The sequence below is a fragment of the Chrysemys picta genome, chromosome 11, assembly GCF_011386835.1.
Source record: "Chrysemys picta bellii isolate R12L10 chromosome 11, ASM1138683v2, whole genome shotgun sequence".
Classification (NCBI taxonomy): domain Eukaryota; kingdom Metazoa; phylum Chordata; order Testudines; family Emydidae; genus Chrysemys; species Chrysemys picta.
The window spans coordinates 78795683-78864847 of record NC_088801.1 but is presented as its reverse complement, the minus strand read 5'-3'; the positions used below and the strand labels follow the sequence as shown (position 1 = coordinate 78864847).

At 52.5% G+C, this 69165-nt stretch overlaps 4 protein-coding genes and 1 long non-coding RNA gene across 10 annotated transcripts; 4 read left to right on the top strand and 1 right to left on the bottom strand.

The window, feature by feature from the left end:
- The first annotated feature begins 8043 nt into the window (after positions 1-8043).
- On the top strand, positions 8044-13586 carry LOC101944272 (endonuclease domain-containing 1 protein-like). 2 transcript variants are annotated; one of them, XM_005313387.5, is made up of 2 exons: positions 8044-8502; positions 10460-13586. In XM_005313387.5, the coding sequence occupies exons 1-2, from the start codon at positions 8200-8202 to the stop codon at positions 11807-11809; spliced, it is 1653 nt and encodes a 550-aa protein (XP_005313444.2). In that variant the 5' UTR covers positions 8044-8199; the 3' UTR covers positions 11810-13586. The 2 variants fall into 2 exon arrangements, with proteins under 2 accessions (XP_005313444.2, XP_005313445.2); XM_005313388.5 differs by having other exon boundaries at positions 8413-8552.
- Positions 13587-24603: 11017 nt separating this feature from the next.
- LOC101943458 (uncharacterized) lies at positions 24604-36718 on the bottom strand. 4 transcript variants are annotated; one of them, XM_065561207.1, is made up of 5 exons: positions 36580-36718; positions 34268-34358; positions 33055-33186; positions 28126-30226; positions 24604-27494 (listed from the first exon to the last, which is right to left on the bottom strand). In XM_065561207.1, exons 4-5 carry the CDS (start codon positions 30062-30064, stop codon positions 26626-26628), a joined length of 2808 nt encoding a protein of 935 aa, XP_065417279.1. In that variant the 5' UTR covers positions 30065-30226; positions 33055-33186; positions 34268-34358; positions 36580-36718; the 3' UTR covers positions 24604-26625. The 4 variants fall into 4 exon arrangements, with proteins under 4 accessions (XP_065417279.1, XP_005313440.2, XP_005313443.2 ...); XM_005313383.4 differs by having other exon boundaries at positions 24604-27497; positions 28126-30100; XM_005313386.5 differs by having other exon boundaries at positions 28126-30100.
- Positions 33457-38034, top strand: LOC135974198 (uncharacterized). The gene is made up of 2 exons (XM_065561244.1): positions 33457-37137; positions 37200-38034. The coding sequence occupies exons 1-2, from the start codon at positions 36854-36856 to the stop codon at positions 37876-37878; spliced, it is 963 nt and encodes a 320-aa protein (XP_065417316.1). The 5' UTR covers positions 33457-36853; the 3' UTR covers positions 37879-38034.
- On the top strand, positions 36703-38425 carry LOC135974210 (uncharacterized). 2 transcript variants are annotated; one of them, XR_010591427.1, is made up of 3 exons: positions 36703-36833; positions 38082-38186; positions 38378-38425. It is a non-coding gene; the product is annotated as an uncharacterized LOC135974210 (long non-coding RNA). The 2 variants fall into 2 exon arrangements; XR_010591428.1 differs by having other exon boundaries at positions 38082-38202; positions 38378-38408.
- A 10-nt stretch (positions 38426-38435) lies between these two features.
- On the top strand, positions 38436-58505 carry LOC101942441 (zinc finger protein 436-like). The gene is made up of 5 exons (XM_065561283.1): positions 38436-38574; positions 40530-40588; positions 51675-51789; positions 52097-53971; positions 57112-58505. The coding sequence occupies exons 1-5, from the start codon at positions 38436-38438 to the stop codon at positions 57327-57329; spliced, it is 2406 nt and encodes an 801-aa protein (XP_065417355.1). The 3' UTR covers positions 57330-58505.
- The last annotated feature ends 10660 nt before the right edge of the window (positions 58506-69165 follow it).

Here is a 69165-nt window from a genome sequence, read left to right as displayed (position 1 = left end):
GGTGCAACTGCTGCTGGAATCCTGGGTCCAGTTCTGGTGCCCACAGTTCAAGAAGGAGATTGATAAACTGGGGAGGGTTCAGAGAAGAGCCATGAGAGAATGACTGAAGGATTAGAAAACCTGCGATAAACTCAAGGAGCTCATTCAAAGAGAAGGCTCAGGGGTGACTTGATTAGGGTCTATAAGTGTCTCCAGGAGGAACAGATGTTTAATGACGGACTCTTCAACTGAGCAGAGACAGGTGAAACACAATCCAAAGGCTGACAGTTGATGCTAGACAAACTCAGGCTGTAAATAAGGCCTCACATTTTAACAGTGAGAATAATTATATATTTGAACAACTTAAACAACAAGGGTCATGGTGGATTCTCCATCACTGACAGTTTTTAAGTCACGAGGGGTGTTTTTGTAAAAGATCTGCCCTAGGAATTCTTTTGGGGCAGGTCTCTGGCATGTGTTGTGCATGAGGTCAGACGAGATACTCGCTTCTGGCTTTGAAATCTATAAATCTTCGTCAACCAAATATTGACACATCAGTCACTCCCGTGTCTCTGGAGGTGCTGAAACTGGGGTGTGTTACCAGTACCAGCTCGGTGTTCTTGGGGAACCAGGGCATTGTATCCAGCCTGTCTAACTCACGAAGGACCCCCCCCCCCCAGCCTCTGCTTGATCAGAAGAAAGACTGACAAAAAGCAATGAAAAGGCGATGGGAGACACACCTAAGGCCCTCCAGACAAAGGTGATAGGATTAAGGAAACTCCCCTAGTCTCATTGGTTTGAGCATTGGCCTGCTAAACCCGTTCAACCCTTGAAGGGGCCACTTAGGGATCTGGAGCAAAATCAGTACTTGGCCCTGCTAGTGAAGGCAGGGGGCTGGACTTGATGACTTCTTGCGGGTCCCTTCCAGTTCTAGGAGATAAGTATATCTCCATACATATAAAGATGGGACAGGGAGGCATCTCCATTAGCGTACAGAATGGAGAACAGAAACTCCAAGGCAAGAACTGCCTGAACTCTGGGAGCCGAAAAGCAGGGAAGCACTGCATGATGGGAAATCTCTGCTCCAGAAGTTCATGAACCCACGCCTGCATGCACCCAGACCAGTAATTATCAGACCAATTCTAGTAATAAATCCTCTGTTGGTATCCAAAATACTGAAGCTGCCTAATTGCATTATGTATCAGAGGGGTAGCCGTGTTAGTCTGAATCTGTAAAAAGCAACAGAGGGTCCTGTGGCACCTTTGAGACTAACAGAAGTACTGGGAGCATAAGCTTTCGTGGGTCAGAACCTCACTTCTTCAGATGCTCCCTGGTAGCAACACAGCCCATAGCCAGGAATGAGCAGTTGCTATTGTCTAGCCTGAACAAAACAACTTTGGGATACTCCCTTGAGTCATCCGTTTACCCATAAACAAACCTAGTGTTCTCCCTTGAACCATTGTTGTTTTCCTATGAAAACCCCTACTCACGCTCAAGTCAGTGTTCTCACGCCTGGATACAAACTCTGTATCTGTTCCATGGGGAATTCATCTTTTCCTGAATAATTGTGCTGGGAGCTCTGCCTGTCTCCAGCCCTCTGGACTCTCAGCTAGCACCATCACCTGGGAACCCTGATGGATTCCAGCTTCACGGAGTGGTGAGATCCAGCTCTCTCTCTGTCTCTGTCTCTCTCTAGGTGTAGCCTCCTGACCCTGCCGTGTGTGATCGGTTATGGTTTGCTAGCCCTAACTTTGTAATCCAATGTAAGTTAGATTTGATATTGTAACTGTTGTGTTTGTTTGGCTCCCCTGGTCTGGTTACTGCCTGGAAATAAATAACCTTCATGGTTAAGCTAATTGCTTCTCTCTCTTTCTCTCCCCGCGGCGCCCCGTCTCTCTTCCCCCTCCCCCCCATCCCGTGGGTGTGTTTGGCTTCCCCATTCATTCTGCAGCAACACACTTTGTACCTAAGCTAAGATCCCTGCAGCGCCCAAAGATCCTGTGGGGTTTGCTCATCCAGTGGCATGAAAGTGGGGATAGGGACGTGCTGAACCTGGGGGCATATGAGGGTGGCAGCTTAGAAAGGGCTGTTTAGTCCAGCCCGCCGCGTCCAAGGGCTTACGAGGGTAACAGTTTGAAATTGCTGTTCAACCAGCCTGCTGAGGCCAGGGACATACAAGGGGTCAGCTTGGGAGCGCTGATTACCCAGGCCCCTCAGACGCGCTCTGTTAACGTGTGTGTGTTCATCTGATTCTAGGGCGGGAAGAGCCCAGCCCTGGGGGACCTCGGCACTGCAGGAAGCTCCACTGGAAGAGAGCTGGCAGAAGGGAGAAGTAGAGCTCCGTATGAGAACACAAGTGACACAAGCAATATACTGACAGGATTGTCGAACCCCCCCGCCCCCACAGGAGAGTCAACCCAATAAACGAGCAGACCCCCAAAGTAACAGGCAAAGCTGGCAACAGGTGTTGCTGCACCCCCTGTCTTGAATTGGTCTCCATCCTATACAGGGTTTGCAGTTTGGATCGGTGGATCTCAGCACCCCCACAATAGAGATTGTTCCAGCCCCGCTGCGCATCTCTTCCCAGCAGGAGTCAGTGAGCAGCGATACAGGAGTCAGTGAGCAGCGATACAGGAGTCAGTGAGCAGCGATACAGGAGTCAGTGAGCAGTGATACAGGAGTCAGTGAGCCAGTGATGCAGGAGTCAGTGAGACAGTGATACGGGAGTCAGTGAGACAGTGATACAGGAGTCAGTGAGCAGTGATACAGGAGTCAGTGAGCCAGTGATGCAGGAGTCAGTGAGCCAGTGATACGGGAGTCAGTGAGACAGTGATACAGGAGTCAGTGAGCCAGTGATGCAGGAGTCAGTGAGCCAGTGATACGGGAGTCAGTGAGACAGTGATACGGGAGTCAGTGAGCCAGTGATGCAGGAGTCAGTGAGCCAGTGATACGGGAGTCAGTGAGACAGTGATACAGGAGTCAGTGAGCAGCGATACAGGAGTCAGTGAGCAGTGATACAGGAGTCAGTGAGCCAGTGATATGGGAGTCAGTGAGACAGTGATACAGGAGTCAGTGAGCAGTGATACAGGAGTCAGTGAGACAGTGATGCAGGAGTCAGTGAGCAGTGATACGGGAGTCAGTGAGCAGTGATACGGGAGTCAGTGAGCAGTGATACAGGAGTCAGTGAGACAGTGATACGGGAGTCAGTGAGCAGTGATACGGGAGTCAGTGAGCAGTGATACAGGAGTCAGTGAGCAGCGATACGGGAGTCAGTGAGCAGTGATACGGGAGTCAGTGAGCAGTGAGCAGCGATACAGGAGTCAGTGAGCAGCGATGCGGGAGTCAGTGAGCAGCGATACGGGAGTCAGTGAGACAGTGATACGGGAGTCAGTGAGCAGTGATACAGGAGTCAGTGAGACAGTGATACGGGAGTCAGTGAGCAGCGATACGGGAGTCAGTGAGCAGCGATACAGGAGTCAGTGAGCAGCGATACGGGAGTCAGTGAGCAGTGATACAGGAGTCAGTGAGCAGTGATACGGGAGTCAGTGAGCAGTGATACGGGAGTCAGTGAGCCAGTGATACGGGAGTCAGTGAGCAGTGATACGGGAGTCAGTGAGCCAGTGATACGGGAGTCAGTGAGCAGTGATACGGGAGTCAGTGAGCCAGTGATACGGGAGTCAGTGAGCAGTGATACGGGAGTCAGTGAGCAGTGATACGGGAGTCAGTGAGCAGTGATACGGGAGTCAGTGAGCAGCGATACGGGAGTCAGTGAGCAGTGATACAGGAGTCAGTGAGCAGTGATACGGGAGTCAGTGAGCAGTGATACGGGAGTCAGTGAGCCAGTGATACGGGAGTCAGTGAGCAGTGATACGGGAGTCAGTGAGCCAGTGATACGGGAGTCAGTGAGCAGTGATACGGGAGTCAGTGAGCCAGTGATACGGGAGTCAGTGAGCAGTGATACGGGAGTCAGTGAGCAGTGATACGGGAGTCAGTGAGCCAGTGATACAGGAGTCAGTGAGCAGTGATACAGGAGTCAGTGAGCAGTGATACGGGAGTCAGTGAGCAGTGATACAGGAGTCAGTGAGCAGTGATACGGGAGTCAGTGAGCAGTGATACAGGAGTCAGTGAGACAGTGATACAGGAGTCAGTGAGCAGTGATACGGGAGTCAGTGAGACAGTGATACAGGAGTCAGTGAGCAGTGAGACAGGAGTCAGTGAGACAGTGAGACAGGAGTCAGTGAGACAGTGAGACAGGAGTCAGTGAGACAGTGAGACAGGAGTCAGTGAGACAGTGTTAAGCAGCCGCTTCAAACAAGTAGGTTTATTAGCAAATGGACAAAAGCTTTTGCAAAATCGGTTTCCACACAACAAACAACAACATGCATATTTAGTCTCACCTGATCTCGCACCTCACTACGAGCTCCTTTAGCCAGCTTTCCTCTTCATTTAGTGGAACAGAGCAGATTCGTCACCAAGCACCTCACCTCGCTCACCACTGGATTTCTCACAGACACCATCAGGTGGTTAAACGCAGAGCCCACACTTGTATTTACAACCATTTCCCAACTGGGGTAGTCACTCCGAACTGCCCAGCAGGGGTTAATAGGCAGCAGGTTTCACACAAACACAATTAAGTATTTCTTCACCCAACGCACGGTCAGTCTGTGGAACTCGTTGCCAGAGGAGGTTGTGAAGGCCACGACTATAACAGGGTTCAAAAAATCACTAGATAAGTTCATGGAGGAGAGGTCCATCACAGTGGCGTAGCCAGATGGAGGAAACGGGGGAACGATCAGACAAAAAGGCACCACCTGCTGCGGCGCGTGTACTCACCCGGGTCTTCGGCGGCACCTCGGCGGCGGGACCTTCACTCGCTCCGCATCATCCCCCCGTGCCAGCAGCACACGCCCCCCCGGCCGGCCCCTCCCTCCCGGCGCTCACACCCCACCGGGGGCACCCTTGGGCCCTCCCGCCGTTGCTCCCTGCGGGCTGTGCATGGGGCTGGCCGCCTCCGGCTCTGCTCCCGCCGCTGCCCCCATGGGGTGGGCGGGTCCCGGGGTCCCTGGGCTGCCCCCCGCCTTGGCTCCGCGGCCGCTGCCGAGGCCAACCACTTGGAGCCCCCGCCCCTGGCCGGACGGGGGACTTCGCGCATGCACGAGGCCCTGCCCTAATAAGGCGCGGCTGGCGGTGCTGTGAGGGGTTCACATTCTCCCGCCTTCCCCTCCGGGCCGCTCCTATTGGTTCGGGGACTGGACGTGGGTGGGGAGGTGGGGATCTCTTAAAGGGAAAGGAACACTCCTTCCAGCCCCTCCCTCCTCAGCCCTGCGTTCTGCGGCGCTTTTACTGACGGGGCGGCGCTCCGGGTCTTCGGCGGCGGGCCCTTCACTAGCTCCGGGTCAGGGGTACGGGGAGGGCTGCAGGAAGTAACCCTGGGGATGTCACGCTGTCTGAAGTGGCTCACAGCTGTGAGTGCTGACTTCAGGGCACTGTCAGAAAACAGGGCAGACACCCCAAACTGGTGGTGGGTTCTATAGATTTCACCAAGCCAGTGACAAACGTGAACTCCTGGGTCACAGTACCAGTCTGACCAGGGAGTCACAGACAGCCCTAGACCTGACACCAAAGACAACGTTGGCAGCCAATTCTATAGCCAATTAACTAAAGGTTTATGCGCTAAGAAAAGGAAATGAAAGTTCTTGAGAGGTTAAAGCAGGTAAAATACGTGTACAAGTGAGTCACAGGTTGTAATTCCAGACGATGGCAGTGATGGAATAAACTGCCACTTTCCCAACAGTCTTTTCAAGGTACCCAGACTGCCCCTGGGGCTCTCCGCTTTGCATCTGGTACCCTTCCCTGTGAGAGTCCAAACAGTCTGGAGAGCCAGGATCCTTCCTTGAATCCGCACTTATCGTTTTTTCTGACAGCTAACAAGCCGACAGTGTCACTCCCCACGTGGACTTTTCCTTGCCGGAGAGTGAGGAATGGATTTTGAGTCTTTGACCGCCAGGTATCACACACAGTGGTCACTTGCTTTGAAATTAGCATTTTTCAGTTCATGTTCTTCATTTGCATTTCACATGGCTTCTTTGGTGGGTCATTTAGTTACCAGGGTAACACAATGTAAATATTCGCTACATTATAATGGGTACAGATCAGTGAAAACAATGCACGCAACATCCTACGAGTTTTCATGAAGTTTAAACACCAGATACACTTTTATACAGTTAACAGTCACTTTGATCTGTACGGGGAGGGGGGGGGAGAGGAGTGACAGCTCGTGAGCCACATGCGGCTCTTTTAAAGTTAAAGTCCCCCCCCCCCCCCCATTCTCTGCCTACCAGACTGCTTGGGGGAAGCTCAGGGCTTCTGGCCTGCAGCAGGGGTGGGGGTAGGGCTTTCTGCCCAGCAGGGAGGGGGATATTTGGGCTTCAGCCCCATGGGAGGCAACTGCTGGGGCTCAGGGCTTCAGTGGAAGAGGTACTTCAGCCCCAAGCCCCGGCAGGCACGCCCCACGCGGCGACCCCACAGAGCAGAAGCCCCTATCCCACCACCCCGCCATAGGGCTGAAGCCCCGAGTCCCGGCAGGAGCACCCCAGCTCTTGAACTTCTGAAGATTGACCTGGGGCTCTGGCATGAGCTGGCACCTGGTCTGCCAGTGTCCCAGGGTGGCCAAAGAGCCACATGAAAACTCCCCATGTGCAGCCTACAAGTGTCACCTGACAGCCCAGACCTAGAGCTGCTCTGAACCATGCACTGGAAACTGGGCTGTAAGCATCCTGAAAGGGCCTGGTAGGACAGACACCCCTGGGATGGGAAATTGTTGTTGGCATCTCTGGATAGCGCTTGTGGGTTCGAACTGCCTGTGGTTGCTGGTGAAAGGGGCTTTGCTCAGTTTGGTCTGGAAGAGGGAAGACTGAGGTGTGACAAATGTGGGAATATTGGTCATATTTTTCGGGTTCCTGTGCGAAGTGTGTGAAGTGAAGAGTGTGAAGGGAAGGGACAAGGGGTGTGACACATGCAGCTACCTGGTTGGAGAGCAGAGCACTTAACACGCAGAGTGCACACATGTGAATGGAGGAGCGGGAGAGACAAAGGAATTCCCGTTGGCCAGGACCTTCACACCTAGCAGCCAAGGGGCAGGAGATCCCCCCACCACTCTGCAGGGAAGCCCAGCAAAGACCCCTAGCAGGAGGACAAAGGGGGAGGGGTTAAGTGCTGAGCTCACAGACACACGGAGCTCGCCCCTGGGACTGACAGACAAAGGCACCGGGACAGACAGCGAGAGCAGAGATAGTTCCTACAGCAGCAGGGCCTAAGGGAGCCCTGGCTTAACCTTAACCATGGCTGCTCTCTGCCAACCTCAGGGCTTCCCGCTGCTGGGTCCCAACTGACCAATAAACCCGGCTCTGTTTGGAATAGGGTGACCAGATGTCCCAATTTTATAGGGACAGTCCCAATTTGGGGGGCTTTTTCTTATAGAATCGCCTATTACCCCCCACCCCCGTCCCAATTTTTCACACTTGCTGTCTGGTCCCCTGAGTTGGGGAAGGGCTGCCGGGTGTCCCTGCAAATGCCGGCTGAGGTGCACTGGGCCCTGCAGAGCAGGCAGGTCTCTGCGTAGGAGGCTGGGCAGAGCTCACGGTGTGAAGCTGGAGGGCTGGAGCCCAAGGGCTCAGGCCAGGAGGCAGTGAGGCTGCATCCCCTCTCCTGAGGGAAGCGTGGGACCCTCGGGGGTCTGGCCCACCAAAGGGAACCCTCCAAGGGACTCTTTAAAAGCTGGGGGTCCTGTGGATCCATGACACCCCGCCTCCAAGGAACCCCTCTTCCACCATGGCACCGCTCTGATCCCTTCTCAGAGGTCTCCCATTGCTTAAAACTCTTCGTAATCTGCCTGCCCACAACGAGCAAGGCTGGTCTCACGATCCATTTCCTTCCTTCTTGAAAAACATCTCTCCAGCTGTATCCTGGGCTGGCGGACAGAGCCCAGAGTCCCTGGGTGCATGTTAATGTTGGCTCCAAAAATTGGCATGATCACATTTCACCTTGATCTGCGAACAGACGACGCAGGCCTGGGAGGGGCTGAGTCACTGTGTTTACTTGGACAGCCCCCAGCAGGAGGCCTGCAATGAACTAGAATCAGGCGCAGCTCCCAGGATCCTATAAATAGGAGGGGACCTAGCAGGGGTCGGACAGATTGCAGGCGCCCAGCACCCAGCGCTGATGTCTCACCGAACCATGGACTGGCTAATTCTCCTGGGCTGCGTCTCGCTGTGGGCAGGGCTGACGCTGGCTGAAGTGGGGTCGTTCAGTGGCTGCACAGAATATTTCTACCAAGGAGCTGAGCCACGTGGCTTTGCCACGGCCGACACGGCCGAGATCTGCCAGAGGTACAACAATCGGTACCACTTTGCGACCCTCTATGACAGGCCCAACCGGATCCCGCGCTGGTCGGCGTACACCCTGGGTGATCTTGCCTGCCCAGGGCAGCCCCAGAGGAGGAGCCAGTGGTTTGTGGAGCCCCAGGTCAGTCTCAGCGCTCTGCGTGATGCACTCCAGGGGTCGGAATCGCTCAGGTAGCCTGTGAATAAGGGGTGTAAGGGGGAGGGGTGGAGAAGGAAAAGGGGCGGGGCCATTCTTCAAGCGAGCTTGGGGCATGGGACGCCCTGCTGCGTGGGGAACGGGGCCGTGGGACTCCCTGCTGTGCAGAGAATGGGGCCGTGGGACGCCCTGCTGTGCAGGGAATGGGGCCGTGGGACGCCCTGCTGTGCGGGGAATGGGGCCGTGGGACGCCCTGCTGTGCGGGGAATGGGGCCGTGGGACGCCCTGCTGTGCGGGGAATGGACTCAACTGGATTTGCTGGGCAGAGCTCACAGTGTGAAGCCAGCAAATCCAGCGGAGGTAGATCCCTGCTCAGAGATGTGTCCCCTGTTCAGGGATCAATGCATCTCAGTCGATATTTACAGTGGCACCCTGCAGCCTTTTCCAAACAGAGCAGAAGGGTTAGTAGTGAACAGCAACGAAGCATCGGGAAGTCTGCAGGTTAGCAGAGAAAAGCAAAGGGGAAGACATGGTCTCTCCTGGCCCAGCCAGCTCTGCACCCAGCCACGCTGTTGTGTAGGAAGAAACCACTTTGGCCCCGTCTCTCTGTATCTTTATCCATCAGTCCAAGGCATGAGCCCCGTGTCTCTGAGCTCAGCTCATAACCCTTCCAGGTGACACCTTCCCGCTTTGTTCTCCATCTCGGGTCTTCACTGGCAGGTCCGTCCTTAGGCATATGCAGCATATGCAGCTGCGTAGGGCACCATGAAATTTGGGGCACCAAATTGCCCCAAATTTCATGGTGCCCTAGGCAGCTGCGTGCTGCATACGCGCCAGCACCAGCCCCGGCGACCAGCCCTATCCCTCGGCCGTCCCCCCCGCGGGCTGCACCCACCTCAAGGGGCAGGGCCTTCCCTAGGGGGTGTGGGGACCCGGACAACTCCCTCCGTCCCACCTCTTACCCTTCCCCCTGCTCCGCCCCCATTCCACCTCTTCCCCCAGCGACCCCACACACACTCAGCAGCGGCGGGAAGTGGAGCACTGCGGCTGGGAGCTGGCGGAGTGGAGCGGGCTGGGGCCGGGCTGCGCCGTTTCCCGCCGCTGCTGGTGAGTGTGTGTGGGGGGATCCCTTCCCCCAAACCCCCTCCCCTGAGCGACACGGCTGGGGCCGAGGCAAGGGAAACGGAGCAGGCTGTTCATGGCCCCCTGCTAATCCCCCGGGCCACTCTGGGCCTGTGGAGCCCCCAAAAGTGCCCCCCACAGCTCCTGCCTCCCAGACCTGGGGGTGGGGAGGCCTGGGGCCACACACAGCCCCTCCCATTGGGGGGGTTATGCGTAGGGCACCAAAATGGCTAGGGATGGCCCTGTTCACTGGGCATCCCTGCAGAAAGGTGGGGGGATCTCCTTCCTCCTGGCTGTTGGTCACAAGGTATGAAGGTCCTGGCCACTAGGGTTTCCCTGTCTCTGCCAGACTCTCCATGACCCAGTCATTCCACCCCAGACAGCTACGTGACACACATACACCTCATGTCCTGGCTCTGCCCGAGAGCATATTGACCCTTCTGTGCCCACTGGGTGGCAATCCCTAGTCCAGTAAGTCACTGCCCTGCATAGCATTCAGAAAACCATTACAGAAAATCCCCACTTCTGTCACACTGGGGTAGGGCTGGTGGGGCTGGGCGTGGGATCCCAGAGAATGGGGGCAGTGGGGTGAGATCCTGGGGGTGGGAGGGGCAGGAGGTGATGTTCCGGGAGGAAAGGGAGCAGATGCATGGGAAGTGGGGGTCCTGGGGGAGGGAGGGAAGGAAGGAAGACCCCAGGGATGGAGGGATGGGGGGGTGAGATCCTGGGGGAGAGGAGGGTCCAGGGTGTGTGTGAGATCCCACGAGAGGCAGGAGAAGCCCAAACAAAGACAAGATGTTCTGACCTTGTGTGTCTCCAGCTGGCACGTCCAGATAAGTCCCCAGAAATGACGACGGAGGCTGACTCAACACTGACGGTGGACGAGCGGAGATCCAGCCAGGCCATCAATGAGGACTATGGAGACACGTCATACGACCGGGGGCACCTGAACCCAAACGCCTTCCAGTGTAATGACGGCCGCACGGCCACCTTCACCCTCACCAACGCCACCCCCATGGACCCTTGCTTCAACCGGATCCACTGGTACAAACTGGAGAAAACCCTCAAGACACAGCTAACTGTGAGCTGCAGAAATGTGGGAGGCACCCCCTACCTGGTGACAGGAGCAGTTCCCAGTGACGGTGAGAAAATCCCCATAGAGGAGGAGGACAAGGAAGGGGACCGTAACCGGCCATACAACCGGGTCTCGGTGCCCAGTCACATCTGGACAGCTGTTTGCTGCGACCATAGGGACAACAACCGCAAATTCTCCTTCGCCTTCATAGGAGAGAACAAGGAGGCATCTAGTCTTCAAATCATCCCCGTGGAGCAGCTAAACGCAGAGCTATCGGGTCTGTACAAGATTTCTGAGACAGTCAATGTCTTTGCAGATGACTGCGGCTCCAGGAGCCAGAAAGGCCAAGAGGTTTTATCAGCAACAAAGGAAGCCTTGTACAGTAGCTTCCGGATCTTCCTATTTGACTCTTACCCCCATCTCCTTCCACCAGCGAAGAGGAGTAAACTGAACAGCGAGACCAGCCAGGTGATGAGAAGCACAAACTTGGATCAGAACAAGGTGCAGCTGACAGGAATTAGGTTCCTGGTGAGTATTTCTAGCCTGTCAGACTGGCACAGACAGTTTGAGAAGACGTACGAACAGGACGACCTGGCCTGTGTGCTGGCCCCTGCTGGAGTTGCAGCGGCAAAGGCTTCTGGGATTTCTGACAAAGTCTGTACCCTTCAGGAGCAGAAACACCTGCCGAACTCTGGTGTAACAGCCAAAGGGGGGAGCTGTGTTAAGCAGGCCTGTGAGTATCATGAATACGCCTACAGCTGGTGTTACACGTCTCACAGCAATCACTGGGATTACTGTTGTATAGCGAAGTGCACAGTGAATCCAGAGTCTAAACAATATGAGTGCCCACGAGGAGATGGTTCCACCACACCATGCTCACCCCAGTACTCCACAGTGACCGTCTCTGGGACGGCCTGTCGGGCTGACCATCCATGTGGCCTTTATGAGAAAAGTTACTTCTGGTGCTATACAGATTATCAAGACAACTGGGACCACTGCTGCTCCCCCCAGCACTACTGTGGGTCCCATGACTATGACTACCAGTGGTGTTACACCCAGGACCCAGAGGCAGCTTGGCAGTACTGCACCCCGTGACAGTCCCACTGGGGAGGGAAGGGGCAAGTGGGTGCTTCTCTGACTCCTCCACACCAAAGCAGAGAAGAAATGAATCAGCTGCCTTCATCTATTAGTGCAATAGGCCCCGCCCCTCGGCTGCAGCGACTCCACCCACTTCAAAAAAAACAGGAGTACTTGTGGCACCTTAGAGACTAACAAATTTATTAGAGCATACTACTCTGAATCCACCCACTTCCTCCATCTGTCTCTTTAGATTTTAAAATGTCATAAAAAACAATCTCCCTCCCACCCAGGATTTTAGACAGCACCTTCAAGCTATTTCCACAGGAGAGTCTCTTCCACCGGCTGCCCTGGGTTCAAAGGTCTCCATGTGACAGGACTGGGCTCCATTTTTAAAGCCAACTACAGACTTTGGATTCCCGACTTCAGACACGTTAAAGAAGGCTGCTTTGTACAAAATGCTGAGCACCTGGCCTCTCCGAAACAGGCCACCGTAGGGGGACATTTTTAAACGTGCCTCAGGAGTTTAGGAGCACAAGTCTCATTAGAAGTCACCGGAAGTGGTGCTCCTAAATCTCCTAGGTGGTTTGAAATTTATCCCCTTAAGCTTCTCATATTGTGCACCCAAAACACAGACATCTAAGCTTTGTCATTAGAATTGGTTGGGGGGAAAAGACAGTGAAGTCAATGATGGCATCATTCAGAAAACTTGCGATAACCTGTAACGGTGACGATTGATAGGAGGGTTACGAGAAGGGCTCAGAAAGACAGGATTCGTCCAAACAAAAATGCAACCCCAGCACTGTATTAGGATCATGACTGATAAACCAAGGGAGGACAGACCCAGAAATCAATTGACCAAACATGGGGTGTCAGGAATCAGGATAATTAGTGAACGAACTAATGAGGGGATTCTCCATTCCCCCTCCCCCACACATCCTTTTTAGAGCTTCAAAAGAAGACTTTGGGGACCAGGAAGTGTGGAGTGGACTCCTGGGGGAAAGGCCAGCAGGCCTCTGGTTTGCTCCAGAGACTCTGTCCTTTATCGGTGAGCCTGGATCCCCAGGACATCCAGGCCAGCACCCTGGCGAGGACACTCACTAGGCGCCATCACTGCTGGACCAGCAAACACCCTGCCTGATAGAGGTGAGCTCCTGCTCTGTCTGCCCTCCCCTCACGTAACTCTTTCCCTTCTCCACTCTCTTCCTCCTCTCCTATCTCTCTCTCCGCTGTTCCCCGGACCCTGCAGCCAGCTGCTCGACGGGCACCAGCACGACAGGAGGCTCTGCCCAGTCTGAGAAGGACCAGGGAAGGAGGGGGCCTAGCCATACCAGCCAGAGGAGGCCCCTGACCAGCGTAGTGAGCCAGGGGCAAGAGCAACGGGTATCATGGCCAATCTGCCAGCCCAGCGCCAAAGCCTACGTCCGTGTGACCAGCCACCTGGTGTCCTGAGAGCATCAACCAAAGCTGTGTTTCCCCCACTCATACCGTGCTGTCTCTTCTCCCCCATTGTGTCCGTCTGTCTTGTCAAGAGCAGGAACGGGAACCGCCATTCACAGGAATCAGCTCAGAGCCCCGCCACAGAACTAGTCCTTTCGTCCCCAATACAAGGATCGCTCAACAGGACGAGATGCTCCAACCCAGATCCTCGCTCTGAAAAGGGGCTTGCTTAGGCTTCGATTACATTTCTCTTCCGTAACTGCTCCATTTCAGTCCCAGAATGATTTGTGCTTTGTTTTCAATCCTTTTTCTCATGTGTAGCCTAATCAATCAATGATTAAACTGTGGCATGGATTGTCTAGTGTGTTTGTCATGGGTCTGAGCCGCAGGGCCGGCTCTTGGGTTTTTGCTGCCCCAAGCACAAATATATATATATATAGGAGCGCCGCCGCCGAAACAAAAGAAAAACAAAGCCGGAGTGCCCCTGCCAAAGGTGCCGGCCCCAAAGGGCTGGAATGCCGCCCCTTGAGCAGTGCCGCCCCAAGCGGGAACCGGCCCTGGGCACAGTTACCACAACATCGTCCGGTGTCGCTCCAGCAAAACCCCCCCAGCAGAACAAGCTCTGGTGGGACAAGTTCAGGGTCTGACTGATCGTCCTCTCGGAGGATGGGTAGGAATTCCCCTCCCCCCAAGTGAGACTGGCAGTGACCCTGGGGGCCGTTTCCCTTCCTCGGCCGCAAGGGATGAGGGTCACTTGCCAGGACTATCTGGGCATCTCTCACTTAACCAGTTCCCTGCCATTGCAGTGAACTCAGGCATTGATGCAGCTCGGCTCCTCCTAGCCCAGGGGTGGCCAACCTGCGGCTCCAGAGTATCGGCACCGACTCCGGGGCCGGAGCTACAGGCGCCACCTTTCCAATGTGCTGGGGGGGCTCACTGCTCAACCCCTGGCTCTGCCACAGGCCCTGTCCCCACTCCACCCCTTCCCGCCAATCCCCTGAGGCTGCCGTGCCCTCGCTCCTTCCCCCCTCTCCCCCCAGAGCCTCCTGCACCCCATGAAACAGCTGATTTGGAGGTGCGGGGAGGGAGGGGGAGGTGCTGATCAGTGGGGCTGCCGGTGGGCAGCAGGCGCTGGGAGCGGGTGGGGCGGGTGAGCTAATGGGGGCTGCTGACGTATTCCTGTGGCTCTTTGGCAATGTTCATTGGTAAATTCTGGCTCCTTCTCAGGCTCAGGTTGGCCACCCCTGTCCTGGCCACTCCCCATGGCATGTAGGTTGAGTCTCCTGTGAGCTGTGATACTGATTGTTGGGTGTCGTGTCTGGGCGCTGGGGGAGGCTACTGGAGGTGAGTCTAGGTGATCTGGTGGGTCCTTCTGGCGTTGAATTCTATGACTGTGACTGTGGTTTTCTGAGCTGGGGTCCAATAATCATTGCAATTCAGCGACAGCTGGATGCCTGGCTTCCTACGGCTGTGTTGACGATCCCAGCCCATGGTTACAATGACCTTTCCCAGCACATTTGTCCTGCTTTGGACGATTCCAAAATCCATGTTGAGCACAGCATCACCTTCCGTACTAGGGAGTTTATCATCCGTTATCACAGCAATCGCTGATGTAACGATGTCCCTCCCCAATTATGGAACTTGCAGGCAAAATGACATCCCTCCCCATATCTTCCCCAGCTCCACTCCATGCTTGTTACCATCCTAGCTTTATAGAACATGTTTCTCAGCTGCCCTCGATGGCACCTCTCCTCCTTGGATCAAACACTCGCTTGTGATTAGAGACGGCCACTAACAACACCTCACCGGTTCCACCGACTGTCCTGATGGAGGTTCAAATGATGCCCCCGTGACAGGGCCGGCTCCAGGGTTTTTGCCACCCCAAGCAGCCAAAAAAAAAAAAGCTGTGATCGCGGTCTGCGGTGGCAATTCGGCGGGAGGGCCTTCGCTCCGAGCGGGAGTGAGGGACCGTCCGCTGAAATGCCGCCGAGTTGCTGGACGTGCTGCCCCTCTCCGGAGCGGCCGCCCCAAGCACCTGCTTGCCAAGCTGGTGCCTGGAGCCGGCCCTGCCCCGTGACTGGCTTTCCCTAGACAGAAAGAAAATAAATAATGTAACCAAGTACAATTTATACCAGCATGACTAGTCACCTGTTCACATGGGTCTTTCTATCAGGGCGTTTTCACATCACCAGCCCAACTCCATTTCACTCCATCCCAACCCCCCGGGAACTTTCCTCTCCAGGCCCAATGGCCTTTCAGCCGGCTCCCGAGGCGTCTCTATTGCTTCCGAGGAGTCTGAGAGCTGGGACAGACTTGGCCAGTTCTGCTGTAATGGGAATTCATCCCTGCCCGACTCTTCCGGCCTCGACGTCCACACCCACGTTCTGTTCCAGCTGCCGAGCTCCCTCTCCCCTAGTATTGTTGTTATTTTAAATGGGTGAGCTGGAAGGTTCTGCAGGGTCACTGCAGCCCACAGCCCGGGTTTCTAACCTGCCAACCCCCTGTTATCCATTGCACCACACGGCCCTTCAGCGTGACTGAGCCAGGTCGGGTTCTCCTGTCTCTCACCCCTAGAAGCCTCAGATTGCCTCAGTGCCTGGCCGGGATCCTGGAGCCGGGAGCTATGCAGTGATCAGGGCCGTCCCTAGCTATTCTGGGGCCCTACGCAGCCCCCCCATGGCAGCGACATTGTGGGGCCCCAGGCCAACATGGGGGTGCGGGGCCCAGACCTCCGTGGGGGGGGAGGGCTTGGGGAGCAGGGGGAACTGCCAGGAGTGCAGACCCGGCCATGCTGGCTGCTGCAGAGCTCAGGGGAGTGGGGGTGGGGCTGGGCAGGGGCGGGAAGAGGTGGGGCTGGGGTGGGAAGGAGCAGGGTGGGGCGGAGCAGGGGCGGGAAGAGGTGGGGCTGGGGTGGGAAGGAGCAGGGCGGGGTGGAGCAGGGGCGGGAAGAGGTGGGGCTGGGGTGGGGAAGAAACGGGGTGGGGTGGAGCAGGGATGGGAAGAGACAAGGCTGGGGTGGGGAAGAAGCGGGGAAGGAGCCGTGCAGGGCGGAGCAGGGGCGGGAAGAGGTGGGGCTGGGATGGAGCAGGGGTGGGGCGGAGCAGGGGCGGGAAGAGGTGGGGCGGGGTGGAGCAGGGGCGGGAAGAGATGGGGCGGGGTGGAGCAGGGGCGGGAAGAGGTGGGGCTGGGATGGAGCAGGGGTGGGGCGGAGCAGGGCGGGGTGGAGCAGGGGCGGGAAGTGGCAGGGCGGGGTGGAGCAGGGGTGGGAGCCATGGGGAGGAGCCGGAGCAGGGGCTGGAGCAGCACGCAGATGTGCAGCTGCCCCAAATTTCCTGGTGCCCTGGGCAGCTGCGTGCTTTGCGTCTGGGCAAGGGTGGCCCTGGCTGTGATCATATGGAGGTTGCACAGTTAATCTGAGACCTCTGCTTGTGCCTCCGGACAGCAGTGACTCCGTGATCAAGCAGAATGGGTGAGATCCACAGAGAGCCACTTTCCAGTCACCCCTGTTTTCCCAGAGCCTGGAGTCTAAACTGCATCTCAGGCTGCAAATCTCGGCCAGAAAACGATGACTCGCCAGTTCACAGATTCGAAGGTACCATTGCGCTGATCTAGTCTCACCTCCTGTGTAACATGCCAGAGAACTTCCCTGGACTAATTCCCATTTGAACTACAGCGTATAGCAGCCAATCCGGATTAAAAATTTCCAGTGATGGAAAACCCACCACAACCCTCGGTAACTTGTTCCAATGGTTAATTACCCTCACGGGTAAAAACGTGTGCCTCCTTTCTGAACTGTCCAGCTCCCAATTCCAGCCATTGCATTGTCCTGTGCCTCTGTCTGCTAGACTGGGGAACCCTCTGCCATAGAATCATAGAATATCAGGGTTGGAAGGGACCTCAGGAGGTATCTAGTCCAACCTCCTGCTCAAAGCAGGACCAATTCCCAACTAAATCATCCCAGCCAGGGCTTTGTCAAGCCTGATCTTAAAAACCTCTAAGGATGGAGATTCCACCACCTCCCTAGGTAACCCATTCCAGTGCTTCACCACCCTCCTAGTGAAAAAGTTTTTCCTAATATCCAACCTAAACCTCCCCAACTGCAACTTGAGACCATTGCTCCTTGTTCTGTCATCTGCTACCACTGAGAACAGTCTAGATCCATCCTCTTTGGAACCCCCCTTCAGGTAGTTGAAAGCAGCTATCAAATCCCCCCTCATTCTTCTCTTCTGCAGACTAAACAATCCCAGTTTCCTCAGCCTCTCCTCATAAGTCATGTGCTCCAGCCCCCTAATCATTTTTGTTGCCCTCCGCTGGACTCTTTCCAATTTTGTAACAGTGCATGGGATTCTTCCGTCCTAAGTCCATGACTCTGCACTTGTCCTTGTTGAACCTCATCAGGTTTCTTTTGGCCCAATCCTCTAATTTGTCTAGGTCCCTCTGTATCCTGTCCCTATCCTCCAGCATATCTACAACTCCTCCCAGTTTATTGTCATCTGCAAACTTGCTGAGACTACAGTCCACGTCATCCTCCAGATCATTAATGAAGATGTTGAACAAAACCGGCCCCAGGACCGACCCCTGGGGCACTCCACTTGAAACTGGCTGCCAACTAGACATGAAGCCGTTGATCACTACCCGTTGAGCCCGACGATCTAGCCAGCTTTCTATCCACCTTATAGTCCATTCAGCCCATACTTCTTTAACTTGCTGGCAAGAATACTGTAGGAGACTGTATCAAAAACTTTGCTAAAGTCAAGGAATAACACATCCACTGCTTTCCCCTCATTCACAGACCCAGTTATCTCATCATAGAAGGCAATTAGGTTAGTCAGGCACGACTTGCCCTTGGTGAATCCATGCTGACTGTTCCTGATCACTTTCCTCTCCTCTAAGTGCTTCAGAATTGATTCCTTGAGGACCTGCTCCATGATTTTTCCAGGGACTGAGGTGAGGCTGACTGGCCTGTAGTTCCCCGGATCTTCCTTCTTCCCTTTTTTAAAGATGGGCGCTACATTAGCCTTTTTCCAGTCATCTGGGACCTCCCCCGATCGCCATGAGTTTTCAAAGATGATGGCCAATGGCTGTGCAATCACATCCGCCAACTCCTTTAGCACCCTCGGATGCAGCACATCCGGCCCCATGGACTTGTGCACGTCCAGTTTTTCTAAATACTCCCGAACCACTTCTTTCTCCACAGAGGGCTGGTCACCTTCTCCCCATACTGTGCTGCCCAGAGCAGCAGTCTGGGAGCTGACCTTGTTTGTGATCAAAGGTTTGTTCTCCATGTGGATACCTCCAGACTAATCAAGTCATCCCTTATCCTTCTCTTGGTTCAACTAAAGAGATTGAGCTCCTTGAATCTATCCCCATAAAGCTGCTTTTCTAATCCTCTAATCCTCCTCATGTCTCTTTCCCGAACCCTCTCCAGTGTACCAGCTTCCTTCTGGAACTGTGGACACCAGAACTGGACACATGGTTCCAGGAACGGCTGCCCCGGTGCCAGCTAAAGAAGTAATATAACTCTCTACTCCTGCGCGAGATTCCCCCGTTTATACATCCTGGGATCACATTAACCCTTCTGGCCGCTGTGCTGCCCTGGGAGCTGATGTTCAGCGCATTATCCAAGTCTTGTTCAGAGTCATTGCTTCCCAGGGTGGAGTGAACTAGCCCCTGAAACCCCAGAAAAGATACCGGAGACTTTAGGTAGCTGTGAACTCGTAACTTCTCCCTGAGCGCTAGACAAGGAGCTGGTGCTGGCTCCCCTGCCTGGCTCGCATTGCAAACAGGGGGCTGCGTCTGATACAGCTCCACACAGAATGATCCCCCCCATCCAACACAACGGGTAACTCTGGTTCCTGCTCCAGAGCTCCCACGGTCACTGCATTGGAGACAGGTATCTAGACTAGAGACGGGTCGTTTCACTGAATTGCAACTTTTACACTGAACGGTCTCAGCTCAATTTAGCATCTATAACGCTGATCTGAATCCTTCAGAGTCTGGATCTCTTCACCTCTGTTCTCGCGGGTTTCTTATCACTCTGCCTCCAGGCAGTAACAGGAGTAGCAGTGTCCCATTTGTTATTCCTGTATTTGCACCGACCCCCACGGGAGACTCAATGGCACAGCAGCCTGGCCTGGGGTTGTTTGCATTTCTGAGCTAGGTGTTGACACAGTTTCTATGTGTTCTCTATTTTCATTCCTCTCCTCCCCAGTTCTTTTAGTGCTTCTCAGGGGGCTCACTCACTGCTGGTGGCCCCTCTCCTGCCTGTCCGGGGGATTAGCTCTGCCTCGCATTGCACCCTCCTCTGGCAGTGTCTTCACCTGTCCTGTCTCACCCTGTGGCTCCTCTCGCTCCAGGAACCACAGCTTCCCCTTCACGGCTTGGCCCTCCGGCCGGGTCACTAAGTGATTTCCACTTCCACGCTGTCCCCGTGGCTGGGAGGGGAACCTGGCCTGGTCTCTACTGCAGGTTCCAGCTCCGGGGCCCTTTAAGCAGCAGCCAAGGTCCGCTCCTATTCCCTGCTGCTTCGCCCCTGGACCTTCTCCTGCCTTCCTGGCTTCCCCCTCTCTGGGTTCACCAGCCTCCCAACACCCTCCTCCCAGGGAGTGACTTTTGACTGCCCTCTGTAGTCCCAATGCACGTCCCTCCTCCCAGGGAGTGACTGCAGACTGCCTCCCTGCGGCTCCCAGCTGCTCCCAGCTTCTGGGCTTTATATGGGCCTTCCTGTTCCTGGCCAACTCAGCCTGCTTCCTGTTAGAGGCCCCTTCACAGCCTAAATCTCTCCCTGCCTGCTCGCTGCTTAATTGGTTGCTTGGGCCCACCTGGCCATCGTAACCCATTCCACGGTGCTCAGCAAATCCTTTCTGTTTCTTGGGGAAGGAACATGTGTCTCTCTTACGTGACGTTTCTTCCTGATGCACAGGAGCTGCTCAGTGTTATTCTCACACCTGTCTCATTTTCGTTATCTGCTGCATTGAGATGTGGAAAATCTCTCTCTTGCTTCTTCGCCTGCCCCGTGAAGAAATCATGTTGTTCGCAGACGTGATCTTTTCCGTCCGTCCACTCACGTCGCTGGGCAGCTCAGATACTTGCTTCCACTTCCCCCAGTTTTCTGCTGCATTTCCTTCAATCCCTTTTGAGAACGCTGGTCGGGGAGGTGAGTTTCCACTCCTCTCCCCGATCCCTTGTCCGGGCACAGTTCCTGTGGGCCGTGCCCGCTGGCTCCCTAGAGGGACTCCCGCCAGCTTTGAGGAGCAGTGGGCGCTCTCTGGGGTTCCATGCTCGGAGTCCCCCTCCAGATCCCTTATTATGATCCTGTGACTCCCATGCCATTTCCTAGGCTGGGGGAGGGGCCTTCAGCTGTGGGCGGCCAGCACATCCCTCGGCCTGCGCTGCTTCCCGCAGCCCCCATTGGCCTGGAGCAGTGAACCGCGGCCAATGGGAGCTGTGATCAGCTGAACCAGCCCGGCCCGCCAGGGGCTTTCCCTCACGGGCCGGATGCCAAAGGTTGTCGATCCCTGCTGTAGACAATGGAAGGAGGAGTGGAGGAGAGAGGAGAGGTGAAGATGGATTTAATGTAGGGTGACCAGACAGCAAGTGTGAAAAATCGGGACGGGGGTGGGGGGTAATAGGAGCCTATATAAGACAAAGCCCCAAATATCGGGACTGTCCTATAAAATCGGGACATCTGGTCACCCTAATTTAACGCAGCCCATGGAACACTGTCCCATTGGTCAATTTCCCTCACTGCTAGGCTCTGAAGAGGGCCCTTATCTGCCATCTCCTTGTCTTTCAGAGAATGCCGAGAATCAGAGAACTGCAGGGCTGGAAGGGACCTTGTGGGATACTATAGTCCAGCCCCCTGTGCTGAAGCAGAGCCAATAAACCTAGACCAGCCCTGCCAGGTGTTTGTCCAACCTGTTCTTACAACCCTCCAATGAGGGGAATTCCCCAACCTCCCTGGGAACCTCATTCCAGTGCTTAACCCCCCAAAAAAACAACCATTTTTGTTGCTCTTCTCTGGACTCTTTCCAATTTGTCCACATCTTTCTGAAACGTTTCACCCAGAACTGGACACAATACTGCAGCTGAGACTGTATCAGTTGTAAGTAGAGCAGAAGAATTCTTCTGTATTGCTTACGACACTCCTGCGAATACATCCCAGAATGATGTTTGCTTTTTTTGCAACAGCGTTACACTCATTGACTCATATTTAGCTTGTGATCCACTATGACCCCCCCACCAGAGCCCTTTCCGCAGTACTCCTTCCTACGCAATCATTTCCCTTTTTGTAGGTGTGCAACTGATTGTATATGTAAATAAATTCTGTCAACACTGTTACCTTTCTCAATCACATTCGTTAGCTCATCAAACACAGATATCAAGTTAGTTTGACAGGATGTATTTTCTATAAACCCTTGTTGATTTGCATAATTACACTACCCCCCCTTTAATTCTTTATTAATTGAGTCCTGTGTCCCCCTATTGAAATGGACTGGGGGTTTGTTTTGGTTGGCTCTTCCGGTACCACAAGAATGGGGAAGGGGTGGTGAGAACTCAAGACCCTCCCACTGACAGTCCCCAGGGCGAAAGGGGAGAGGCCAACGCTCCAGGTCAATCTGGTTGACAAGGCAGGCCGGCCAATGAGGGAGTGAGGCTGGAGCTGGCGGAGCTGAGCGGGGCTGAGTTAAGGGGAGCAGCAGCCCAAGGAGCTGTGCTGGAGGCAGGGTGGAGCTGCGGCTGGGCACCCCCTCAGGCACTGCAAGACCCATCTGAGCCCCTTTGAAATCTCCATGTCGGGTTCATTTTTCGGAGCGCTCCCTTCCTGGCAGCTGCAGCGTAGCCTGGCACCACGGCCACGCTCACTTCTGAAGATACTCGGTGGGTGGAATTTCAGATTGTGTCTGTTCTCCTGGGCGTAAAGCAACACGGCTAGTCAGAGCTGCAGCACTTCGGGGAAGCCGGGGCCCTAAGAGCAAAGTGCCCTGGTAAAACAAATACAGAAACTGAGCAGCATGGGAGACTGTGCAGGGCTGGTTTTCGGAGAGGCAGAGCGAGGGGGCAGAGAGGAGAGCGGGCAGCTCTGTGGGGCTTTCCGGCAGGGCCAGGCAGCTGAGACAATCTCCTTGTGAGTCTGCTGCCGCCCTGGGGCTTTAGGAACTCAGGAGGAGACCAGGGATCTAGGGCAGGGATTGCACCCCTGCCCTGCTTTGTCTCTGCAGTAGTTTCCCCTCCCCGCCCCGCTCTGAGCACTCGGCCAGCAGCCACCGCTCTCCGGCTGCCCAGCTCTGAAGCCAGAGCGCAGCGCGGCGGCTGCTGGCCGAGCACCCAGCTCTGAAGGTAGCGCCGCGGACAGCGGCAGTGCAGTAGTAAGGGTGACAATACCATACAATGCCGGGCTTACTTCTCCGTTGCTGCTAGAGGCGACGCTGCCTTCAGAGCTGGGCACCCGGCCAGCAGCCGCCGCTCTGCAGCAGCACAGCTCTGAATGGGCACAGGAAGGTTTGTTTCCTAAAGTTTTGCATGCCACCCCCAGAAAACGTTCCGTGCCCCTGCAGGGGGTCTCACCCCCCGGTTTGAGAACCTCTGGCATAAGGTGGTTAAACCAGAACTCTCTATTAGCTGCGTAACTAGATGGCTCCACAATTCTGAGCATGCAGCTCGGGGCGTGTCCGGCTCCTCCCGGGAGACAGCCCCACGGGCACCACACACGGCTCATTTTAGACAGACAGGCCCACAGTACAGTACATCTCCCCTCCTGCAGTCTCCAATTCCCCCCCTTCCCAATCAACAGCATGTCAAACACACTATGGCTTCCACACCACACCTGAGGCCTCAGTGGGCTATGACAGCCATGCTGGTGCTGTGGGTCACCCTTTCCCCCCGTGTGTCCGGCCACAGGAGTGGCCCAATTATGAGCTCAGGGGGTGATGCAGGTGCCATGTCCAGCCGGGACAAACTGCTACCTAGTGATGGCTGGTCTGCGTCAATCTACTGCTGGGCCAATGAGAGCATGGGCTGGTTTCAAGACTGCCATTGGACAGAGGCTTTGCTGGGTCCCCTGGGAGCGAGGCTTTGCTGGGTACCATCAGAGGGAGGCTGTGGTGGGTCTCATCTCAGGCACGGCAAGACCCAGCTGGGCCCCTTTGAAATCTCCACGTTGGGTTCCTTTCTCTGGGCACTCACTGTGTGGCAGATGCGGCGTAGCCAGGGCACCACGGGTCATGTTTTCTTTTGGAAATACTCTGTGCATGCAATTTCAGCTTGTGCCAGTTCTCCTGACTGTAAACCACCCCACTTCGGGGAAGTCCAGCTGGGAAAACACCAAGACCCTTCTGCCCTGGCCTGGGGGAGCCAGCTGTGGCACAGGCTAGTGCCTTGCTGGCTCTATTGCTCTCCGGATGCAGCCTGGAGCCCTGGAGGAACCAACCTCTTGTGACTCCAGTGAGCCCTGTTCTCGTCTCCCCAGGACTCCAGCCTCAGCCCAGATGCCGGTGGGGGGGGGGAGGCAGGACCAGGCCCTGGAACTTAATATCTCAGGAGATACAAGCAGGGGATTTGCAAAGGGGAGGGGCCCAGCTGCGGTATTTTGGGGTCAGGCCAGGGGGACAGCAAGGCAAAGGGGGCAATTCAGAGCAGAAGTGCTTGCAGCAGCCCCAGCAATAGGTGACCAAGGTGGGACTGTGGCGAATCGCTTTATCCCGCGGGGGGCTGGAAGGAATTGGAGGGAGGGGTCTGAGAGAGCAGGGGAAGGCTGGCAGGACGTGGGGAGAAGGGCAGAGAGAAGCTAGGTGGGAGGTGAGAAATCTGGGTGTGAATCCCAAGGGCTGCATGGCTGGAATGAACAGTCCCAGCTCCTCTCACAGATGGGCTGGGACTGAAGAAACAGATTCCAGATGTCTCTGTGTCTGCAGGTTTTCTTCACCAGAACGAAGCATAAAGAGAAACGGTCGGACGATGGTTCTGGGAGAAGGACGGCCCGGAGTAGAGGGGGCAAAACGTCACCCGAAACGGGCCCGTGTATCAAAGAATAACTCCATTCGCTGAACCCCCTGGGACCAGCGTGTTATCACGCAGGGGCCTCCCTGAGCCCTGCCCTGTGTTTGGAGAAATCACCAGCTATGTGCACGTCATTTATAGGCATCCTAAGAGGTTTCATCCGGCTGATTCCAAGGGACAGAAATTAACTGTCGCTGGGGATTGTTTTCTATAGTGAGGGACTGAAAAGAAAGGGGACAGCAACTGTGTTTTATTTAAAGCAGCAAAGAGTCCTGTGGCACCTTATAGACTAACAGACGTATTGGAGCATAAACTTTCATGGGTGAATACCCACTTCGTCAGACGCATGTAATGGAAATTTCCAGAGGCAGGTATAAATATGCAGGCAAGAATCAGTGTTTTATTTAAATGTCCAAATTACCTCCTCATCCATTTATATAATCCAGATCCTTCACACACACACAGAGGACACCCTGTTGCCAGCCCCAATTGCAGAGAATTACTTTAGAACGGCCCCTCACTGCTCTTGACATTTCTTCGCGAGGCAGAACCCGGCCATTCGTTAATTTCCCTTTGAGTTCACTGCACTCTGTTGGCGTCTTAACCAAATGTTACAGCCACGAGAGAGCGCGCTAGGGCTCTGGCAGAGCTCCCTGAGCTGAACGCCCGTCTCTCTCCAAGCCGCTGGCAGCGCCAGGGGCTGCCAGATCCCGTCGGACTGTGACGGTGAGCCAGCTGCAGCTGGGCAAATGCTGTCTTAGCTTCTCTGGGCGCTGGCTGCGGCTGCTGCTCCTCCTTGTAAGGACGAGCTGTGCTCTGCTAGTGCAACAAGTTCTCCAGTCTCAGCGCTCTCACCATCGCTCACTGATTCCCACACTCAGTCCCGGGGTTCCCATCCCCCTGTGCTCAAACACAGGCTCTTCCCTGCCCATCACCCGTCTCTCCCAGTCCCTAAACACTGGATCGCCCCAGGTCCCTGGAGGTCTGTGTGAATAAAGGGTACAAAAGGTTCCTCGGATACCCAGTCCATAGGACACTGGCTGGGGGACCAGGTAAGATGAGGGAGAAGATTCCAGCTGGGGCAGGGAATCCCAGCAGCCAGGTGGGTGGACGGGCTGATCGGGGCTTTTCCTTTGCTAACCCAGGCAGAGCCAGAGGAGGGCGGAGAAGACTGGAGCTGGCTGCTGTCTCCTAACTCCAGAGATGGGAAACCAGACTCTGAAAAGTCAAATGATGACGACATTTGTGGAATCAGCAAATATATTAACTGTCCCAAACCTTAGTTAATGCAGAGCTAAGACTGCCCAGCACGACCTTGTTCCCTTCCCCAGTGCGGAGAGTGGCTAAACCTACACCTCTAAAACCCAAGAAATGAAGGTAAATGTCATTCCCACCACGCAACCTTAACTCTGCCCTCTTGGAGCTGGCAACAGCCACTGAGAACGGTTCAGTAACGGTGTTGCCATAATAAGCAGACACGAAGGACTAAGAAGATGGACCATTGCTTGTGCTGTATTCCGCAGATTTGAATCCTAGAATTCATCTGCATGCACTTGACTACCTTGGCCGTGTGAGGCGTAGCTGTACTGAATGGGGACGAGATTCGCCGGAGCGGGCTGGCAGAGCTGTCCCTGTGATAGCAGGAGAGGGGCAGGTGTCCTTTAAAAGGGTCAGTAATGCTTCATTGCAGTGCTGAGTTCTGCAGGCTCTGCCAGTAGAAATGCACAAGGGACTGTAGCCATGGAGTCTGTCAGCCATCTGACTCTGGGGCTCACTGCGGGGTCAGTGAAAGCCACGTCTCCCAAGGAATCCTCAGGGCATGGGCGAAGCCATGGGAACATTTTGCCGTTCTGGGGTGGGTTGTGTGGGGCAGGCTCGGTTTTTGAGTGTAAGTGAGAGCGGCTCACTATGCCTGACCTAACCCAGAGTCTTCCCTTAGCAACAGAAGGTGTTTGAATTTGTCCTACACTGCTCACCAGTGCTCTATTCCTGAAGTGTTCTGTAGCATCTGCAAAGGTAGAGAGCAAATGTGTGTTACAGGTACGTTGGGACTTCACTCAAAGAGGGCAGAGTTAAGGTTATGTTGTGGGGGTAGCATGTACTCTAATGTTCTATTTCCTGCTTTTCATGGGAGTTAAGTTTGCACAGGGTTTCAGAGCAATCTGACTGGTAAAAGCAGCTTCTTACTGGGGGGCTGTATCTGAGGAACCCCTAGACCAAACGGCCACAACCTCCCACCACTAGCTCTGCCTCCGGCCCAGATGAAGCACAGCAATTTTCAAGACAATCCAGGTCCACGTGTGGATTTTAGAGCACACAGAAAGCTGGCAGTTCAAAAGGAAGCTAGTCTCAACTGCTCCAGTCTAACTCACTTCAGCCCGTCCTAGTCGGGGCATTTATTCGCTTTCTCCCCAGTGGGTTCTCAGATGTCTACTGCGGGTTGATTTCTGACTGAAGCTTTTCCCACACTTGAGGCACTTATAGGGTCTCTCCCCAGTGTGAACTTTCTGGTGCCTGGTAAGGTTTGAGCGCCGACTGAAGCTTTCTCCACACTTCAGGCAGTTATAGGGTTTCTCTCCTGTGTGAGTTGTCTGATGCCTCACAAGACCAGTCCTATCACGGAAGTTCTCCCCACACTCGGGGCAGCTATAAGGTTTAGCTCTCTCTCCGGTGTGGATTCTCTCATGTCTAAGAAAGGATGACCAGTTACAGAAGGTTTCCCCACACTGAGAGCATATGAAGGTTTTTGCTTCTCTGTGGACTCTCTGGTGGCCAATAAGGTGTGATCTCTCACCAAAGGTTTTCCCGCAGTCGGGGCACTTATAGGATTTTTCTCTCGTGTGGATTTTCTGATGTTTTTTCAGGGTTGGGATGCCAATAAAGTTTTTCCCACACTGAAGACATTTATGAGGTCTTTCTCCTGTGTGGGTTCTGCGGTGTATGATAAGGTATAAACTCCGACTGAAGCTTTTCCCACACTCGGTGCATGTGTTTTTCCCCTCCCCTTTGGAGGATCTCTGGTGCATCATGTTTTCGCTAAGATTCTTCGAACCACCTTCACATTGAGTGGATTTACCCGCGTTCTTCCCGGCCTGGTTTCCCTGCTGTCTCTCTGGCCTGTGCTGAGACCCACCAGCTTTTCCAGGCTCTGGACTCCAGGACACAGTCGCTTCAGATCTACCCAATAAAGGCCCTTGAGTTTCAACTTGCTCGGGATCTTCCTGCTGAGGAGTCTCTTCCACGTTCTCACTCATCATCTCCTCACCTGCTGGGACAGAGAGAGAATCCAGACATGAGTCATTCCCTGCGCCGGAGAGGGAAAGGAGAGAAACAAGCCCAAATAGCACTGGAGAAACTGAAAACTCAGAATCCTCCCCAAACCCTTTCCCAAGGGAGCGAGAGAAGGGGACGAATCTGGACACCACATCCCATCTGAACAATCAGAGGTAGTGAGGGCAGGAGAGAGGGAGCAACTGCCAAGTGTCTAGCGTTCTAGGAACAACTCTGACCTGGCTAAGATGAAGCAGACCCTGGGGGACTTTAGAAGTAGGATTGCCAACTTTCTAATTGCAGAAAACCGAACACCCTTGCCCCGCCCCCTGTCCAGAGGCCTCACCCCTGCTCACTCCATCCCCCTTCCCTCCATCAATCGCTCTCTCCCACCTTCGCTCACTCGCTCATTTTCGCTGCAAGGCCCGAGCAGGCACCAGGAGAAGACTGCAAGGATTTGAATGTGGGAGATGGAACGTGTGACTCAAATACCCTTCGCCTCACCAGGGAGAGATTTTAAACACTACTGTCAATTAAACTTTTTAACTTCTTCTGCAGTGTAAAGAAGATACAAACAAAAGAAAACAAAACCAGGTTTAATGAGCGTGGCAATTGAAACGACTTACATTTATACTTCTGTTCTTTTCTTGCTGCCACCACAAGCTCCTTCGCTGCTTTTGTCTTCAAAAATCCAGCAAACTCGGCACATGTCATTTTATAGTTGAAGTGCACGAATAACTGAGCTTTCAGCATGTCCACCTGGAGCTGATTCCTTTCGTTAGTCCTCAAGTTCTTCATAACACTGAAAATACGTTCCACAAATGCGTTGGTGGGTGGTACAGCAAGCACATGCTGGACAATTTTAAGTAAGTTCGGGGCCTCCCAGCGCTTAAAGAATTCTACCCATACCTCAGAGACATTGATTCGATGGTGGCGCTCTTGTTGCTGCGGGGACAATGTCGATTCAGCATCATTTGTCAAACTCTTTAGGGTTGGTAGCGCATCATTCAATGAGCACATTTCTGTAAAGAGTTCATCTCCGTCTACTTGAATGTCCCAGTTTGTAGTCAAAGCACACAGTTTGTCTAGCTCAAGAGGTCCGTCCAGATTGAGTGGTGCACACAACACATAGAAAGAGTTTTCGCTGAAATCAAACCACTTTTCCAGGTACTGTAGCATGCGTGTGTAAGCCCGTTGGGCATCGCCAACAAATTTATTCTGCTCATTAGGCGGCAGTTTCTTCAAGAACTGTGTCACCTTGTACCCATAGAAGCCTTGCTCTTGCCGATTCTGAATCTCTCTTCTCAGCCTGTTGAATATGCCATACAGTTCAGTTACCTGAATGAAATCACTTTCAAGAACCTTTATGGTGTTGTTAAATTGGCTCAGAATGTTGTGCACAAAGTAGATGTACAGCTCGGGAAGCGTAATAATGTCATCATCGGATACTGCGTCCTCTTGCTCGGAAAGAAAGGCCCATATTGCGCAGCTCACTTTTTCCTCTCCTTTGTTCACAAAGTAAGATTTGAGGGCAGGCCAATGCTTCAGTAACCTGTCGACGGCAGTGAAAAGGGTCACAAAACGCGTAGGTACATGGCGTAAGATTTCCGAATATTCTGTCTCCAGGAAGTCAAAGAACTCTTTAAGTTCACTAATATTCTTTGCACTGGACGAGAATTCACTGAAAACCTTGATGACCAAATTCTCTACATCGTAAGAGAGCATTTTCAAGCCATGTTTTGCTGTATTGTGCACTATGTGAGTGCTGCAATGCCCTGGCACAAGGTTTGGTAAATCCAACATTTGTTTTAGGTGCACCAAAACAGACTTGTGTTTTCCAAAATTGACAGATGCGTTGTCTGCGCCGTATGCCACAATTTTATTATGTATCAGACCGGCATTTTGAAGACATCTTCTTAAGTTGTTTGCGATTGCCTCTGACGTTTCATCTGCATCCTCGAAAAAGTCTATGATACATGTGCAACTTCCCTTATCTTTATTAAAGTAGCGGAGGGCAACTGGGAATAATTTTGTGTTCCCTTTATTAGAAGCATCTGTCACTATTGAGAATGATGAGGATCCAATGTCTTGCATGGCCAGTTTTAATGAATGGGGTGCTAATACGGTCTCAATCAAAGCCTCCGTTTTACTCCTTCCACAGTGAATTTTGGAAGCTAACTTGGAATCAGTGAAAATGGAGGGGTAGAGTTTATTTCCACAGTCTTGAGAATGGTAGCTGTGGTGGTGTGTAACTCCATGGTATGTTAAGAGCAATTCAGCCGTGCACACCTGTTGTTCTTCGGAGGTATCAATCTTTACGAAGAATTTATCGATTGGACTGGACTGGACTTGTCCTCGTACTTTGATTTTGTGACCCGCTGTCTCTGCATGATGCTGGATAGCTTTTACAGAATCAAAGTGAACCTTGAATTGAACATGACAAATAGAACAGTATCCCGACTCTTCGCTTGCCTTTGTAAGCCAATTCCGGTACTCTGGGAGTTGCAACCACTCGTCTTTAAAAGAGCACAGCCTTCGAATCTTTTTCTTTTCGGGTTCCGCCATTTCACCTCGCACTAGTGTTACTGCAGCACAGTTTAGCTGATAGATAAAACAGTGTTAACTGTGGATGGCCCAACGCTAACTGTGTTGCTGACCGTTGATGCCAGCTGACTAGGTCCTTAACTCTTTAAAGGCTAGTTGGTCCCTACTGCTTCTGACTGTGCACTGAAAAAGTTATTCAAAGATTCAATCAAATATATTGTTTTGACAGATATAGTACGCTAATTTCAGGTTTTATTTTTTACAGCACACTAGAGAACAATAGAAAATTATGAGAACTGGACTTATGGTGTCTGGTCAATACTTCTGACGGCACAGGTCCCCTTAAAACTGGACTTTTTCTATTCCATTGTATTATATTAGCTTCTATAATTTGTCATAAGCTATTTTTCTGTTTTCAGTGGAGCTGGAGTTAACACGGGTGTTTTGACTAGCGTGTGTAACATCCAGTTCTGTAAAGACCTCTCTAGATTTGCATCAGTTCAATTAGCACCACCCTGGGAACAGCACAAAGTGCTGCAGCTGCACAACAAACCGCAAACGGCATGCTTACAGCGTCACCGTTTTTCATGCTTAGTACAGTTTTATTAAGCCATGACAAAATGATGTGAAAGCATCAGATAACAATATAATTTACCTTGGATACCAGCTACTCTCAAGATTAACAAAACAAGGCACTAACATGTTAATATATTAACTCAACTGTATTAAGAGAATATATTCAGAATTTTGTTTGAACCTTTAAGACAATTAAAAAACCCACCCAGAAGAGAGCAGGGCATAGTTTAAAAAATATTAATCTGCCATATATTTGTAAGATGGGGATTTTCAATGGTCACCATCCTGCCCTGACACTTACATTGTCACCTTATCCCCATATTGGTGATGGGCAGTTGTGATGGGGTGCTACTTTTTATGGGTGCCAAGTGACCTTGAGATTTGTGACCATACCAAAAATGGTGGTTTACTTGCACAATCTGGAGTGAGGGTGACCCTTAATTTATAGGATTTGGACCTTCTACTAGAATAGTGGTTATTGCTAAATGTTGTACAAAAGAGGACACAAGCTAACTGGAGAAAATGCATGTAATAACTAACCCCCACCCTCCCCAAAAGCCATGTTTTAAAGGTTTTATATACATACCGATAAAGGGAAACAATAGCACATTACATGTAGAATTGGTTATAAAAGGCCCTAGGTAGATTTCAGTAACATCGAACTGCATTCTGCTAGCTAATTATCATTACTATTAAACACCCACCTTAGTGCAAAATACTGCGTAGGTGCTTTAGGGCTCAGACTAATCAAGATGCAAGATTAGCCACTGATGCAGGTCATCTTTTCCATAACTCAGTTTTTACAAAGCTGCTACTCACTGCTTTTTACCACCGAGTAATTTAATTGGAAAAAACAAAAGGATCTGAAATACTGGATGAATTACATTCTTATTACTTGGGGACCAGCCACAAGTCTCACCATTCCAGTGCAAAAAAACCTAGCTGTACAGAGAATTAGATTAAATCCAGTGATATATCTTCTAGGTTATACCTTTTATAAAAAGTGCTACATGGTTCCACCTTAAATGCTCACACATTGAAGTAACGTTGTAAACATTCCTTATTTGTATTACAGTAGCACTTTCACCAGACAATTGTGCTAAGCAGTGTACACATCTGTAACATACAGATGGGGGGAGGAGCATTGGCCTGCTAAACTTAGGGTTGTGAGTTCAATCCTTGAGGGGGCCATTTAGGGAACTGGGGTAAAATCAGTACTTGGTCCTGCTAGTGAAGGCAGGGGGCTGGACTCGATGACCTTTCAGGGTCCCTTCCAGTTCTATGAGATAGGTATATCTCCATATATATATATATACAGTCCCTGCCCCAAAGATCTTACAGTCTACATATTAGCCAAAAGATGGATCTAGACACAGACGGGGGAGCAATGGCAGTGCAAACTTCTCTGTGTTGCCCTCACCAATGTGCCTCAACTGTGCAGTGGAGCCTCCCAGCCATGAGGTATCTTGATGCTCTTGATTCCCACTTCTGTCTCTGTGCCAGGAGTGCCAGTTGTAACAAGAACCCACGTGGGACTGAACCTAGGGCATGATGCTGCAAGCGCTTGTTCACCTGAATATTCTTCTGAACCGAATGGGACTAATTACTGGCCTACAGCCGGATTCACACCCTTGATCTGGAGAGGAAAGGGTCTGGCTCCTGTTATCAGTTCTCTGAGCCTCCTAGTCTCCCAGCCCTTCACTGTTGGGAGACTGTTCTCCACACTAATAGATAAGGCTGCATTTTAGTCATGGGTATTTTTAGTAAAAATCATGGACAGGTCACGGGCAGTAAACAAACATTCGCAGCCCCCGACCTGTCCATGACAGTAACTTTACAATATAGCCCCAAGCAAACTGACAACAGGGGCTCTTGGAAGAAATTCCATCCCAGGGAAAAAAACATTCTCAAAAAAGGAGAAGGGTTCAGTAGGTCAACCTCAGGGGCATAAAAACAGCTGGTGAACCCAAATCCCTCCAGCTTATTTCTCACAGCCATTGGGGGGCCCCTACAGAACACATCTGAATTGGTTGGAATCAGTTCCCAGCTGTAAACAGCTCACAAGACTGAACTCACAGACAAGCTAATTAGCTGTGCCACAAGGCCATGTTACTCACTCATCCATTGTTAGCCTCTCCTCTGCTCTGCCGCCCGGCTATCAAGTACCCCTCTGCCTGCAGCCACCCCCGCCCCGACAAGGGTTCATATTTAGCTCCTGGGTTTGGAGTTAGACATTGTTAGATCTTGTGTGGGCAAGGTTTTCCTTATAGAAGAACTTTCCCTTTACCAAGAGTCCTCAAAAAGAATTTTAGAAATTAAACATATAAATCCTAGTTGTTATTAAAGATCATGTATATTTTCTTAATCATGTATGATTGTACATTAACGTCTCTTTCGGTACTAAAAACAACTTTTTGAACATTAATTTTACTTACATTTGCTGTCTCAAATTTAGAAGCAGAAACACAAATCCTGAAGGATTCAGCCTGAATCGTTCTGTTCTTTGAGCTGGACTTCTCGACTCTGTAGCTACGTTTCTTTGTCTGTGTCACCCATCACAGTAGTATCTAAGCACATACATGTTAAATTAGTGGACTTTTATAATCTCACTGTGATTTTTACTTTGTAATATCACTCGTAAATACATGTGGCAATTTCAGCAATGGTGGGACATTTCCAAATCCTTGATTGGATTTAAAGTTTGGACATGTTTTTTAATTATATGCCCTGAACACTAAGGGAAATCTCAGTTAGGAATATCAGATACTGTGGTGGCTAGAGCAAACAGGGCCCTTACAGAACTTGCTTTTCATTCCAGCAGCTACAGGACCTTCATTCATTGCCTGTGCACTCTAGTTTGTTTGGGAAGTTTTGCAGCTTTAAAAAACAGGTTTGGCACTTGCTCAATTCTCATCCCCAACCTCTAGCTTGCTCCCTGGCCCGCCGAGGCTAGCAAACACAGTGGGGGTAGCAAGGGGCAGCCCGTAGCACTGCTATAGGCCCCAGCCCCAGGCAGGGCCAGGCCACTACACCAGGGCCCGGGATCAGCAGGAGCCAGGGGTCTGAGGCCAGAAGGGCCCCACTGGTGAGCTGGGAGGAAGCTGAGGCACGCAGCGCCGGCAGGATGTGGGGCCCTACGGGGGAGTATGTGCAGGAGTCCCTGCTGGCCACAGGGCCCTGAGAGGGGCTGTCTCATCCGCCTCCCCTCCAGCAGCCCCATTCCCAGAGACCCTTGCAGCGCTCCAAGATGGGGATACCTCGAGCTCCTGGGTGCCGGCAATGGGGAGACAGAGTGCAGGGTCGCCACCGGGGCATGCACCGCAGCTCAAGGCTTGGCCAATGGGAGCTGCGCCTGCAGGCCGGGGCAGCATGTGGAACCCCCCTGGCCACCCCTCTGCCTGGGAGCTGGACATGCCGGCCGTTTCCCGGGAGCCGCACGGAGCTGGGCAGGGAGCCTGCCAGCCCTGCTGCACCTCGCCAATGGGACTTTTAACAGCCCAGTCAGCAGTGCTGTCAGCCACCAGGGTCCCTTCTCGACTGGGTGTTCTTGTCGAAAACCGGACACCTGGCAACCTATTTAGAAGGCACTGGTGGGAGTTACAGCTTCGCTTGCTTTACTTTACTGGGTCAAGTTATTTGATTCCTCACCCGTGCAGCACCTCTCAGCAGCTTCCCTTCCTCAGCGGCCCGGAGTTCCAGAACCCCTGGATCTTCACCCCACTCCAACCGGGAAATCCTGCTATGGGGAAAGAGAACAAGCGAGACCTGATGAATCTGCGGGATATTTCTCACGAAGCATGTTCCGTGATTTTAAACCTCAGCCTGTTTTAAAGCAGTAAAATCCTAAAAACACACTCAGCAGTATGTCTTCGTCAGTCACATTTCCTTCCAAATATAGACAAATTCCTGCAGTTCAAAAGGTGTATGTATGGGGGGAGGGGGATCTGAGAAAAAGTTATATAAACATTTTAAAAATAGCGGGAAAGGGGGCAAGGTGTGAGGAGGTTTGTTTTTTTTAAATCAAACTTTGAGGATGAGATGGAAAATGGCAAAATCTGAGGAGATTTGATATTAATAGTCGATTACTGGAGAAAAATGTGAGGGGATTTTATGTCCTTATTCAATAACTAGGGAGAAAAGAGGCAACTACAGGGGAGTTTAGATCAGTACTCAGAATCGGAGTGGATATTCAATAAGTAATAGATAAGATGGTAAGAAAATCACAGGTTGTGACTTTGTTGCAGAAAGCACAACTTTCAGCACACACTCCAAATGTGAGCGATGTTGTGACCCCGTGCACCAGATCACAACACCCGCGGGGTGAGGCCTAGGGTGGAGTGTGGGGGTTGTCCCGGGCCCCGCACCTCCCTAGGGACAACCCTGGTTATTACATGGTCCTGTCATGAGTGCAGGGACTGGGCTAGATGACCTCTTGAGGTCCCTTCCAGTTCTACACTTCTATGATTTTATGCCATATTTTCTCTTCTTTCTGCCTTCCCCCCTTTCTTGCTGTTTTAAAACTTTCCCGATTCTCTCTGAAAGGTGGCTGTCCTTCTGTAATGTGTAATGAGGTCTATGATTATAGTTTCTCTGTCTATCACTCATATTTGGTGACCTTTGTGAAATTGTTTAATCAACTTTATTTAGAATGGCATTAACCACAGACTTCATGCATCTGCTGAAGTGGGTTTTAGCCCACGAAAGCTTATGCCCAAATAAATTTGTTATCTCTAAGGTGCCCCAGGATTCCTCCTTGTATTAACCACATTAAAATTATTTTTCTGTAATACTTCTATATCTGTATTAATACTTCTTTATTCTGCTGTTCCTAAGGTCTGGGCTATAATACAGACTTACATCAATCCATACCCCGAACGACATTGTTATATCAACCTAACCCCTAGAGTAGCCAATGCTATGCCAGTGGGAGGGTCTCCCGTCTCCTCTCCCGGAGGTGGATTCATTACGCCGATGGGAAAGCACTCTCCCTTCAGTGTAGAACGTCTTTACATTAAAGTGCTGCATCAGTGCAGCTGTGCCAATGCAGAGTTTTACCTGCCCTACGATTCTGTAAATGAATTAATGACTTTAGAAACGCACAGACTGCCTTAAAATTCATTTTCTCTAAGAATGCATGTTAGCCCTTTATTCTTCTGTCATTATGACTATGAACACCTGTTTGCTGGACTTCATTTAGAATGGCACTAAATGTACAGAAACCATATATTTTTTCTCTAAAAATGAGGAAATGGCATAAACGCTATATTTATTCCTTTCACTGTAATGCTTCCAATAAGGATACATTAGGTGGCGAAGGGAGGTGACGGAGGGCTCCTTTATATCCCAGGTGAGCGCTCTGACCACCGGGCTAAACGCTGCCTCGTCCTCCCTAAAGTGGCCCAGGCCCCGAAGGCCAAGAAAGGGTTTGCGGTTGAGATTCCCACGGAGCGGGTTTTTAGGGATCTCTTTCCAAGAGCCGAGCGGGGCCCCATCGCATTTTTAAAAATAGGACTTGGGCGCCTTTGAAAAACTGAACCATCCACCCTCCCTGCCAGGTCCGCAAAACCACTTCATCGTCCACTGAACTCATGGAAACTAGGGGGTCCGATTGTATAGGGACAGTCCCGACATTCAGGGCTTGTTCTAATATAGGTGCCGATTACCCCCCCCCACACACACAACACACACCACACAACACAACACACCCCCAGTCCCGAATGTTCACACTCGCCATCTGGTCACCCCCACAGGAGCCTACATCTCCGTGGGGCTCTGGGGCTCCGACCCCAGGCTCGCCCCCCGCTGCAGCGAGCCCGGCCCTGAACACGGGTTAGGGCCCTGCCATGGGGCAGCGTGACCAGAGACTGCGGCGGGGCCGCCCCCGGCCCCATAACCCCCCCGGGCCCCATAGCCCCCCCCCGGCAGGTTTCTCCACGCGGGGGGGGGGGAGCGAGTCTCACCTTCGCTCCGCGCTGGGGCTCCGGGGCTCTGCCCGGCTCGGGGTCCCGCCGGGGACCGGCCTGGGACGCAGCAGCCGCGGGGGGGTGGCGGGGACCCGGGCGGGGCCGGGGCTGAACGCGGCAGTGAATCCGAATCACTTCCTGCCGCGGGACCCGTTTCCATGGGACACAGACCCCGCTGCTGCTCCCGGCCCGGCCCCCCTGTGCCCGGCCGGGGGGACCCAGCCCCGGGCGCTGCCCGACCCGGAGCCGGGGTGAGGGAGGGGCGGGAGCGATGGGGGGGCGCTGCCCCCGGGACAGGGGGGGGGGGACGCGCTGCCCCGGGGAGGGTTTGGGGGGGGGGACGCGCTGCCGCGGGGAGGGTTCGGGGGGGGGAGGGAACGCGCTGCCCCGGGACGGGGTCGGGGGGGGGGGGACGCGCTGCCCCGGGGAGGGTTCGGGGGGGGGGGGAACGCGCTGCCCCGGGGAGGGTTCGGGGGGGGGGGGGAACGCGCTGCCCCGGGGAGGGTTCGGGGAGGGTTCGGGGGGGGGGGGGGGGAACGCGCTGCCCCGGGGAGGGTTCGGGGGGGGGGGGAACGCGCTGCCCCGGGGGGGGGGAGGGAACGCGCTGCCCCGGGGAGGGTTCGGGGGGGGGACGCGCTGCCCCGGGACGGGTTCGGGGGGGGGGGAACGCACTGCCCCGGGGAGGGGGTCGGGGGGGGCGCTGGCCCGGGGAGGGGGTCGGGGGGGGCGACGCGCTGCCCCGGGGACGGGTTGGGGGGGACGACGCGCTGCCCCGGGACGGGGTCGGGGGGGGGACGCGCTGCCCCGGGACTGGTTCCGGGGGGGGGGACGCGCTGCCCCGGGATTGGTTCAGGGGGGGGGGGGACGCGCTGCCCCGGGGACGGGGGCGGGGGACGCGCTGTCCCAGGACTGGTTCGGGGGGGGGGGGACGCGCTGCCCCGGGGAGGGGTCGGGGGGGGGAACGCGCTGTCCCGGGACTGGTTCCGGGGGGGGGACGGACGCGCTGCCCTGGGGACGGGGTCGGGGGACGGGACGCGCTGCCCCGGGGAGGGGTTCGGGGGGGGACGCGCTGCCCTGGGGACGGGGTCGGGGGTCCCCCATTGCGGCTCTTTGGTGCTGCTCCGTCAGCGCCGCGGGTGTAACGGGAGCCGCGGAATCGCTTCTCACCCCCCGGGTACCAGCCGCGTCCCCGGCCTGGGCACCCCGTGCTCATCCCTGGGGCCGAGTCTGGCTTGGGATGGAGGTTTGGCGAGTTGGAGGCACATACAAACTAGGGTGACCAGACAGCAAGTGTGAAAAATCGGGACAGGGGGTGGAGGGTAATAGGAGCCTATATAAGAAAAAGCCCCCCAAATCGGGACTGTCCCTATAAAATCGGGACATCTGGTCACCCTACATACAAACAGTCTGCTTTGGAGAGGGGCCAGAGAAAACAGCTGCGGGGTGGGACGGGGGGAGATAATATGTTTCTAATTAAAAACGCTTTTTTTCTTTTTCAGCAGCGTTAGTGCCTTTTGGGGATACATTTTACCCTGAGAATCCAAGCCGGGCTCTCAGCCCTGGACCCCCTGTGGCAGGCTCAGCACTTGTGAAGATCAGGCCAGGTACTGAGAGAACTGGGTACGGATTTAGGAGCCGAAATGTAGATGCTTTTTCATAAATCTTAACTCAGCGTTTCCCCAGGCCAGCAGAGTCTAGAACAGCTGTCTGCAGGGGAAGAATCTGAGATACATGGAGGGTTTAAATGGACATAAGCCCCTTCTGAAACCTCCAATTTCCCTTCTCTCCCTGTCAGGCTGCAGAATCAGGTCCACGTTTCGCTGGAGATCGTCCCATCCTCCCAGGGAAGGGAAATGGCTGCAGCGGAGCCAGTGACCTTCGAGGAGGTGGCTGTGTATTTCACAGCGGAGGAATGGGCCCTGCTGGACCTGGGTCAGAGAGCCCTGTACAGGGACGTGATGCAGGAGAATTATGAGACCGTGACCTCGCTGGGTAAGGATTCCTGTCCCCTCGGGTATGAGAAGCATCTGGGTCAGATTCTGTGCAGGGGTCTCCACTGGTCCCCCAGAATTCAGGCGGATCAGGCCATGTAATTTGCAGCTCCTGTGTGTAAGACACTGTCCCTGGGTCGGGGGATGTTCTGGACGGCAGTGGCCATAAGCTGATGATTGTGGGGAGAAATGGAAACTTATATGGGGGTGAGGGATGGGGACAGCTGCAGGAAGGCAAGTGGTAGGTGGAGGGGAATGGGAGTTAGGGGGAGGGGCAATAGGGGGCACAGAGAATCCCTGTCGGGGGGAAAGATGAATTGAGAGTAGGGGGAGATGAGGGGCACACACAATCACTGGAGGGGAGAGATGACATATAGGGAATAGGGGGCAGGGGGGATGGGGAGAGGGGAAAATGGGGGCATGAAGAGCCCTTGCCATGCAGGAGAATGAGGAGCCCTGCTATGGGCGGGGGAGGGAATGGGGCACACAACACACTCCCTGGAAGGGGGTGACGGGGGGCTGCATTGAATCCCAGAAATAAAGGGGGATGGGAGGGTGGCATGTATGGAGGAGGAATGGGGGGATGCCAGGAGCCCCCGGTGAGTGCAGCGAGCTCGGTGCGTGACCAGAGTGATGTGGAAGGAGTGTGGGGGCTGTTCTCTGCACAGACACAAGAGAGGAAGGCTGCTCTCCTGTTTCAGGAACTAGCCTGGGACTCAGGAGACGGGGCAGATCCCTGGTTGTGCCACAGACTCCTTGTCTGGGCTCTTGTCAGTCACTTAGGCTGAAAGTCCCAGCTGTGGTCTCTCTGGGCCTCACTTTCCCTTCTGTGAAATGGAGGTAAGAATCTGCCCTTTGTCTGGCTCGTCTATTGACAGCGAAAGCCCTTTGGGGCAGAGATTGTCTCTCACTGTGTGAATGTTGGGGGCCTGCTGTCAGAGGAAGGGTGGCCCAATGGTTGGGCACTGACCTGACACTCTGGAGACCCAAGTTCAATTCCCTGCTCTGCCCCTGACATCTTGCCTGACCGTATGCTAGTAACTTGGGGCTAGATTCAGAGAGGAACTTAGCTGTGGTGACACTGAGCGTTGCCAGGTTTAGCTGCTGGGACTCACAAAGCCTACATTATGTGCCTGCACTCCCTGTCATGAGGAGAGATGGCACGTCTGGATGGGATTCACAACTCCCAGCGGCCTAGGTGGCTTCCTCCCCTAACCTAGCCAGCTAGAGATGCCCAACAGAGGGGTGTTTGCTCAGCCCTGCCCCTCCCTCTGAAAGAAACACCTAAATCCAGTCTGCAGGGAGGCATCTTGCTCTGCCTTGGACTCTCAGCTGCGGGCAATCTCCGGCTGTCGCCCCCTCTGTGCCAGAGATCTCTGGTGTCTCCTAGTGCTCAGACCCTGTGGTAATGGTAGGGGACAGACAGATAAGTACCACTCACAGCACAAAGGGGCCCTTATTCCAGTTGGGGATTCCAGCTCCTGCTGTAATTAATGCTCTCTTTCCCTCCTGCAGCAGCAGCAGTGGCAAAGGGTAACAAGAATTCCTTGTGCCAAACTCCCTGTCTCTGCTGGGGTTCTCCATCGTCAGTGCTCCACTGTTGTCCCTCCCTGCTTTAGCAGACACCCCAGGACTGTGGGGGGCTGTAGGGAGGGGCTCTGCAGTGCCAGATGGTCGACAGCAGCAGTGGGGAACTGATTGTCATGCCTGGCTAATTTCTTTTGCTCCTTGTCCCATGGACTGTGTGGAGTTTGCATTCAGTCAATGCTGCCATTGTTTGAGGTTCATGAATTTCCAGCCGTGAAGCAGGATGGGAACTTTACAGGGCTTTGTGTCTGCGTGTGAGTCGTGCTCTGAGCAGAGAGGTTACTCCGGGTCTCTGGGGCTGTGGTGCACAGAGTAGCTCGAGTGGATATACAGGGCAATTCTGGCATTTGACATCCGTGCCCAGTCCAGGGTGTCGCCAGCTGCGCTGTGGGAGCAGAGAGTTCCTGGAAGGAAACGAGCTGGACAGAGTGAGGGGAGGTTTTGTGCTGCTGTGTCTGAGGAATTATCTGTGCGGTTGTCACTGTCCCCAGCGCCATGAGCCCGGTTCATCAGCATGTCAGACAGTGTCTCTTCCCCTGCTACGGGGAGCGTTTGGGAATCAGTGGCTCTGGAAAGGGCCAAAGGGTCGTGGTGGAAGCCCTCTGAATACGAGCATCCAGTGTGATGCTGTAGCTAAGAGAGTTAAAGTGATCCTGGGGAAGCTAAACAGAGGACTATGAAGTAGCAGTAATGAGCGGCACTTCATTAGTTCGTCATATGGCATTAATTAGACCATTAGTGGGAACGGCGTCCAGTCTGGTGTTCACACTGCAGAAAGGATGTTGACAAATTAGCACGGGTTTAGAAAAGAGCTACAAGAATTATTAGAGAATTAGATAACGTGATTTATAGTTTCATAGTTTATAAGGCCTAATCGGATCATTGTGATCATAGAATCATAGAATATCAGGGTTGGAAGGGACCTCAGGAGGTATCTAGTCCAACCCCCTGCTCAAAGCAGGACCAACCCCAACTAAATCATCCCAGCCAGGGCTTTGTCAAGCCGGGCCTTAAAAACCTCTAAGGAAGGAGATTCCACCACCTCCCTAGGTAACGCATTCCAGTGCTTCACCACCCTCCTAGTGAAATAGTGTTTCCTAATATCCAACCTAGACCTCCCCTACTGCAACTTGAGACCATTGCTCCTTGTTCTGTCATCAGGTACCACTGAGAACAGTCTAGATCCATCCTCTTTGGAACCCCCTTTCAGGTAGCTGAAAGCAGCTATCAAATCCCCCCTCATTCTTCTCTTCTGCAGACTAAACAATCCCAGTTCCCTCAGCCTCTCCTCATAAGTCATGTGCTCCAGCCCCCTAATCATTTTTGTTGCCCTCCGTTGGACTCTTTCCAATTTTTTCCACATCCTTCTTGTAGTGTGGGGCCCAAAACTGGACACAGTACTCCAGATGAGGCCTCACCAATGTCGAATAGAGGGTAATGATCGCATCCCTTGATCTGCTGGCAATGCCCCAACTTATACAGCCCAAAATGCCGTTAGCCTTCTTGGCAACAAGGGCACACTGTTGATTCATATCCAGCTTCTCGTCCATTGTAACCCCTAGAACTGCTGCCTAGCCATTCGGTCCCTAGTCTGTAACAGTGAATGGGATTCTTCCTTCCTAAGTGCAGGACTCTGCACTTGTACTTGTTGAACCTCATCAGATTTCTCTTGGCCCAATCCTCTAATTTGTCTAGGTCCCTCTGTATCCTATCCCTACCCTCCAGCGTATCTACCACTCCTCACAGTTTAGTGTCATCTGCAAACTTGCTGAGAGTGCAGTCCATGCCATCCTACAGAGCATTAATAAAGATATTGAACAAAACCAGCCCCAGGACCGACCTTTGAGGCACTCCGCTTGATACTGGCTGCCAACTAGACATGGAGCCATTGAGCCCGATGATCTAGCCAGCTTTCTATCCACCTTATAGTCCATTCATCCAGCCCATACTTCTTTAAGTTGCCAGCAAGAATACTGTGGGAGACCGTATCAAAAGCTTTGCTAAAGTCAAAGAATAACACGTCCACTGCTTTCCCCTCATCCACAGAGCCAGTTATCTCATCGTAGAAGGCAATTAGGTTAGTCAGGCATGACTTGCCCTTGGTGAATCCATGCTGACTGTTCCTGATCACTTTCCTTTCCTCTAAGTGCTTCAGAATTGATTCCTTGAGGACCTGCTCCATGATTTTTCCAGGTACTGAGGTGAGGCTGACTGGACTGTAGTTCCCCGGATCCTCCTTCTTCCCTTTTTTAAAGATGGGCACTACATTAGCCTTTTTCCAGTCATCCGGGACCTCCCCCGATCGCCATGAGTTTTCAAAGATAATGGCCAATGGCTCTGCAATCACATCTGCCAACTCCTTTAGCACCCTCGGATGCAGCACATCCGGGCCCCATGGACTTGTGCTCGTCCAGTTTTTCTAAACAGTCCCGAACCACTTCGTTCTCCACAGATGGCTGGTCACCTTCTTCCCATACTGTGCTGCCCAGTGCAGCAGTCTGGGAGCTGACCTCGTTTGTGAAGACAGAGGCAAAAAAAACATTGAGTACATTAGCTTTTTCCACATCCTCGGTCACTAGGTTGCCTCCCTCATTCAGTAAGGGGCCCACACTTTCCTTGACTTTCTTCTTGTTGCTAACATACCTGAAGAAACCCTTCTTGTTACTCTTAACATCTCTTGCTAGCTGCAACTCCAAGTGTGATTTGACCTTCCTGATTTCACTCCTGCATGCCTGAGCAATATTTTTATATTCCTCCCTGGTCATTTGTCCAATCTTCCACTTCTTGTAAACTTCTTTTTTGTGTTTAAGATCAGCAAGGATTTCACTGTTAAGCCAAGCTGGTCGCCTGCCATATTTACTATTCATTCTACACATCGGGATGGTTTTTTCCTGCAACCTCAATAAAGATTCTTTAAAATACAGCCAGCTCTCCTGAACCCCTTTGCCCTTCATGTTATTCTCCCAGGGGATCCTGCCCATCTGTTCCCTGAGGGAGTCAAAGTTTGCTTTTCTGAAGTCCAGGGTCTGTATTCTGCTGCTCTCCTTTCTTCCTTGTGTCAGGATCCTGAACTCGACCATCTCATGGTCACTGCCTCCCAGGTTCCCATCCACTTTTCCTTCATCTTGTCTGACCTCCTCTGTTACACAGGTTAATAGGAGTTCCCTGAATCAATTCCTGTTTAAACAGGGTGATTATTTTGGAATAAAACTCCGTTCTTGGTATAAAAATTTCCAGTGATGGCGAAACCACCAGAGCCCTGGGTAAGTTTCGTCCAATGGTCAGTTAGTCTCACTGTGAAAACTTTACAGCTTATTTCAAATTTAAATATCTCTAGCTTCGACTTCCAGCCATTGGCTCTTGTTGTACTTTTGTCTGCTGGATTGAAGAGCCATCTATTGTTTCTGTTCCCTGCGTAGGGACTTTTAGATTGTTATCAAGTCACCCCTTAATCTTTTCTTTGATTCTTTTCCGATCCTTTTATGATTCTTGTGGCTCTTCTCTGAGGCCTCTCTTTTTTTTCAGCATCCTTCTTTAATTGTGAGCACAACTGTCAAATACAGAGGTAATATCACCTCTCTAGACCTCCCCCAGATATGGCTCCAAGGATGTCTGTAGCCACTTTGCTCGCAGCAATGCACTGCTTCCCAGGATAGAGTTCCCATCCTACCCGTATGGCCTACATTCCTCGTTCTCATGGTAAAACTTTACATCGTGCAATACTGAAAGCATTGCCCCCCCAGCACAGGAAGTGATCCAGATTGTTCTGTGTCAGTGACCTGCCCTTTTCGTTATTTACCACTCCCCCAGTCTGTGTGTCATTGTAACGCAGGGGAGAGCTGGACTAGATGACCTCCTGAGGTCACTGCCAGCCTTACATTTCTGTGATTCTGTTTCCAGTGCCTCGTAGCGTTCTCCTATGTTGGTTGGATGTAACACCTTTGGAGTTGGACATTTACATCTTTTTAAAAAAATTCTGAGGGCACTTTATAGTGAGAGACTTAATGAGCTCAATCTATTTATCTCAACAAAGAGAAGGTTGAGTTCTGACCAGTCCTATTCAACATATTCATAAATGATCCAGAAAAAGGGTTAAACAGTGAGGTGGCAAAATTTGCAGATGATAGAAAATTACTCAAGATAGTTAAAACCCAGGCAGACTGCGAAGAGCTACAAAGAGATCTCACAAAACTGGGTGACTGGGCAACAAAATGGCAGATGAAATTTAATGTTGATAAATGCAAAGTAATGCACATTGGAAAACATAATCCCAACTACACATATAAAATGATGGGGTCTAAATTAGCTGTTACCACTCAAGAAAGAGATCTTGGAGTCATTGTGAATAGTTCTCTGAAAACATTCACTCAGTGTGCAGTGACAATCAAAAAAGCGAACAGAATGTTGGGCATCATTAAGAAAGGGATAGATAGTAAGTCAGAAAATATCATCTTGCCTCTATATAAATCCATGATACTCCCACATCTTGAATACTGCATGCAGATGTGGTCGCCCCATTTCAAAAAAGATATGTTGGAATTGGAAAAGGTTCCGAAAAGGGTAACAAAAATGATTAGGGCGTATGGAACTTCTTCCATATGAGGAGAGATTAATAAGACTGGGGCTTTTCAGCTTGGAAAAGAGACGACTAAGGGGAGATATGACTGAGGTCTATAAAATCATGACTGGTGTAGAGAAAGTAGATAAGGAAGTAACAGAGGGTCCTGTGGCACCTTTAAGAGTAACAGAAGTATTGGGAGCATAAGCTTTCGTGGGTAAGAACCTCACTTCTTCAGATGCAAGTGAGATTCTTACCCACGAAAGCTTATGCTCCCAATACTTCTGTTAGTCTTAAAGGTGCCACAGGACCCTCTGTTGCTTTTCACAGATTCAGACTAACACGGCTACCCCTCTGATACTAGATAAGGACGTGTTATTTACTACTTATCATAACAGAAGAACTAGGGGTCACCAAATGAAATTAATGGGCAGCAGGTTTAAAACAAATAAAAGGCAGTATTTCTACACACAACGCACAATCAACCCGTGGAACTCCTTGCCAGAGGACGTTGTGAAGGCCAAGACTCTGGGACACCTGGCACTGGCCACTGTGGGAAGACAGGATACTGGGCTAGATGGACCTTCGGTAGGACCTAGTATGGCCATTCTTATAGTCTTATGACTTGATCCTAGTACACGAAGGTTAACATGGGAAATAGGACAGGGGTCTTCAGTCTAGCACATAAAAGGAAAAGAAGCTGCTATGATGGGAAGCTGAAGCTTGATCAGTTCAGGCTAGAGATGAAGTGTAAATACAGAACAGTGATGTGAATTAACCACTGAAACATCTTCCCCAGGGACCAGGTGGATTTTCCGTCGCTTGAGAAATGTAAATCAGACCTGGAGATCTCTGTGTAACAGCGTGCTCTAGCTGAGTGGGCGAACAGGTTTCAGGGGGTCCACCGAACAGGGCCAGTGTTAGACTTGCTGGGGCCCAGGACAGAAAGCTGCAGCCCGGGGCCCTGAGCCCTGCCACCTGGGACTGAAGTCAAAGCCTGAGCAACTTAGCTTTGTGGGGCACCTGTGGTGTGGGGCCCTGTGCAGTAGCCCTGCTTGCTGCCCCCTAACGCCGGCTCTGGCTTTATATGCAAAAAAAAAAAAAAAGGTGGTTGTGGCACAGCTGGGCGGAGGAGTTTTGATAACCGGTTGGGGGGCTCAGAAAGAAAGCGGCTGAGAGCCCCTGCTCTAGCTTAACAAGATGATACGGATTTGACGCAGGAATAGCCGGCCTGAGTTATGCAGGAGTCAGACTAAATGAACTAAATAAAGATCCTTTTGGCCGTCAAATGTCTGGTTCTATACCTGCAGGTGTGTAGGTTACCTGGATACCTGTTAGTCTTGTCTCGGGATTCAGGTCCCAGGTCCAAAATATCTTTCCTATTCAGAAAAACACCTAAGAAAATGCTTAACTCCAGCTAATGTCAATGGGACTCAAGCTCTGAGATTTAAGCGCTTTGCTCAAAGGGATGCCTGGCAGACTAAACAGATGGACTTGCAGCTGTTCGTTGGGACGGGGTGTCCCCCGCCTTGCAGCCCATGTGGCAGGACAATGGCTATTTCTCCTGCAGAGTTCCCCTCTCTGGGTCTGTGCTGTCTGGAGCGGGGGGAGGGGAGCCAGCACCAGGCCGGTGGTGTCAGCCAGGGTCCCATGGGTGATGGGGAAGGGCTGAATGACCATTGATCAGCATGGGGATATGGCCGTGGTGCCAGTCCATCATGACTCATGGGTGCCTATGGAGCCCCTCAAGGCCAGCCAGCAGAGGGGACAACATATCCTAACTCACCTCAGGCCTGACACGCTCATTGCCCCAGCTCACTGCTGTCATAATCTGTATCTAAAAGAGGTCGTGCGAGGTACCCTGGGTGACCTGGTAACAAGCTGGTGGTCATGGTCAATAGGAGTGAGTGAGGTACCTATGGGTGATGGATAAAGAATTATAAACGGGTGCTGAGATATGTTCTTTAAACGTATTTCAGTGCTAAAGCCAGCCTGTCCTAGACAAAGGAGAGTTGTGTCACTGGCTTGACCGTGTCTCCAGTGTAAACTGAAGCAGGTGAGGCTCAAAAGAACGGAAGTGCATCAAACTCCCAAGTGGGGGAGATGCCACTTAACAGTCATGGCAGGGGATGGAGGGTGCAACTCCTGGAATCCTGCCTGCTAGTGGAAACGGGGCGATGAACGTTGGGAGATTTGAGCAGAGACACAGAGCTATCTTGGCATTCGTCTGCTCTTCTGAGAAAAGGGGATCTGTCAGTCAAAAGGAGTTGAAATCTACTCTAGGTGAGAAACCTCCTTAGACAATGACTGCAAGTTGCTGCAGTTCACTTGGAGTCACTAGAAAGAGTGTTGTGTTCGTAACATTTCATCTCTCTCTCACGCTTCCCTGAAATCACTTCAACCTGCGTTCTGTCCTAGCAAACTCACTCTTGTTTTATTAGAAAAAAATCTCAGTGCTGTTCTGTTGAACTGAAGTGTGGGAATTCAGATAAACTACCAGGCGGTGTGTGACCTGTGTCCTTGGAGGCAGCAAACTTCTGTGAGGGTTCAGTGCGAGGGACTGGGAACGGCCGGGGAGATGACCCCCTTGGAGTACAAAACCCAAATTATGTGAAATTCTCCTCTTCTCTCAATGTGGAAGAGATTATGCACAATTTCTCACCCCCCCCCCCCCACATCTCCCAGTTAGAAATCACATAAACTGGGTTATATTATAAACCAGAAATAAATGTATTAACTATAAAGGTGTATTTTAATTAGTTAAGGAGGTGGCAGACAGAACAAGGCAGATTACTAAGAAAATAAAACAGCATGCAAACTAAGCATAATACACTAAAGAACTGGTTACGTATGAGTTCTCACCCTAAATGTCGTTCTCATAATCTTCTTCACAGGCCAGATGCCCTTCCAGGCTGGGCCCAGTTCTTTCCCCCTGTTCATCTTAATTGTTTCCAGCAATCATCTTGGGGGGGTAGCAGGGCAGAACGGACAACGAGGATTATCTCACTGTGACAGGTTTGGTCACAGAGCCCATCTTGGGACTGTCACCTGATGCGCTCAAATGACCTCAGAGCCCGTTTTCCCTGCCAGCCTGTGTCCCCCAGAACCCCATCTTGTGAGCCAGACACGCTAGCCTGCTACAACACAGACCCAGGGTCTGGGCCATGCCCCCAAAGCTGCAGACCTAAACTGAAAACAGCTCAGCAAGTTACCTGTCTCCAGCATCCAGCTGCAGCCCCAATGGGATCTAAACCCCAGAAAAATCCGCCTTACACTGTATAAAATTGTATACAGTATAAGTTCGTATTGTTCACCCTCTTTAGCACTGAAAGAGTGATATGCACAAACTCTCTGCCCCTCCCCCTCCCAGGTAACAATTACTTATACTGGGTTTATTAATAAACAAAAGTGATCTTATCAAGTATAAAAAGTAGGATTTAAGTGATTTTAAGTAATAGACAGAACAAAGTAAGTTACTAAGCAAAATAAAACAAACACACAAGGCTAAACTGATGACATGTAATAGCTCACCCTCAAAGATGTTCCAATAGTCTTCTTTTACAGACTAGACTCATTTCTAGTCTGGTCCCAATCCTTCCCCTGATTCAGTCTTTGTTAGTTCCAGCAAACATCTCTGGTGGCAATCAGGGGTTTTCTCATGACTGGCCACTTCCTTTGTCCTGCTCCACCCCCTTATATAGATTTGGCAAAAGGCAGGAGTCCTTTGTCTCAGTTTGACACACACAGACACCCAGCTTCTGATGGAAAAGTACAAGGTTTAAGATGGATTCTGGTATCAGGTGACATGGTCACATGTCCCTGCAAGACTCCAGTCTCCATTACCCACGGGCTGGCTCACAGGTACACAAGAAGGCTTCCAGGTAAACAAGGCCATTTGCAGCTAATTGTCCTGGTAAATGGCAGCCATCAAGTTCCTAATGCCCCATTGACGGCCCTCACCTGGTCTGACTACATCAGTAATACAAGTTCATACCTCTTATTTCTAACTTCAGATATAGGAATGATACATGCATACAAAAAGGGAAATCAAATTCAGCACATTATAACTTTTTCAATGCTATATTCCATTTATGTCATATTCATATTCCTAAGCATATTTTCAAAAAGCATGTGGAGTGCAACGTCACACTCACTCCTGGCCCTTAAATAAGATTTGCATAAGGTAGGAGTCCTTTGTTTCCTAATTTGACCGACAACCTCCCCCCCCACAACACACACACCCCCTTCTCATGGAAAAGTACAGAATTCCAGATGGGTTCCAGCATCCAGTGACGTGGTCACATGCCTCTGCAGGGCCCTGTAGCCATTCTTCACAGGCTGACCCAGACGTTCAAAGGAAGAGTCACAGTCACCGTCAGCATGGATTCACCAAGGGCAAGTCATGCCTGACTAACCTAATTGCCTTCTATGAGGAGATAACTGGCTCTGTGGATGGGGGAAAGAAGTGGACGTGTTATTCCTTGACTTTAGCAAAGCTTTTGATATGGTCTCTGACTGTATTCTTGCCGGCAAATTAAAGAAGGATGGGCTGGATGAATGGACTATAAGGTGGATAGAAAGCTGGCTACATCGTCGGGCTCAACGGGTAGTGATCAATGGCTCCATGTCTAGTTGGCAGCCGGTATCAAGCGGAGTGCCCCAGGGGTCGGTCCTGGGGCCGGTTTTGTTCAGTATCTTCATTAATGATCTGGAGGATGGCGTGGACTGCACTCTCAGCAAGTATGCAGATGACACTAAACTGAGAGGAGTGGTAGATACACTGGAGGGTAGGGATAGGATACAGAGGGACCTAGACAAATTAGAGGATTGGGCCAAGAGAAATCTGATGAGGTTCAACAAGGACAAGTGCAGAGTCCTGCACTTAGGAAGGAAGAATCCCATGCACTGTTACAGACTAGGGACCGAATGGCTAGGCAGCAGTTCTAGGGGTTACAGTGGACGAGAAGCTGGATATGAGACAACAGTGGGCCCTTGTTGCCAAGAAGGCTAACGGCATTTTGGGCTGTATAAGTAGGGGCATTGCCAGTAGATCGAGGAACGTGATCATTCCCCTCTATTCGGCATTGGTGAGGCCTCATCTGGAATACTGTGTCCAGTTTTGGGCCCCACACTACAAGAAGGATGTGGAAAAATTGGAAAGAGTCCAGTGGAGGGCAACAAAAATGATTAGGGGTCTGGAGCACATGGAGAGGCTGAGGGAACTGGGATTGTTTAGTCTCCAGAAAAGAAGAATGAGGGGGGATTTGATAGCAGCCTTCAACTACCTGAAAGGAGTTTCCAAAGAGGATGGATCTAGACTGTTCTCAGTGGTAGCAGATGACAGAACAAGGAAAAACTTTTTCACTAGGAGGGTGGTGAAGCACTGGAATGGGTTCCCTAGGGAGGTGGTGGAATCTCCATCCTTCGAGGTTTTTAAGGTCAGGCTTGACAAAGCCCTGGCTGGGATGATTTAGTTGGGGTTGGTCCTGCTTTGAGCAGGGGGTTGGACTAGATACCTCCTGGGGTCCCTTCCAACCCTGAGATTCTATGATTCTATGAAGAGTAAGCTCTTTTACAATTCACTGTCAATGCTGATGGTCCATTAGCTCTGTCTGGCTTTTCCATTGTTGTACCTGAAGTGTCAGCAGTGGGAGTGACCCAAAGAGCAAATATGAAATACAGACACACAGGTATCCTAACTTCATCTACAAAAATGATACATGCATACGAATGGGATAATCATATTCAGTAAATCACAACCTTTCCAATGATACCTTGCAAGAGCCATCTTGCATAAACTATATGTCAGTTAAAAAGCGACAGAGTCCTGTGGCACCTTATAGACTAACAGACGTGTTGGAGCATGAGCTTTCGTGGGTGAATACCCACTTCGTCAGACGCATTTCAGTTATGTCATATTCATATCATAAGTATATTTTCATAAAGCACCTGAAATGGCACATCACACACACTACACAAGGAAGTTCTTTGCTCTCCTCTCTGCACTGTGGTGGGGTCTAGTGATCAACTCTCCAGGCCAGGGTGGAGGTTCCTCTCTTGATTTCTTCACGGCTTGAATTAGGCATCAGCGCACGGCGGCAGTAAAGGACCAAAGCCCCAGTGAGCCAGTTGCTGCCCAGACACGTCGTGAGAGACAGTCCCCACTCCAGAGAGAGCCCCTCCCTTTCTGGCTGGCGTTGTGAAGGGACAGGAGTGGGGGCGGGGGAGTGGCAGTGATGGGGACGTAGTTGTACCCCCCATACCTAGAGAGGGGAGCAACACAGCGCAGCTCCCCAGGGGAGTACGTTGGGGCCATTCCCTAGGCAGAGTGGAGGAAGCCTTGCTCCAGACCAGCGCGTCAAGGGCTTTGTACGATTTATAGCCCCGTCCCCGTAGGGTGGGGTTGGGAAGGGGAAGGAGCCGCTCTGGGTTTTGCTGCTCAGATGCTGGATTTTGTAGTACAGGTTGTACCTCTCCCTGGTCCGGCAACATCCATTTTCTGGCATAGGTGGAGCATGCTGGCAGTTCCCGCCCAGGAGCTCCAATGCAGCCCCAGGTCCACACTGCCGGCCCCTCTGCAGCCGCCCGGGGTCCCGGCCACCAGCCCCAGGTCCCTCTCGGCCCCCTCTGCAGCCGCCCATGGCAGCCACCAGCCCCTCTGCAGCCGCCAAGTTCCTGGCCGCCGGGCTCCACTCCTGGCCCCGACCCCGACCCCGGGCTCCAGCCGCCCCCAGCTGTGGTCCCAGCCTTACCCCTGGGTCGGGGCCAGGAGCGGAGCCTGGTGGCCAGGAACCCGGTGGCTGCAGAGGGGCTGGCCGGTGTTGACCTCCCCTGGTCCGGCAAGTTCCCTGATTAGTCACCGGCCAGGCCCTGAGGTGCTGGAGCCGGGAAGTACGACCAGTAACAGTGACATGGAATAAACCTGATCAACGTTTGTTTCCTTTGCACCTTACCAGGATTTCCAGTTTCCAAACCAGACCTCCACTCCTGGCTGGGAGGAAGGGAGGAGCCGTGGGGTCCCCGATCTCCAGGGCTGTGAGGAAAGGGAGATCCCAAGCGATGCCCACACAGGTGAGGAATCACCCGACTCAGAAACCAATTGTTGTCTCCTTTTAGCAGACGTTACTCATGCGTTTTCATTACGCCTGTCTGACCCTTCAGCTCCTGCCGTCATCTATTCTCAGGGGGTGTGGAGGAAGGATGGGTCCCTTTCTCTCTCCTCTGCAGAAGGATATGGGTGGAGTAGGATTTAGCTCTGAATAGTTCAATATCCCCAGCAGTTATTTGGGTTTGTTTCCCCCTTTCCTGTTCCCTCTCTGAGGTTCCCTGTCCCCCGGCACAGACACTGACTCCTGTCTGGATTCTCTCTCTGTCCCAGCAGGTGGTGGGACGGTGAGTGAGAACGAGGAGGAGAATCCTCACCAGGAAGATCCTGAGCGAGTGGAACCACAGGGGACGATATCGGGAAGAGGTGAAGGGGACGTTTCCGAGAGTCCCAAGCAGGGAGAAACCCGTGAGAGTCAGAGCAGTGCGGAGAGGCAGCAGGGAAACCACTCGGAAGAGACACTGGTTAAATCCACTCACAGCAGAAGAGGAGTGAAGAAAGTCAAAGAAATTATTCAACAGAGAATCCCCACTGGAGAGAGACCCTATGTGTGCGGTGACTGTGGGAAAAGCTTCCGGTACAGATCAGAGCTTATTAGACATCAGAGAATCCACACGTGCGAAAGACCTTACAAGTGTCCAGACTGTGGGAAAAGCTACAGACACAGGTCAACCCTTAGTGGGCATCGTACACTGCACACGGGAGAGAAGCCCTATAACTGCCCTGATTGTGGGAAAAGCTTTGGTCAGCGCTCACTCCTTATTCAACATCAGAGACTCCACAGCGGGAAGAAACCCTACAAATGCTATGAGTGCGGGAAAAGCTTCAGTCGGAACTCAAACCTCCTGTCACATCACAGAACTCACACAGGAGAGAAACCCTTTAACTGCCCTGACTGTGGGAAAAGCTTCAGATACTGGTCAACCCTTTTCAAGCATCAGAGAATCCACACAGGAGAGAAGCCCTATAACTGCCCTGACTGCGGGAAAAGCTTTGGTCAGCGCTCAGCCCTTATTAAACATCAGAGACTCCACAAAGGGGAGAAACCCTACAAATGCAATGAGTGCGGGAAAAACATCAGTCGGAAACACCTCCGATCACATCAGAGAATCCACACAGGAGAGAAGCCCTATAAGTGCGCTGAGTGTGGGAAAAGTTTCAGGAACAGCTCAATCCTTATTCTCCATCACAGAATCCACACGGGAGAGAGACCCTATGAATGTAGTGAGTGCAGGAAAAGCTTCCGTCAGAAGAACGCCCTTCTATCACATCAGAGAACCCACACAGGAGAGAGACCCTATAAATGTCTTGATTGCGAAAAAAGCTTTAGGAACAAGGCACACCTTATTAGACATCAGAGAACTCACACAACAGAGCGACCCTATGAATGCCTGGAGTGCGGGAAAAGCTTCCGTGAGAATTCGCAATTTCTATCACATCAGAGAATCCACACAGGAGAGAGACCCTATATCTGCCCTGACTGTGGGAAAAGCTTCAGGCAGAATTCACACCTCCTATTACATCAGAGAATCCACCCAGGAGAGAAACCCTATAACAGCTCTGACTGTGGGAAAAGCTTTGGTCAGCGCTCACCCGTTTTTGAACATCAGGGACTCTACATGGGAGAGAAGCCCTACAAATGCAGTGAGTGTGGGAAAAGCTTCACTCGGAAGTATTCCCTTCTCTTACATCAGAGAACCCACACAGGAGAGAGACCCTATAACTGCCCTGTCTGCAGGAAAAGTTTCTATGAGAGAGCAGCCCTTATTCAACATCAGAGAATCCACACGGGAGAGAAACCCTACAAATGCAATGAGTGTGGGAAAAGCTTCTGTCGGAACACATACCTCCTATCACATCAGAGAATCCACACAAGGGAGAAACCCTATAACTGCTCTGATTGTGGGAAAAGCTTCAATGAGAGCTCAGCTCTCATTGAACATCAGAGACTCCACATGGGAGAGAAACCCTACAAATGCAGTGAGTGTGGGAAAAGCTTCACTCGGAAGTATTCCCTTCTCTTACATCAGAGAACCCACACAGGAGAGAGACCCTCTAACTGCCCTGTTTGCGGGAAAAGTTTCTATGAGAGAACAGCCCTTATTCAACATCAGAGAATCCACATGGGAGAGAAACCCTATGAATGCAGTGAGTGTGGGAAAAGCTTCACGCGGAAGTATACCCTTCTCTTACACCAGAGAACCCACACGGGAGAGAAACCCTAGAAATGCAATGAGTGTGGGAAAAGCTTCCATCAGAACGCACACCTCGTATCACATTAGAGAATCCACACAGGAGAGAGGCCCTTTAACTGCCATGACTGCGGAAAACCTTCAGTCACAGGTCAGCCTTTGTTTCTCTCTGGAGAATCCACACAGGGAAGAAACCCTTTTAATATCCAGAACAGGGGTAGGCAACCTACGGCGAGCTGATTTTCAGTGGCACTCACACTGCCCAGGTCCTGGCCACCGATCTGGGGGGCTCTGCATTTTAATTTAATTTTAAATGAAGCTTCTTAAACATTTTAAAAACCTTATTTACTTTACATACAACAAGAGTTTAGTTCTATATTATAGACTTTGAGAAAGAGATCTTCTAAAAACGTTAAAATGTATGACTGACACGCGAGACCTTAAATTAGAGTGAATAAATGAAGACTTGGCACAGCACTTCTGAAACGTTACCAACCCCTGGTCCAGAATGTGGGGAAAGCTTCACTGTGAGCTCATCTCTTACTACACGTCAGAGAATTCACAGTGGAGAAAGACCCAATGAATGTATTGACTGTGGGAAAAGCTTCAGTCAGATCTCACACATTCAACCACATCACAGAACACACATGAGAGACAGACCCTACAAGTACCCTGGTTTTGGGAAATGCCTTATGTCACAGCTCAAACCTCAGAACACATAAGGGAATCCACAAGCAACACAAACCCAAGAAGCATCCTGGCTTGCAATGGTCCAAGTAACCAACACTTTTGCCAACCCACAAATCTCAGTGGGTCAGACCAGATGTGGCTGGAGTGGCCATGTAACGAGGACATGGCATAATTATTAAAGCAGAAAATGAAATCACTTTCCTGGAGCAGAGCTGTTTAGAACTGGGGGAGGTTTAGGTTGGATATTAGGAAAAACTTTTTCATTAGGAGGGTGGTGAAGCACTGGAATGGGTTCCCTAGGGAGGTGATGGAATCTCCTTCCTGAGAGGTTTTTAAGGCCCGGCTTGACAAAGCCCTGGCTGGGATGATTTAGTTGGGAATTGGTCCTGCTTTGAGCAGGGTGTTGGACTAGATGACCTCCTGAGGTCCCTTCCAACCCTGATCTTCTATGATTCTATGATAAGAGTCTGAGATAAGTCTTCCACATTGTGATGGGATTTGAGAATAATTTTCAACCAGTTTTAATTGAGGTTCTCCATTGATGTTTGGTTTTATATACCTAAAATCAACCTTACTTTATATGCTCCAACTTCTCATTAACTGTTGATAGTATTGTAGGCTGGGATCCGCTGTGACACTCAGCAATGCCAAGACTAAATTTTTAGGCACCTAGAAAATCACAGGAACAACACTGAAGCAATAAAGCCTGATTTAGGGGCACTGGCTTCCTGTACAATGACTGGAGAGAGGTCTGATTGACAAAAGACAGCAGGCTGGGCAGAGAACTGCCTAAGCTAATCAATGGGAGATTGCCACACAGCTCTCTGGCTATGTTCCCTCCAATATTTTGCATCCATATGTGGAATTAATTTTGTTATGTGCACTGAGGTATGTGTGGATGTGCGCCACCAATAGAAACAAAAAAACGAGCTATCATCTATCTTTTTAAAAAGTTACCATAGGGATCATTACTCCAGCCAGGACAGGTGAGACATTTTAGAACTCACTACTCAAAGAATTAAATTTAAGCATAAGAGAGAAATAAAAGTATGAAATGCACAGACCAGTCAAAAAACTAAAACAATAGCACTTTGAAAGAATAAAATTACAGAGAATAAATGTGCATTGCGGGAAGTACCAAGAAGTAACACCCACAACAATAATACAAGTATGTGTTGGGAGGTGAATGTGAAAGAGACTGTGTGTGACATTGTGTGTGTGTGTGTGTGAGTGAGAGAGAGAGAGAGAGAGAGAGGCTCTGTGTGTGTGTGTGTGTGTGTGTGTGAGAGAGAGAGACACTCTGTGTGTGTGTGTGTGACATTGTGTGTGTGTGAGAGACACTCTGCCTGTGTGTGTGTGTGAGAGAGAGACTCTGTGTGTGCGTGTGTGTGTGTGAGAGAGAGAGAGAGACACTCTGTGTGTGTCTGTGTGTGTAAAAGAGACACTCTGCCTGTCTGTGTGTGTGTGAGAGAGAGACACTCTGTGTGTGTGTGTGTGTGTGTGTGTGTGTGTGTGTGTGACATTGTGTGTGTGAGAGAGAGAGACACTCTGCCTGTCTGTGTGTGTGTGAGAGAGAGAGGCTCTGTGTGTGTGTGACATTGTGTGTGTGTGAGAAAGAGATACTCTGCCTGTGTGTGTGTGTGTGTGAGAGAGAGAGACACTGTGTGTGTGTGCACACGCGCGTGCTGGGAGAGTGTATGAGAGACACACCCTGCCCCTTTAGGTAGATCGGCACTTACCAGTCTGAACGCTGCTTGTTCAGATACAACAGCAGCCCCAGCAGATCTGTTCCACGTTTTCACACACACACACACACACACACACACACACACAGCGCTCTGCGGAGATGGGATACATGGGCGGGGGGGACACACCCTGACATCAGCGCTGCCACCTTCCTCCCCGGTCTGCACAGCAAGCAGGAGGCTCCAGGGCTCCGAGGCAGAGGGGGGAGAGAGCTGATTGACTGCTGGGTGGCTGCGCAGCTGAGAGGGACACCGGTGTGTGCTAAACCCCCCCATCAGATACAGGAACTATCTCCTTCTGTGCTTGACAAAGCAGGAAAGATGGCTGCTCCTCTGCCGTGGGGCCTGGTCCAGTTGGCGGGTTCAGAAGCCACCTAAGTCCACACAAAACAGTGAGGAAAAGTCGCCTAAGAACATCACCGGACTAAGTTCTAAGGTTTGTATCGGACGTTCTGACTAACCCTGAGGTGGTGCTGATTTCACCTGCCAGTGTGCACCCACAGCAGCCAGAGTTTCTGTTCCCACTTGTCCGGGTGGTGCTCAGCTCACTGGAGTCGGCCTCCTAAATTGATCTGACTGCCTGAACGAGCTGCCTGTCAAAGCTTTGGTTTGTGGGAATCCATTGCTTGGGGGCTAATTTTCCTTTGTTGCCTTGTTTCAGCTCAATTCCTAACTTTAAGAGCTACTGAGAACTGGCAACTCTGTCAGTCCCTGTATCTTGCACTCACCCACGGTGCTGCCTTTGCATGCGAGTCCAAATTACCTGCTGGTGAGAGAAACTTCCTGACATCCCTCTCCCTTGGGACATCACACTGCGTGTGTGAGCGAGAACAGCCATCTTCTAACTTCACATGCTCCCTTCAGTCTTTGTGTGGGTGAACACGTCTACGTTAATTTTAACGCTGTTGTGTGTTTCTAGTTACAGAGTTGTTTAATGTGTTCCTGCATTACACTCCAGACTAGCCTCGTGAGAGCTTCATTAATTCCGGTTTTACCTTTGCCTATTTTTAATTTAAAAAAAGCAGGGTACGTTGTGGTAGTTCTCTTTCTATATTTGAATAATACAGTGCTCACCCATGGATGTATGGTATTTACCTTTAATAACAAATACATGATGTAATAATGGCTTTGCTAGCTTTCATGTAGTTGACTCTCCTTTAAATTCTATGACCTTAGCCAACCTAGCTAGTTTCGTCCAAATTCCTTTTCAGTTTAAAGGTTTAAATATCAAGTTGAATTATAGTTGTTGTAATCTAGTTACTTCACTGAGTTTATTCTTATTTACCTGATACTATTTCTTTATAAAGTTCAGCTGCAGAGCCGGCCCTAGGGGGGTGCGGGGCCCGGGTCAGAAGTGACGTCACTTCTGGGATCGACCGTGCCGGGTAGGGGAGGCTGGGGCAGCCGGTGCTGCCACAAACAGCCAAGCACGGCCCTGCCCTGCCCACACTCGGGACCCTGAGGGGCAGCTTCAGCAGCGCCGCTGGGCTCCAGGCCGGGAGCGGGGGCCACGGTGCCCCCCTTCCAGAGGCTGCAGCAGCGCCACCGTGTGCTCCCCCCGGTACACTCTCCAGCCTCTCCCTCGGGTGGAAGGGACAGAGCTGGATGGTGCCTCCCCCAGCCCGCGGTTCTCCTGCTGCCCGTGTGGCGCTGGCCCACAGGGCCCCCAAAGCACAGGGCCCAGAGCGGTCGCCCTGATTCGCCCTGATTCTGTTCCACTGTTGAACTATTTAGCTACTAGTTCATCTTAAATAGGATATACAACCTGTTGATGCTCTTCGTGAATACCATTGTGAATAATACACACAGTTCTTTGGCTGTTAAAGCACTAGTCCATTAACGAAAGCTAACCAACCTTGCTTTAATTTACTTTCTATTTTAGAATGTCATGTTTAGCTAAGAGGTTACGTTTAGCTATATTGTATCACTTGATTTATTTACTGTTTTAATCTTTTGTATCTCATTTGTATAAACCTTGTTGATTGAATTGTTTATTGGTTTCCTCCTAATTGATTAAGCAATTGATTATTTAAATAAATATTTATCTATTTCAAATTCAAGTTCAATTGTTTGTTTTGGGACTTCCCTTAGTGCAGAGGAAAAGGAATCCTTGGTCAATGTTTCTGTGGATACATCCTGAATGCATCAATAGCCATAATCAATCACTTCATGTTTTCATTTCCTTTACCTAAGCCATTCAGACAAGAAGCAATTAGTTCAGAATTCCATCTAATTATTCTTTCTCCTAGTCATCAGTTTTAATACTTGTTTCATTCTGTTGGTCATTTTACTTTGACTATTACCTGTTTTTACCCCCACACTCCTGTCGTTCTGGGAACCCGTCGGCGTCCCTGGCTTATGAATCATTGTCCTGGGCACTGGACAGGGGCATGGAGCTGCTTAACTCTGCTCTGAGCCGTGGCCAATGTGCAGTGAAATGGGCGTTTGGCCGACCAAAGAGAAGGAGGACGAGCACCCGAAGAAGGCTGCAGTTTGCGGAGCAATATCTGCCTCTTGTCGTAGGTGTTTGCTGCATGTGATGGGATCCCCGGGTATAACCCGGAACGGGGTACCGCTGTGCTCCCCAACTCTCTAGCCTGGACTGTCTCTCACACAGCTTTGCTAGTGACAAGTAGCAAACCCCTCCAGGCGCTGTGATCACTCAGCAACTCAGCACAACCCGTGGAGCCCCACACCCAGCTAGATGACATGGATACTCCCAGAGCTACTCACGAATCACACAGAGTAAGCCAATCACCCCACCCCCCACCCCCTGTCCTTCAGCTGCCCAGCCTTGCACCCCAGAACGGTCCTGTCTTGCCCTGGAGAGAAGCCCGACCAGTGTAAGTTTATTACGCGTCCGCCCCTCCCTCGACATGGAGAGGACACGCACCAGCCTTTGTAACATGAGCTGAGATTTCCCAAGCACTTCAAGCGAAACACACGGTGTTAGGTAAAATATAAAACAGGTTTTAAGCGATTGTAAGTGATAGGCGCAAAAGGTTTGAGATAATTACCAAAGAAGAGAAAAGATAAGCACCCGATCTAAATCTTAAACCTTCTTACATTAGGCAGTATTTAGAACAACCGATTTTCTCACCCCTCTGGATGTTAGTTTATAATTAAGGCTCCATGTTTGTCATGGAGGTCAGAGACTCAGTGATTTTCCGTGACCTCCATGACTTCTGCAGCAGCCTGGCTCAGAAGCACCTCAGGCAGCCCCTGCACCAGTCATACTGGTTGCTACTGGGGCCGTCTTGGGCCACCGTGCCCCTGCGCCATCCCCCAGCAGCAGCAGAGTTTGGGCATGGGAGGAGACAGGGTTGGGGCACGGGATGGGTGAGATGGGCTCTGGGTGGCGCTTACCTGGGGGCTCCACGGAAGCGGCAACGTCCCCCTCGCTGAGCTGCTAGGTGGAGGTGTGGCTAGTTAGCTCTGCATGCTACATCCGCCCAGAGCACTGGCTTCACAGCTCCCATTGGCCAGGAGCTGCAGCCAATGGGAGCTGCAGAGGTGGGGCCTGCAGGCAGAGATAACTTGCAGATCTGCTTAGCCATGCCTCTGCCTACCAGCGGAGCCCAGGGGAAGTTGCCGCTTCTGGGGAACCCCAAGGTAAGCACCCGCCAGAGCCCATCTCACCCATCGCGTGCCCCAACCCCCTCCCACGCCCAAACTCCGCTGCTGCCTGAGGGGGAGGCATGGTTCCCAGGCTGTGTGTCTTTGCCCCCCCCCCCAGCACCGGCAGGGTCCTGGGTCATGTGCTGCTGCCCACCTCCCCTTCCAGCACCTGGGCCGCCCTCCCCCAGCACCCGCAGGGACCCTGGGCAGACCTCCCACCCCCATTTTATTCACAGGTATTTTTAGTAAAAATCATAGACAGGTCACGGGCCATGAATTTTTATTTACTGTCTGTGACTCTTACTAAAAAACCCATGACTAAAATGTAGTCTTATTTGTAATACACAGGCTTCTACCTCAAGCCTGGGACCAGTCTCCTGAGTTGAAGTCTTCTGTCTTCCCAGCATTCTTGTTGCTTCCAGCATAGGTGGGGGAGCAGAAAGGCAAAAGCATGTTGCCACTGTCCCTATTTTAAACCCTCAATCCGTGTGCCTAGAACACACTTGTCCCGACCTGTCCTGGGGGGCTTGGCTGAGTCCCAGGGTTGAGCAATCCCCCTGGTGGTCTTGTGCAACTGAGTCATAGAGTTCAGAAGTCCCCACTGTGTGATGCGTGGGCAACGCTCATGGAATTGTAAAGCCCTTGATAACGGCTCTCCTGCTGATTAATGGCCGTTAACATCCTTCTTGGCAGAGAGATCACCAACCTTGCAGTAGAGACGCTCAAACTTACAACACATTTCACTAACAGCCCTACAGCAAAATCTCAGAACTTCATACACACTAATGATGTACATATTTGCACAGAACAACGGGTTTCAGCACATCATGACCTTTCATAAGATATTGTACCTGATGTGATTTGTATGTAATATCACAACCTCACATGAATGATGAAGATGGGGGATTCCAGGGTGATGTTCTGAGGTACAATGTATCTGTGACGCTCTGTACCTCGGGGGAACACCTGACACCCATGTTCCGCATTATAAAATGACTGTGTGGTGTCCAATGCAAAGTTTGTCATCTCGGGTGTCTTCGGAAGGCTCATGATGCACTGAGCATGGGTGTTATAGGGATGTTATAGTGATTGTTACAGTGAGGTTATAGGTTATAATTTCACGTATATAGTTATGAGGCTGAAAACGTGTCCTCATGACTTAAAGCAAACCCAGGCAAAAACTCCCTAAGAGCAGAGGGGCAGTTCACACCTCGTCAGGGCATGGACGGGACAAACCCAGCCCAGTCTCACAGGAACAATGGACACTGGCTTAGGCAGCAACAAAAGTATCGGTTGGACCCTCGAGGGAGTCACCCCCTTCCTTTGGGCAGCTTGGGGCTGCAATGAGGTAACGCTCACCTGACTCTGAAAGGGGGGAGGGGGCAAAGCCAGGAGGAAAGAAAGGACATGATAAAAGGGAGAGACATTTGCCAGGCTCTCTGTCTTCCACCTACATCCCCAGAGGAGTACGTTGGGGCCATTCCCTAGGCAGAGTGGAGGAAGCCTTGCTCCAGACCAGTGCGTCAAGGGCTTTGTACGATTTATAAACCCGTCCCCGTAGGGTGGGGTTGGGAAGGGGAAGGAGCCGCTCTGGGTTTTGCTGCTCAGACGCTGGATTTTGTAGTAACAGCGCTAGGGAATGAATATGATCAACCTTTGTTTCCTTGCACCTTACCAGGATTTTCAATTTCCAAGCCTGACATCATCTCCTGGCTGGAACGAAGGGAGGAGCCATGGGTCCCCGATCACCAGGGACATGGGGAAAGTGAGATTGCGATTGATGCTTACAAAGGTGAGGAATGACCTGAATCAGAAACTAATTTTTCCAGCCTCATGGCAAACGTCACTCATGCATTTTCATCACACCTGTCTGCCCCTTCAGCCCCGGTCTTCATCTGTACTCAGAGGATGTGAAGGAAGGGTGGGTCCACTCCTCTCCCTCCACTAGAGAAGGGTTTGGGGGGAATAAGATTCAGCTCCTGGTTTTTCAATGTCCCCAGCAGTTATTTGGGTTTGTTCCCCCCTTTCGGAGGTTCCCCGTCCCCCGGCACAGGGACCGACTCCTGTCCGGATCCTCTCTCTGTCAGGTGATGGGATGGAGTGAGATCAAGGAGGAGAATCCTCAGCAGGAAAGTCCAGAGCGAGTGGAACCACAGGGACGGTATCGGGAAGAGGTGAAGGGGACGTTTCCCAGAGACCTGAGGAGGGCGAAACCTGTGAGAGTCAGAGCAGGCCAGAGAGGCAGCAGGGAACCACTCAGGGGAGAGACGGGGTAAATCCACTCACAGGAGCAGAGGAGTCAAGAAAATAAAAGAAACAATTGAACAGAGAATCCCCACTGGAAAGGGACCCGACTCGTGCGGTGACTGTGGGAACGGCTTCAGTCAGAGCTCGACTCTTCTATCATATCAGAGAATCCACACGGGAAAGAAACCCTATATCTGCCCCGAGTGTGGGAAAAGCTTCGGTCACAGTGCACACCTCACTAGTCACCAGAAAACGCACACGGGGGAGAAACCTTATAAATGCAGTGAGTGTGGGAAAAGCTTTAGTCTGAGTTCAAACCTTTATGCACATCAGGGAATTCACATGGGAGAGAGACTCTATAACTGCCCTGAGTGCGGGGAAAGTTTCAGACTGAAGTCAACCCTTGTTACTCACAAGAGAATCCACATGGCTGGGAAACCGTTTAAATGCCCCGACTGTGGGAAAAGCTTCAATGTCCTCCCGGCCCGTAAGACACATCCGAGGATGCGCAGTGGAGAGAGACCTAAGAAGTGTCTTGACTGAGGGAAGTTTCCGTAGCAGCTCAGCCCTTTGCAATCACCAGGGAACCCACCTTGAGGAGAGACCCTACAGATGCAGTGAGTGCAGGAACAGCTTCAGTCAAAGCCCAACCTTATTCAGCATCAGAGAATCCACACGGGAGAGAGACCCTAGAACTGCCCCGACTGCGGGAACAGCTTCCGTGGGAAATCAGCCCTTGTTCAGCATCAGCGACCTCACACCCAGAGACGCTGTACATAGCTGGATATGGGAGAGATTTCAGTGCAAGCTCAATCCTCATTACCCATCGCGGACTCCACACAGGAACGGCCTGGCTAGGAATGGGCCAAGGGAATAACACCTTTGTTGAGTCTCACAAATCTCAGAGGGCCAGGCCAGGCCGGGCTGGAGTAGCCATGTAACAGGGACCTGCAAGTATTATTAAAGCTGAGCATGAAATCGTTCTCCTGTGTAGATGAAGAGGCTGCGATAAGATTCCCACTTTGTGATGAGATTTGTGTGTTACATACCAACACCCCTCCCCCCTCAGCAGACACACAACCCCCCCCACACACATTTCCCCAGGCACCCTCTATGCCCACCCCCATGCACCACCCCCCACCTGACTCACACCCATCGGACTAATGTTCCCAACGGGGTGCAGATGCTGTTTGCTTAGAGGAGCCACGTCATTGACAAGTGAAACTGCCTCTTCCATGCCATGGGACAAGACGCGCCCCCCCATACTTTAGCGCCCCTCTCTCAGACCTCAGCTCACGGCTAGACAAGCAGCTCCAGGAAGAAAAACTAACCCCACCTGAAACCAAACCCGTAGTGAAGTCCACTCCGAACTCTTATCGAATCTGAAACAGAGAAAACCTTTGCTCTTTAAATAGCTGCGACGAATCACTCAGTCAAATTCCTGATCTTTAATAATAATACAAAAAGGTTAGAAACCAGCTCCGTGGGTGCTGCGGGGCTCAAGCACCCTGGGAAAAAACAGGGGCTGTTCAGCACCCCCAGCCACAGTGGTTCTAGCCCTGGGCTGGCCACGGATCAGCCGTTCGGCCGGCAAGAGACGCTTGGGGGAGAGGGGAAGTTGGGGGGAGGGACAGGTGGGCGGGGGCCTCAGGGGAGGGGGCAGAGTTGGGGTGGAAGAGGCAGGACAAGGGCGGGGTCTCAAGTGAAGAGTGGAGCGGGGCAAGGCCTCGGGGCGGAGCGGAATGGACAGTCACTGGGAAAAATACACGTGAGTGCCTGGGGTTAGCAGGCTGGCCAGTCATGTCCCTAAGCTCATTACAACCCTTTGGCTGCCAGGCAGAATCAAGGAGGGGCTAGAGAAGAGTGGACGGTGGCGTTGGTCAGTCACTCTCAGCAGGAGGAGGGGCCTGGTCAATCGACAACCAAAAAATCCCAACAACCAAAGAGAAATAGACTCTGTTGAATTAAACAAAAAACTCCGCAGGCCACAACTCCTTAAAAAACCAACACCCTTGCAAATACATAAATCAGTACAACGTTGCTTTGTTAAAGCAACCTTGGATAGGTGGCTTAGGACGGGATTCAAAGCTCGCCAGGGAAAGATGCCGATGGATGAGGAATCTTCTCAGTTCCATTCCTCTCATGGACACGGGCGCCCACCTCGGCTTGTGATTCACGAACCGGGAAAGTTCCACGCTCCTCTGCTGTGGGCATGTTCAGAGGTTTCCTAACACCCACAGAACAGCTGGTGGGGGAGGAAGGCAGGAGATGCCTCTTCACTTTAGCCCCGTTCCCCCTCCACCCAATGAGGATTTGAACAGGGCTCTTCCGCTTCTCAGGGAAGTGCCTGAGGCGACGTCTACACGAGGAAGTTCAAAGCGCTGTCGCAGGGGCGCTCCCAGGGCAGCACTTTGATGTGAGTGTGGTCGTGCCGTGAGCACTGGGAGAGCTCTGCCAGCACTCCTGGTATTCCACCTCCACGAGGGGAGTCGCTCCGAGCACCGGGAGCCTGTCCACACTAGCGCTTTAAAGCGCTCAGACTTGCTGCGCTCGGGAGGCGGGGGGGTCTTTTCACACCCCTGTGCCAGCAAGTTACAGTGCTGTAACGCCCCAGTGTAGACAGTGCCCCAGCGCTGGGAGCTAATCCCCTCGGGGCGGTGGAGTACCTGCAGTGCCGGGAGAGCTCTCTCCCAGCGCTGGCGCGACCACACTCGCCCTTCAAAGCGCTGTGAGACAAGCTATCTTCTCACCTCAAACTCACACTTCAGTCGTTATTGATGGGTGTTCTACGCTTGCGAATACCTTTACGCTAACTTCAGTTGTGTTGTGTGTTCCCAACCACGAGTTACCGACTATGTTCATCCTCTGCCCTCGACACAAGCCCCGTCCAAGTGCTGGTGTAGGAAATGAACTAGTTCCTATTCGACCTTTGTCAATGGAAATACCCAAGGCAGGGACTTGGGGACTCTTTGCTTTCTGTCTTTGAACTGGACAGAGTTTACACATCGTAGTGTGGAATTACAATGGGGTCTTCAGCTGGGATCTAGCGCTGGGGCTACCCCACCACAAGCCATCGGTCCAACCGCGCCCCACAGGACCCATTGACCTGGAATAGCTGAATCTGTCCTGAAGCCTTCTGGGTAATGGCTGGAGGGCTTTACCTGGAGTAACTGACAGCAGACTCTGGCCAAGAGGGGCTGGGCTCGGGGTCCAATCCAGCGCCCACTGGAGTCAAGAGAAACCTCCCCCATGATGACAATGGGCTTTGGATCAGCCCCGTGGGCCTTTCTGCCTCCCTGATGAGGGGCGATCCTCCGATCCCCCACACCCAACCTCATAGGGTAGCAGCCCTCTCCCCTTCTGCCCCCGTCCCCGATAAGGGACGACCCCATTCCCAGCCTCATGGGGTAGCAGACCTCTCCCCTTCTGCCCCCGTCCCCGATGAGGGGCGACCCCATTCCCAGCCTCATGGGGTAGCAGACCTCTCCCCTTCTGCCCCTGTCCCCGATGAGGGGCGACCCCATTCCCAGCCTCATGGGGTAGCAGCCCTCTCCCCTTCTGCCCCCGTCCCCGATGAGGGGCGACCCCATTCCCAGCCTCATGGGGTAGCAGCCCTCTCCCCTTCTGCCCCCGTCCCCGATGAGGGATGACCCCATTCCCAGCCCCATGGGGTAGCAGCCCTCTCCCTGGACAGGTGCCCCCCTTCCAAGCCCAGCGAGGGGGGGGGGCAGCTTGAGGGGACAGATCCTTGCTAAGTCTCTCGCAGCTTGAGGCATGATGGTTATGGGGCCAGGGGGCTCCCGACCGGTTACAGTGGCTGGCATCGATTGGAGCAGAGCAGGGATGGTGGGGGCTGGTGCGGGGGGTAGTGCGAGTGGCTCTCACAAAGGCACCTGGGAAGGATTCAAGGCTGCCGGCTTCTGCCTGCGTCTGTCTGAACGGCAAAGAGGGTCAGTTACCAGGAGCCACTCGGGGATTGATCTGCTGCCCCTCCGTGGGAGGGACCCTCTGCCCCCCATGGCATGGGGTCTCTCAGCACTTCCCCCAGCAGTGCAGCCCCCAGCGGTGACAATCGCACTAGGACGTCGCGGTGTCAGAGGAAGGAAGCTACATGGGGCACGGTGCCCCTAGCATTGTGGTGGCGCACGGGGGCCAGCAGTGCAAGGGGAGAGCACCCCACCCTGCTCCCTGCCGCACAGGCCCCCTAGGGCTGCGCTGGTGCAAGGACTGAGAGAGGAGGGCAGGGACAAGGGGTGAGAGGCGACACCGGGGTGAGTGCTCGGGGAAAGGGCCGACCCAGGGTGGGTGCTCGGGGGAAGGGTGGCCCCGGGGTGGGTGCTCGGCGGAAGAGGCGGCCCTGGGGCGGGTGCTCGGGGGAAGGGCGGCACTGGGGTGGGTGCTCGGGGGAAGGGCGGCACCGGGGTGGGTGCTCAGGGTAAGTGGTGGTTCTAGGGTTGAGCTTTGGGGAGAAGGGGTGGGGCGAGGGTGTGGATTTGGGGAAAGGGTCAGTGAGTGGGTGGTGTCTTGGGGGAAGGGGTGGTGTGGGGGCAGAGCCTGGGGAGGCCAAGTGGCGCAGGGGTGGGGACTTGGAACAGGCGTGTGAGGGTGGGGTACAGAGGGGCAGAGGCCCGGGGAAGGGCTGGCACAGGCGGGGCAGAGGCCCGGGGAAGGGCCGGCACAGGAGGGGCGGGGGCCCGGGGAAGGGCCGGCACAGGAGGGGCGGGGGCCCGGGGAAGGGCCGGCACAGGAGGCGGGGGGGCCGGGGAAGGGCCGGCACAGGAGGGGCGGGGGCCCGGAGAAGGGCCGGCACAGGAGGGGCGGGGGCCCGGGGAAGGGCCGGCACAGGAGGGGCGGGGGCCCGGGGAAGGGCCGGCACAGGAGGCGGGGGGGCCGGGGAAGGGCCGGCACAGGAGGGGCGGGGGCCCGGGGAAGGGCCGGCACAGGAGGGGCGAGGGCCAGGGGATGGGCCGGCACAGGAGGGGCGGGGGCCCGGGGAAGGGCCGGCACAGGAGGGGCGGGGGCCCGGGGATGGTCCGGCACAGGAGGGGCGGGGGCCCGGGGAAGGGCCAGCACAGGAGGGGTGGGGGCCCGGGGAAGGTTGCTGGGGAGTTGCTCAGGCTGGCCTGGGGACTCAGCAACGCCCCCAGACATGCCTGGACCCAGCTCTCTCCCCTCCCTCTCAGTTCAGCCCAAGGTGAAAGTTCCCCCCTGAAATCGGGATCCCAGCCCCACCCCAAGATGCTGGTTGCTCCATGATGGGGTTTTACTCCTCGGGGACTGAAATCAAGCAGTCTAAGAATGGGAAGGCGCAGACGGAGACCGGCCCGTCCAGATCCTGGTGATGCTGGAGATGAACTCCCGGCACGGAGATGTCTACACCTGCCAGTGGAGCACATCAGCCTGCAGTGCCCCCTCTTACTAGGGTAAGAGACTCTGAACCTGGCACATTCCCTGAGCCCTCAGGGGCACCCCTAGCTCCGCGGAGCCCGCGGGAGACACGGGCATGTCTCCGAGAGCCGTCCCCATCCCTGGGGGCAGACAGCAGAGACGTGACAAAGGGAAGGAGAGGCTGGGCCTAGCCCAAACCACCCGTGCTCTTGTTTTCTCAGAGGCACAGGCTGACCCTGCAGTCGCTGGGGTCGGGGGCTCTGTGCTGGGGTTGGTCTTCATGGTCCTGGGATCGCTCCTCTCCCTGAGGAATAAGAAAGGTGAATGGCTCCGGGACAGCACTGCGCCACCAGGAAATGACTCCCATGGGGCCGTGATGAAGTCGCACTGGAGGATTTCACTAGAATTTTGATTCACCACAATTTACTTTAGCTTCCCCTTCCAGCATGAATCAAGTTCTCCAGTGACCGAGGAGCTTCCTCTGCCTTTCTGTGCCCACGGCCAGGAAGTGTGGGGCTATTCTCAGCTCCTGACTTCCCATAAATCTGAGTCAGACCATTTAGAGTCGGAGCTACAGTTGTGGCCCTCCTGGCCTCCCCTCCAGGTCTCCTCTCTAGTCCCACACGCTCCTGGAACGTCAGGGAGTTGCGGGCACAGTTGGTGGTGTCTGTAAATCAGCCACTTTCTCTCTAGTTGTGAAACAAATACACTTCCCCTATTACAAATATGGAGACCAAACTCACGTGAGAAACGCAACAGCAATCCCACCCCTGAACTCGGAGACTAATTTATTGTACCCACTACATTGCTTCCCTTTTTGCCTCAATGCATAAAAAGCATGTAATAACTTCCTGAGTTCCTGTTACGTACACGGGTCACACACACACACACACACACACACACACACACACACACACGCTGACCATCCGTACAGCGCTCTTCCGAAAAGCACCAGAGAACTCAGCTGAAACAATAAATCGGTGACATTTGAGAGTTCTAGCCCCAGACCACGAGTCAGGCTGAATTTTACTTAGAAATCGCATCTCTGGCGATGAAGTGGCGAGCGTTGGCACGTCTGTCCCTGGCACAGCACTTGCTCGGCAGGCGGGAGGGGTGCCAGATCCCAGGGAGGGGGAAAGGGCAGGAGAGGGGTCTCTCCCTGGGGCGGGGGTTTCCGTGTAAGAGTTCCACACACCATTTGACCCTTCTGCTCTCTAGCGCTGATGAGACGTGTTAGCTGATGGCTGGAGCTCCAATCGCTGATCCCCAGGCCTCAGTGCTAAGCCCGAGACCTGCTGTGAGACAGTTGACAGGAACTGCTCGGCCTGCCCCAGCGGTGAGGCCCAGCCGCTAACTGCTGAAGTCACCGAGAGCTGGGCTGAGCGGGGGGCTCAGGAGGTGGCAATAGGAACAGGTGGCAGCAGAGGCGGCGAAGGCCCCGTGGCCAGCGGGGGCACAGTGG

Excerpts from the sequence above, each read along its gene's own strand:
- LOC101944272 (XM_005313387.5), top strand. The coding sequence starts at position 8,200 with ATGTCTCACCGAACCATGGACTGGCTAATTCTCCTGGGCTGCGTCTCG. Across the intron at positions 8,503-10,459 it reads AGTGGTTTGTGGAGCCCCAG|CTGGCACGTCCAGATAAGTC; the intron begins GTCAGTCTCAGC and ends GTGTGTCTCCAG.
- LOC101943458 (XM_005313383.4), bottom strand. The coding sequence starts at position 30,064 with ATGGCGGAACCCGAAAAGAAAAAGATTCGAAGGCTGTGCTCTTTTAAA. Across the intron at positions 27,498-28,125 it reads AAAAGAACAGAAGTATAAAT|CAGGTGAGGAGATGATGAGT; the intron begins GTAAGTCGTTTC and ends TCTCTGTCCCAG.
- LOC135974198 (XM_065561244.1), top strand. The coding sequence starts at position 36,854 with ATGGGGGGGCGCTGCCCCCGGGACAGGGGGGGGGGGACGCGCTGCCCC. Across the intron at positions 37,138-37,199 it reads AACGCGCTGCCCCGGGGAGG|GGTTCGGGGGGGGGACGCGC; the intron begins GTTCGGGGGGGG and ends TGCCCCGGGGAG.
- LOC101942441 (XM_065561283.1), top strand. The coding sequence starts at position 38,436 with ATGGCTGCAGCGGAGCCAGTGACCTTCGAGGAGGTGGCTGTGTATTTC. Across the intron at positions 38,575-40,529 it reads TGAGACCGTGACCTCGCTGG|GGTGTCGCCAGCTGCGCTGT; the intron begins GTAAGGATTCCT and ends TGCCCAGTCCAG. Across the intron at positions 51,790-52,096 it reads CCCAAGCGATGCCCACACAG|CAGGTGGTGGGACGGTGAGT; the intron begins GTGAGGAATCAC and ends TCTCTGTCCCAG.